The sequence below is a fragment of the Uranotaenia lowii genome, chromosome 1, assembly GCF_029784155.1.
Source record: "Uranotaenia lowii strain MFRU-FL chromosome 1, ASM2978415v1, whole genome shotgun sequence".
In the NCBI taxonomy this organism is placed as follows: Eukaryota; Metazoa; Arthropoda; class Insecta; order Diptera; family Culicidae; genus Uranotaenia; species Uranotaenia lowii.
In genome coordinates this window covers 184,756,535-184,828,623 of record NC_073691.1, presented here as the reverse complement: position 1 = coordinate 184,828,623, position 72,089 = coordinate 184,756,535, and the positions used below count along the sequence as shown (strand labels likewise).

General features: G+C 35.6%; 1 protein-coding gene across 1 annotated transcript in view; it reads left to right on the top strand.

The window, feature by feature from the left end:
* The first annotated feature begins 71,184 nt into the window (after positions 1–71,184).
* LOC129738214 (uncharacterized) overlaps positions 71,185–72,089 on the top strand; it is a 43,554-nt gene continuing 42,649 nt past the window's right edge. The window contains exon 1 of the mRNA XM_055729405.1: positions 71,185–71,328. Coding sequence (XP_055585380.1) covers positions 71,185–71,328 — 144 coding nt within the window. The remainder of the gene's footprint in view (positions 71,329–72,089) is intronic.

The window sequence follows — 72,089 nt, the reverse complement described above, 5'->3', positions numbered from 1 at the left end:
CCGAAAATTGAAAAAGCCAATATTTGGTACATGTCTATTTTGAAGTTTTTTCGTTGGGTGTAAAGTGAATGAAACCGAGCAATATAAGCATGCTCACTTTGAAACAAAAGTACAAGTATGAAGAATTCGAAATAAACGATAGTTTTTCAACCGTTATGGAAATTTTCAGTTCTTTGTAAAAACTTCTCATAGTTGAAATGCAAAATTTCATTGAAAGATTCTCCAAAATGAGTATTTCTTTGTTCTCTCTTCATCTAAGCTGCTTTCAAGTTTTACAATAAAGATTTATTTTATTGAGATGTAAAAATCTTTTGTTGATCTTAAATTTCATGGGTTTTCTGAGATATCAAGATCTTTGTTAAGTGTACTTAACTCATAAGGATTCCTAATCTGTTTTTTTTTATTGAGTACTGACTCTGTGTTTTGAACATATAATCTCCATTCTGATTTTTTTAATAACTTTTTTCGAAAATCTTGATTTGAAATAATGTTTCTGATTTGAACAACTAGATTTCTGTCTTCATTAACATGACGTGAAATGATGGAACAAACATTTGGGGTTATTTTGAAACAGAACAAAACAGGTTGGAATGCAAAATCATTGATTTTTATTCAGTGAACCACACTTTTTCCAGTTTCAAGTTGTAGATGGCAGCACTGTCTTGCAGTTAAAACCAAATAGTCTCAACTCTCAATATGATTTTCTGGATTCACTTAGGCCCATATTTATTTTTTGACGTAGTTTTTCAACACTGTTGTATGCGAACTCGCGCTGCAGAAAGCTTTTCCGGATTTGCAAAAAATCACCAGCAATCACCAAATTTTTATTTTTTTAATATATTGCAAAATAATAAACATGGTTCTGAATAGAAGTAATGTTTCTTATGAACAAATTCCTCTCATCTTTGATTGACCATAATTGAAAATTAGTTATGAAATTCAAATGAAATACATTAAGGAATTTATAAATCATTAGGCTGGAACAAATATCAATTTCTTCTTTTGTCACCCCCCCCCCCCCCCCTCTTCGAAATTTCCAAAATCCTGAAGGGGGGAATAAATAAAGTTTGAAATATTTTAGGTAAATTTCAAATAAAAATTCAAGTATCCGAATGATTACAAGACTAAGGACCAAATTTTTGAAGATAAAAATAAATTCACATTTTGTATTCTTGATTTTATTGAATTTTTCGATAAAAAACTACATGATTTATAAGTTTTATGCAATAATATAGTATGCAATTTGGTTGCATACAAGCTTTCGTGCAATTTATTCCAATTTATTTGTTTTTCGCATTATTTTTTATTGTCCCCCCCTCGCGATGTTCCAACTCCGAGTGACAAAAGAAGGATTTGAAATTTGTTCCGGCCTTATTTAAATTTTAAATTCGATTTAATGTTATTTCGATTCAAATATTCATATAATGGATGAAAAAATGCAGGTACTTCAAAACAGAAAATTCTGCGCTGGATTTCTAAATTCAAGTTCGAGTTTTAAAACACAAAAAATCCAGCAACAAAGAGGATTGCATGTGTTTTAACTATTGCATTTATTACAGTTTTCAGAGCTAAGACGGGATAAAAAGTATTCAATGATGCTGTTTTAATTGACGCTGTTTCCGAGGAAGAATGACCTAAATGGGTTAAACTCCTATCAAAAACAAAAAAAATTGACGCTGTTTTGACGCGAAAGAACTTGCGCTTTGTTGATATACATTTGAATTAAGGTTGCCAGAATTTTTTCCACTCCCATCCGGGCCTAGCCATTCCGGGCATTTTTTCAAAAAAACCTAGCAAAATCCGGGCATGGATTTCAATTTTTTTAAATCCGAAAACCGGGCAAAATTTAGGTGTTATTATATATATATAAGAAAAGAAAAAATGCAAAAAAAATAAATTAATATTTTATTAATGTAATTGCAGACTTCCAAAAAGTTTTTGGAACACTTAAATATTTAAAGGTTTATAAAAGTAAATCAGTGAAATTATTTGAAACAACCGTTGAAAATTTCCATACCGTTAATCGATTTTGCTGAAACTTACTCAAAAACTTTGATTTTTTTTTTTGGTTTCTTTGTGAAAATTGTGAGAAAATCCGGGCAATATCCGGACTTTTTTCACGATATCCGGGCAACCGGGCCGGACCGGACTTTCTCGAAATTTTGCATCAAATATCCGGGCAAACCCGTATATATCCGGGCAATCTGGCAAGCTTAATTTAAATTAATCTCCAGAACTCAAAATTCACATTTACGAATAAAGCTAGGCATATAAATTCATATTTTTCCGAGATGCAAGGAATGTGAGAACTGATTTTATTTATTTATTTATTCGCTGAATTTAAAATTGTGATAAGTTTTTTTATTTCTTTCAGCTTTTGTTTCGGTATACCTTTTGAAAAAAGGTTAAAATTTATTTTTTTTTTAATTTGTGCACTTATTTCGTAAAAAAAATTAAATATAACAAAGCTTTAGGAAATAAAGGCTTCGACTTAATAAGAAATTCTCCAGAAACCTTGAGAAAATTGTGGGGAAAAATTATAAAAGTATTCATATATTTTTCCCAGTTACAGAAATTTTGAAATCATTTTGAACCAAAATGATCTTGTAAAGTCAAAACGCTTTGCAGTCTTGGGTTTATGGGATAAATCATCCAGTAGAATGAAAATCCCTGGAAAAAAAAAGAAAAAAAAAGAAAAAAAAGAAAAAAAAAGAAAAAAAAGAAAAAAAAAAGTCAAGCTTTGCAGTCTTCACCAAAGTTGTCCAATAGATTAAAATTGACTGAACAAAATTAACTTTTTTGATATCACAAATCGTTTTTGTAATATCTATTTATTTTTCTATACACTGTTCAATTGTTTTTTTTTAAAGCGTTGTTTTTCTGAAACAAGATCATCGAGGTAAAATCTTTTTCCTCTTTCCAAGAAATGTTTGGTTTTTCAATTGGGTAGTTGCATTTTAAGGAGAATTTACATTTTGTTGTTGTCCGAGCGCTGGTATGGAGAAGCTCATAAAGAATATTGTAATATAACCGAAGGGGCAAATGGATAAAGTTTTGAATATTTTATGAAAAGTTTTAAAAACATTCAAATATTCGGGTTAGCCGGATATTTAATACAAAATTTGGAAACAGTCCGGTCCGGCCTGGTTCTCCGGATTTTATTAAAAAAAAGCCCGGACCTGTCCCGGATTTATTCACTTTATTTGGAAAATTAAACAAAAAAAAAAACAAATTGTGTTGTAGTTTTTTTTTATTATTGCCTCCAATACTAATTTTTTGAGCAAGTAAAATAAAAATATCCATAAAAGATTTTTTGGAAGCCCAAAATACGATTAAACATCTGTCGATGAATATTGATAATAACAATTATTTTGTCTTGATTTTTGTTGAGTTATTTCTGGGATTTGATAAAATTTGCCCGGATATTGCCCGGATTTTTGGTCTTCAATTTAGGTTTTAAATTGGCAGATTTGGCCAGATTTTTATATAAAATTGCCCAGATTTATCCGGCCCGGGTACGTGCTGAAAATTTTCTGGCGACCTTACCTTTCGGTTAGAGGTAAATATTCTTTTGTTTAAAAAATATTTAGAATTAGGTGTCGTGATTTTACGAATCTCAATTCAGAGATTCACCTAAACACGTCTGTCGCTCGCAAGAATAGATCAATGACTGACTTTGTTTTGTTTGTTTGTCAAGTGCTGCCAAAACAGCAAATGTTCTCATAGAAATTTATTTTATTTTATTCATCTACAGTGTTGCCGAATACAACTATTATTTTATTTTATTGCTAATTAAATTTAATTTATTTTCTGTATATTTTTCATCTCATCCCTACATTAGGGACAAGAGGTGAAGTGCAGCTTAGAACAAAATATCTCTTAAATAAAGTCTATAAAATTCTATCTCTATCTATCTATCTTCTTTCTATCTGTTTTAAGTTTTTTTTTACAAAAAATGCAAGAAAACATTTTTTTTGTGGTTGACAGTCTTAGAAGGATTTCACAATAATTTTTATTTTCAAAAATTGGCAAACAATAAGACACACCCTGTGCGTGACTGAAACGTTTTTGATTCCATACATCTTTTTTACATGAATTTTACATGAAATAAAGTATTACATGGAATGTTAAGCTCAGATTTTTTTTTCTGTGACTGGACCGAGAAGTCCTAAATTAGCAACCTTGCGTCTACTGGACTGAAATCCTTAACTGAAAATTTTGTCTCTACTAGACCAAAGTCCTCAACTGGACGCATAAATTCAACTAAACCGAAATCCTCTTCTGCCAACTTTGCCTCTACTAGACCGAAATCCTCAACTGATAAATTTGCGTCTACTGGATTGAAGGCCTCAACTGGCAATTTTATCTCTAGTTGACCAAAGTCATAATCTGACATATACATATGTATGTCTCTACAGGCTGGTAACTTTGTCTTTACTGGACGAAGTCCTAAGTTAGCAACTTTGCTTCTACTTGACTGAAGTCTTAAACTGGCAAATTTATCTCCTCTGGACCGAAGTCTTAAACAGAATCGAAGCCATTTACTGAACGTTAGTCCTAAACCGACAACTTTGCATTTAAAAGACCGAAGTCCTAATCTGGCAATTTTATGAAAAACGGGACCAAAGTCCTAAATTGGCTCAAAATCCCCAACTGGCCCAAAATCCTCAACCAGACCGAAGTCCTTAACTAGCCCAAAGTCCTCAACTGGCAACTTTGCCTCTGCTGGATCAAAGATCTCAACTGGTAACATAGTCTCTATTGGATCGAAGACTTAAGTTTGCAACTTTTCATCTACTATACTGAAGTCCTAAACTGGATAATTTATCTCAACTAGACTGAAGCCATCAACTTGACCCATACACTCAACTGAACCGAAGTCCTCTAAAGCCAACTTTGCCTCTACTGTACCGAACTCCTTCAATGGTAACTTTGTCTCAACTGGACCAAAGTCCTAAGCTAGTATTTTTGTTTCTACGGGCTGAAGACCGACTGGCAATTTTGCCTGTAACTAATAGACCGAAATCTTCAACTGAACCGAGATACACAACTGGCAACTTTGTCTATACCAGACCGAAGCCTAAAAATAGATTGAATTCATAATCTGGACGTAAAACAAAATCGAACAGTTTTCCTTTACTGAACCGAAGTCCTAACCTGGCAACTTTATGAAAACTAAACCGAAGTCCTCAACTGACTCTAAATTCTCAACTAGACTCAACTAGACAACAGGTTCGAAGTATTCAACTAGTCCATAGTCCTCAACTTGCACCTTTGCCTCTACTTGTTTAAAGACCTCAACTAGCAACATTGTCTCTTTTGAACCGAAGTCTTAAATTTGCAACTTCGCGTGGACTGGAATGAAATCCTACACTGGATATTTTATCTCTATTAGACCGAAGCCATCAACTTGACCCATTCACTCAACTGAACCGAAGTTCTTCAAAGTTGGCAGTATTTTGCCTCTACTGTACCGAAATCGTTCAATGGTAACTTTGTCTTTACTGAACCAAAGTCCTAATCGTAAATATTGTCTTAATGGGCTGAAGTCCTACTAGAAATTTTGCCTGTTACTACTGGACCGGAGTCTTCAACTGGACCGAAATCCAAAACTGGCAACTTTGTCTCTACTGGACCGAATTCTCAAACTAGATCGAAGTCATCATCTGGACGTAAAACCTAATCGAGCAATTTTTCCTTTACTGAACCGAAGTCATAACCTGGCCACTTTGTGAAAACTGGACCTAAGTCCTCTCCTGGACCGAAGTCCTCAACTGACTCTAAATTCTCAACTAGACCGAAGTCCTCTACTGGATCGAAGCCATCAACTAGCTCAAAGCCCTAAACTGTAACTTTGCCTTTACTGGATCTAAGTCCTCAACTGACAACTTTGTCTCTATTGAACCGGAGTTTCAAATTTGCTGCTTCGCGTCTACAGGACTGAAACCTTAAACTGGGAATTTCATCTCTACTAGACCGAAATACTCATCTTGACCCATTCACTCAACTGAACTGAAGTCCTCCAATGGCAACTTTGTCTCCAATGTACTGAAATCCTCAACTGGCAACTTTGTCTCTACTGGAACAAAGTTCTAAACTGGCAACTTTGATTCTACAGGCTGAAGTCCTAAACTGGAAATTTTGCCTCTACTGGACCAAAAACTTCAACTGAACCGTAGCATTGAATTGGCAACTTTGTCTCTATTGGACCGAAGTCTTAAACTTGAACGAAGCCATCAACTGGACGTAAGACCTGAACCGTTAACTTTGTGATAAATGGACCAAAGTTCTCAAATGGCCCAAAGTCCTCAACTGACTCCAAATCCTTCCTCAATTAAAGACATACATCGTCTTAGTCAGTTTAGGCTTTACAGACTGAATAAATGACGTGGACAGCTTAAGATTAACATTTAACACTCAGTATCGAGATGGGAATCGAACTCATGCCATCAGTGAACCAATTAGACCAAAGTCATGAACTGGGCCGAGGTCTTCGACTAGTCCTAAGTCCTCAGCTTCCAACTTTCATCTACTGGACCGAAGTCATCAACTGGCAAATTTGAATAATAGGCAATCGATGAACAGTCCCTAACTTCGATTAAAAGGGTAATTCTGTTCTGATTAAAAGGGTGTTCTTTCCTGATTTCTGGAGTACTGTTTTCAGAGCAAATGGGTCTTGAAAGCTCAGTGTGTTTCCACGCATGAATCCGAGAAAAGGCTGTAGTGCTCCGAGATATTTAATGAATGTGAGTCTTTCACTCAAACAGTAGTCGTAGACAACTGAAGCGAGGAAACTCTAGGAAAGCTGATGAAAATACCAAAACATTTCGTCGTTTACTACCGATTGTATCGCATCGATGAACGGCAGTTTTTGCGTCTCTTCAGATGTTGCCAAGTCGTTTATAAAAAGCACGAAAGTAAGCGGTCCCAGATGACTACCCTGTGGAACCCAAGACGACATTTCAAGTTCGGAAGAGTAAACTCCACGATTTCATGTGCGAACTGGCTTTGAAAACCCCCTCCGGTACAACTGAATAATCCTTTTTTTTAAGTTCTATTAGTGACACCATCCTTATGGCATTCGTGTTCAGTGAGTTATCCTTTTGATTAAACTCATGACCATCGGCTCACTGGATGTCAGAAAGATCTCAAGGTACTCTGATAAATAAGTCTACCGGTTCATTTAGCTAAAGAACATTGAGTTTGGTAGTTACGATACTCTCCCCATTTAACAGTATTTCAAATTTTGTTAGGATATCATGAACAAAGTTATAAAGTGATCAAAGTTTCAACTTAAATCATCAAAATGATGGATGAACTATAGCTTGAGAAACGTGATCGAACTGACAGCCAAGTACAACAGTCAAATGACAATAAACAAACAACATCATGAGTGACAGTCATCTCAACCTACCGCAAACCGAACAACACTTCTCCCCGGAGGTTCAAGATCATCAAAGGCGTGGTTCCCACACATAAAATTAAAAGCCACTCGTAAAACGCCCGATTTTGGGTAGTAAAAAAGTCGTAAAAACGTAATAAAACTCACAGCAAATCGGCACTTCGGCGTTAATCTTTTTTTTCGTTCGTACGTCCTTCGATTTTGGCCGACCAACCCTCGATTGACAGGCCGAAAATTGTTTACTTTACAAATCTGTCACTCGATAAACCGAGAAAGCCTACTGTTTACAAGATCCCTTTTTTGGATTTTTTTTCTCTCATATTCAGTGATACTCGATGACATTACCCATTTAACGACTTTTTTACGACTTTTTAAGTTCAGCGGAATCATTTGATCAGACGAATTGATGATATCGAAAAGGCCCGGGACTTTTCCCGAATTGATTTACAAGTCTGTCCACGAGTCTTGGATTTTGACTGAATGAATCGAGCAATGAATGAATGAACCTGCCGCACGCCGGCCTGTAAGGATGATTAGAGACCAGACGCGGCTGAAGACGCTCGATGTGTGAAACCCGGGGTCATAAAACGGGCTATAAAATTCGGTAGTAAAAATACAGCCGCCCGGCTCAACAAGTAAGTTAGGGCAAATTTAAACCGCCTCAGCTCAAGTGCCGACAACAACAACGACGCCCCCTGGCCCAACTTGGCCCGGCCCTCGAACTCGTTTCGTGGTTTGTTTATTGTTTAGGAAGATTTTATTTATTTTAACACCGATCTTGTTTCTAAATACTGTTAAATTTTACGACTTTCGGCTGCCCGCTATGGGTGGTTTATGGCCCATCATCGAGAAAATTGGTATTCCAAATTGATGTTTAATTGACTGCGGGGCTGCGGTGACTGGGCAATTAAGGTCGGGCAATTGATTTTCCACGGAGCCATTTCTCAATTGATCGTTAATGGAGGTTAACTCTATCTTTATTTTAATTAGAATTTTTTTTTTCGAAATCAAAAGGCGGCACGATTGAGCTCAAATGCATTCGTCTAGCAAATGTTTCTCAAGCTTGGCGCGACTCAGGTACTTGAATCGTCCCAACTTCAAAGCGGATTGCACTCTTCAGAATGCATTTTGAAATAACATGTTTATCCATAAATGCAACGCAAGTCAGCTGATATATTCATTGAAAATTTCAAACTGAAGTACAAAACTAAGATTCGAATAAGAAAAAACAAAAATCGAAAAATAAGAAAAATGAAATTGAAAAATGACAAAAATGACAAAAATGACAAAAATGACAAAAATGACAAAAATGACAAAAATGACAAAAATGACAAAAATGACAAAAATGACAAAAATGACAAAAATGACAAAAATGACAAAAATGACAAAAATGACAAAAATGACAAAAATGACAAAAATGACAAAAATGACAAAAATGACAAAAATGACAAAAATGACAAAAATGACAAAAATGACAAAAATGACAAAAATGACAAAAATGACAAAAATGACAAAAATGACAAAAATGACAAAAATGACAAAAATGACAAAAATGACAAAAATGACAAAAATGACAAAAATGACAAAAATGACAAAAATGACAAAAATGACAAAAATGACAAAAATGACAAAAATGACAAAAATGACAAAAATGACAAAAATGACAAAAATGACAAAAATGACAAAAATGACAAAAATGACAAAAATGACAAAAATGACAAAAATGACAAAAATGACAAAAATGACAAAAATGACAAAAATGACAAAAATGATGACAAAAATGACAAAAATGACAAAAATGACAAAAATGACAAAAATGACAAAAATGACAAAAATGACAAAAATGACAAAAATGACAAAAATGACAAAAATGACAAAAATGACAAAAATGACAAAAATGACAAAAATGACAAAAATGACAAAAATGACAAAAATGACAAAAATGACAAAAATGACAAAAATGACAAAAATGACAAAAATGACAAAAATGACAAAAATGACAAAAATGACAAAAATGACAAAAATGACAAAAATGACAAAAATGACAAAAATGACAAAAATGACAAAAATGACAAAAATGACAAAAATGACAAAAATGGCAAAAATGACAAAAATGACAAAAATGACAAAAATGACAAAAATGACAAAAATGACAAAAATGACAAAAATGACAAAAATGACAAAAATGGCAAAAATGGCAAAAATGACAAAAATGACAAAAATGACAAAAATGGCAAAAATGACAAAAATGACAAAAATGACAAAAATGACAAAAATGACAAAAATGACAAAAATGACAAAAATGACAAAAATGACAAAAATGACAAAAATGACAAAAATGACAAAAATGACAAAAATGACAAAAATGACAAAAATGACAAAAATGACAAAAATGACAAAAATGACAAAAATGACAAAAATGACAAAAATGACAAAAATGACAAAAATGACAAAAATGACAAAAATGACAAAAATGACAAAAATGACAAAAATGACAAAAATGACAAAAATGACAAAAATGACAAAAATGACAAAAATGACAAAAATGACACAAAAATGACAAAAATGGACAAAAATGACAAAAATGACAAAAATGACAAAAATGACAAAAATGACAAAAATGACAAAAATGACAAAAATGACAAAAATGACAAAAATGACAAAAATGACAAAAATGACAGAAATGACAGAAATGACAAAAACGACAAAAAATGACAGAAATGACAAAAATGACAAAAATGACAAAAATGACAAAAATGACAAAAATGACAAAAATGACAAAAATGACAAAAATGACAAAAATGACAAAAATGACAAAAATGACAAAAATGACAAAAATGACAAAAATGACAAAAATGACAAAAATGACAAAAATGACAAAAATGACAAAAATGACAAAAATGACAAAAATGACAAAAATGACAAAAATGACAAAAATGACAAAAATGACAAAATGACAAAAATGACAAAAATGACAAAAATGACAAAAATGACAAAATGACAAAAATGACAAAAATGACAAAAATGACAAAAATGACAAAAATGACAAAAATGACAAAAATGACAAAAATGACAAAAATGACAAAAATGACAAAAATGACAAAAATGACAAAAATGACAAAAATGACAAAAATGACAAAAATGACAAAAATGACAAAAATGACAAAAATGACAAAAATGACAAAAATGACAAAAATGACAAAAATGACAAAAATGACAAAAATGACAAAAATGACAAAAATGACAAAAATGACAAAAAAATGACAAAAATGACAAAAATGACAAGAAATGACAAAAACTGACAAAAATGACAAAAATGACAAAAATGACAAAAATGACAAAAATGACAAAAATTGACAAAAATGACAAAAATGACAAAAATGACAAAAATGACAAAAATGACAAAAATGACAAAAATGACAAAAATGACAAAAATGACAAAAATGACAAAAATGACAAAAATGACAAAAATGACAAAAATGACAAAAATGACAAAAATGACAAAAATGACAAAAATGACAAAAATGACAAAAATGACAAAAATGACAAAAATGACAAAAATGACAAAAATGACAAAAATGACAAAAATGACAAAAATGACAAAAATGACAAAAATGACAAAAATGACAAAAATGACAAAAATGACAAAAATGACAAAAATGACAAAAATGACAAAATGACAAAATGACAAAAATGACAAAAATGACAAAAATGACAAAAATGACAAAAATGACAAAAATGACAAAAATGACAAAAATGACAAAAATGACAAAAATGACAAAAATGACAAAAATGACAAAAATGACAAAAATGACAAAAATGACAAAAATGACAAAAATGACAAAAATGACAAAAATGACAAAAATGACAAAAATGACAAAAATGACAAAAATGACAAAAATGACAAAAATGACAAAAATGACAAAAATGACAAAAATGACAAAAATGACAAAAATGACAAAAATGACAAAAATGACAAAAATGACAAAAATGACAAAAATGACAAAAATGACAAAAATGACAAAAATGACAAAAATGACAAAAATGACAAAAATGACAAAAATGACAAAAATGACAAAAATGACAAAAATGACAAAAATGACAAAAATGACAAAAATGACAAAAATGACAAAAATGACAAAAATGACAAAAATGACAAAAATGACAAAAATGACAAAAATGACAAAAATGACAAAAATGACAAAAATGACAAAAATGACAAAAATGACAAAAATGACAAAAATGACAAAAATGACAAAATGACAAAAATGACAAAAATGACAAAAATGACAAAATGACAAAAATGACAAAATTGACAAAAATGACAAAAATGACAAAAATGACAAAATGACAAAAATGACAAAAATGACAAAAATGACAAAAATGACAAAAATGACAAAAATGACAAAAATGACAAAAATGACAAAAATGACAAAAATGACAAAAATGACAAAAATGACAAAAATGACAAAAATGACAAAAATGACAAAAATGACAAAAATGACAAAAATGACAAAAATGACAAAAATGACAAAAATGACAAAAATGACAAAAATGACAAAAATGACAAAAATGACAAAAATGACAAAAATGACAAAAATGACAAAAATGACAAAAATGACAGAAATGACAAAAATGACAAAAATGACAAAAATGACAAAAATGACAAAAATGACAAAATGACAAAAATGACAAAAATGACAAAAATGACAAAAATGACAAAAATGACAAAAATGACAAATATGACAAAAATGACAAAAATGACAAAAATGACAAAAATGACAAAAATGACAAAAATGACAAAAATGACAAAAATGACAAAAATGACAAAAATGACAAAAATGACAAAAATGACAAAAATGACAAAAATGACAAAATGACAAAAATGACAAAAATGACAAAAATGACAAAAATGACAAAAATGACAAAAATGACAAAAATGACAAAAATGACAAAAATGACAAAAATGACAAAAATGACAAAAATGACAAAAATGACAAAAATGACAAAAATGACAAAAATGACAAAAATGACAAAAATGACAAAAATGACAAAATGACAAAAATGACAAAAATGACAAAAATGACAAAAATGACAAAAATGACAAAAATGACAAAAAATGACAAAAATGACAAAAATGACAAAAATGACAAAAATGACAAAAATGACAAAAATGACACAAAAGTGACACAAAAATGTCACAAAAATGGTACAAAAATGACACAAAAATGACAAAAATATGACACAAAAATGGCACAAAAAATGGCTCAAAAGTGGCACAAAAATGACTTAAGAATGATACAAAAATGGCATAAAAATGACACAAAAATGACACAAAAATGACACGAAAATTATACGAAAATGGCACAAAATGACACGAAAATTATACGAAAATGGCACAAAAATGACACGAAATTGACTTTAAAATGAAAAAAAAATACAGAAAAAAATGTCCAAACCAACAAAAATGACAAAAAAATTAATTTTTTTAAATGTAAATATTGGAATTAACAATTATAATTTCAAATTAATGTTTTGAAGTTGTGTAACGCAATACAATCATAACAGACACATTTTCTCGTTGATTCGTTGCAGAAAATCTGTTCTTCCACATTCACGGTCCAACAACTCCGATGACCCGGTAACCTGTAGGTCGGCTAATCGCGAGACCCCGCCCAACGAGATTACTATTTATATTAAGTGATGATGAGTCCATTTCATGTTCATCATATTTTTTGTTCAGGTTTTGCGCGTTGCCTCCCAGTCTACAGCCATTTAGACGTGATGTATACTCACGACAGACAAAAATCTACAACTCACCAGGACTCGTAAAATTTTTACGATCACCATTATCGTTTGGTTTAATTATTTGTTTTGGTCTTGATCCGATGGATCAGTGACGAAGTGGAATGGAAGAAGGTGGCATTTTCGGTCGTCTGTCGTGGCCAAGTGGATATAAATTTGGCTGAAGGAGACGACGCTCTGAAGAGTCGTTAACATGAACACTTATCACCTCTCGGTATGGATGATGCCTTGATAGAGAGTCTTATGACCCAAAACCCTCTCGCCAATAGAAGAAAAAATCATTACAGAAAAAAATATGTCAATGAATGCAACACAACAAGTAAGATGGGAAATCCCGGCTAGGCAACTCCTATCGGCCATCCGGTTCAAACATAAGCTTGGCCAAGCGGCTTCCTCGCATCTTTTACGACCCATTTTATAGCTTTTTAATTGTACCATAAAACCAAACCTCTGAGCTGGCTATAAGAATGCCGGCAGGCTAGCCGATTTGCTGATGACGTTCTGCTGCCAGAATGAAGGAAAAACAGTGATGACACAAACCATCTGCGACTGTATTGGTGCCGGGCTACTGACTGAGACAACGTGCGAAGGAAATATAAGGGGAAGCATTCACCCAGCAGTAACCAATGGCGTTTTGCAATCGAGCGTGGTGGAATTGCTAGCTCCTTTTTCGTGATTTTTGTGAATATGATGGAAAATGGGTAGTACAGAACTGCATCACACATGGTGGAGGTCGAAATGTGGATTGACCACAAAAAAACATGTCCTCACTTTGACCGAGATTTCCGTTAAACCATGATCCTGATTTTTATTTCTCTCGGCCCTGAATTTGGAAAAGAAAAAATGTTGGCAACCCTTGGCTTAGCAACTCAGCATTTTCAGCTCGCAATTCGGCGCATCAAAACATATTCAGCTTTCATTTTCGGCGCAGCATTTTATGCTCGAAATTTAGCTCAGCAACACAAATTCCCATTACAGACTCAGCATTCCAAGCTTTCATTACGGGCGTCCACAATTAGCATCGCGTTTCAATTTAGTTCGTAACATCCTCTATTCGATATTTCCTAAAAATTTTATTACATTACCCAAGTAACACCGATAGTTTTATTAGACTCATCAAGCCCCTTACAAAACTTGATCTAGTAGCCTGCTATAAAACTTTGAATTTTGCTTGGGTTAATTTCTTTTTCTATTTTGATTTTTTTTTCTTGTTTTTTAAACACAGCTTGGCCAGGAAGGATCGCCAAATGTGGAAACCACATAAAGCATTTGTCTGCTGTATTATTTCTTCTATGAGTGCATTCTGGAACGATCCGTTGAGCTAACGATTGCTAACAACGACGAGCTAAAGTGGTGGGCGATAATAGTGGTTGCTTTGCACATGTTGATATTATGACCCACACAGGAACACTTTCCCCTACTCTTCGAAAACCATTCCAGTAAGTCTCGGGGGTCGAGTGGTTAGCGTGGTAAGACGGTAATCGCTAATCCACTGATGGCATGGGTTCGATTCCCATCACGGTACTGGGTGTTAAATGTTAATCTCAAGCTGTCCTCGTCATTCATTCAGTCTGTAAAGCCTAAATTGGCCAAGACGGGGTATGTCTTTTTCTATTAGGGAAGTATCATCAGAGATGCCAATGTGCCTGATTTTTCAGGATTGACTGATTTTTTTAGGCTCAACCTGACAACCTGATAAGCCATTGGACTTGCCTGATTTTTGAAAATAACAATGATTTGGCCTGATTTTTGTGGATGTGATGAAAAAAGGGTAGTAAGGAACTGCATTAGATACAATTGGTGTGAAAATGAAAGATTGTAAAAATGTGGATCGACGACCAAAAAAAAAGTTAAAATTTTGAGCGAAATTGCCGTTACTTTAACTGATGTTTATTCCTGCAGTCCCTGGTTTGTGAAAAAAAAGGAGAGGAGGTAGTAATTTTGCTACAACGACTAAACGTAGAGTTACGCATTTTTCCTTGTCAATGTATAGCTTGTATAGAATTGCACAGAATAGGTGAACTTATGGTGTATTTCGTCAAGATCAATATGTGACAGTGTCAAAATGACAAGATCTAACTGTTTGACCAATTTCAACCAGATAATAGAATTTAACCTAGTGACAATCTGAGCACGCAGCATAATGTGAGCATGTGGCATATTCTAAACATGCAACACAATCAGACCATGTCACATAATCATCATAACATAATCTGACCATGTGACATAATCGGAACCTGCAACATAGTTCGATCATGTGACATTATCTGACCATGAAACATAATAGGATCATGTAACATAATCGGACCATGTGACAAAATTTGGCTTTACAACATAATCGACCATGCAACATAATCGAACCATGTATCATTATCAGACCATGTGACCTAATCCGAACATGTATCATAATCCGAAAATGCAACATAATCGGACTATGTGACATAATCACCCATGCCACATAATCGGACCATTTGACATAATCCGACCATGTGACATAATCCGACCATAAAACATAATCTGACCATGCAACATAATCGTACCATGTGACATAATTTTATCATGCAACAAAATCCGTTCAAGTGACAAAATCGGACCATGTGACACAATCTGATCATCCAACAACATCCGACCATGTGACATAATCCGACCATGAAACGTAATCCGACCATGTGACATATTCAAACCAAGCTAATTAATCTGATTATGTGACATAATCCGGCAACGTGACATGCGATGACATGTAGGATACGAAAGACTCTCTGCCACTGGGGCCTATCGTTACTCAAGCCCTCTGCCACTGCCGTCATCGCTGCTCGTTGTCTCTGCAACTAGTCCACGGTGCCACTGAACTAATCTGAGTTGTATAACCACTGGTGGGGTCCAAACTCAGATCGAAGCGCAGCAAAGTCTGTTCAGTTCGACTTCAAACATAGAATGAAACCGAGTCGATCGATGATCTCTTTCTTTTATGTCTAAAGTAGGCAGGAAAAATCAAAATCCATCAAGAGGCGGGACTTCCGTGTTTTATTTTTTTTATTTTGGAATGGTGATGACGTCATAATCCTTTAGTTGTGATGTCCGTTAATTAAGCTATTTTCGTGACGCGAGATTCGCTTGCAAATTTCAATTTGATCCCCTCCCGTGACGTAATTCTACCTCAAAAATAAATGTTGGCAACCCTGCGCGTCATAGAAAACTGTTCGAATATTTAATATCCAGGAGTGTTTTCGTCCTCCATACTAACCATTCCCAATACCTTTCAGATTTGACAGAACAACAATAAACCCGCCTGCCTTTATTTCTTCCATACGACGGACGACGGCCTCGAAGAACGACATTGCGCAAGTCCCACGGCACCGATGCTGGCCTGGCTGGTGGAAAACAAGTCATTTTTTGTCCAGAGCAGATTCATCCTATCGATACTCACCACACCGAGACTGGTTTCCCTCGTTTGCTTTAGCACAGCACGGTGGTGAATTGCCAGAGCCACAGAGTCATTGTCATCGTCATCGTCAACGTTCTTGCGTATAGCGTAGATTGAAAGAAGGGAGGTGTATAAGAAGCAAGAATCATGCTGACCATGTCGTACGCATAAAGGGAATAAAGAATCGTCATTGGAGCGATCGAAGAGACATCTGGCCCTGGAACAGTGGAAGCTGCCTCGTCCCATAATGATGACGATGATTATGGATGTTATGGATTTTTAACTATAGCTTTATTGACTGTTTTGAATGATCATCACAATCGTTGTAAAGGATTGTTGATTGTAAATCAAAGATCCATGCAAACGTCAGAAAGATGTACCATACCATTTTTAGTTTAAGGTTTAAGGGTTTAGGTTTGAATATTTAATATCACCAATATACTGCATGGTATTCAACTAATTGAATTGAAGATTTTTTGAAACAAGCGGACCTTGACCAAGCTGCCATAAAACTTCGATATAAATAAACTTTAGATTTATCAACGTCTTATAAACACTATAAAATTACTCTTATTAGTGTAACAAGGCTCCTCTCCAGAAGCTTCTGTTGAATAAAATAAAAACAATTATAGAACCTTCCATGTTTGAATAATCTTTGCTTAGTGTTGTTTCAAAATTCTTGAATTCATTTTGTGCCCTTTCTATCAAATTGTTTGCTTTCAAGCGTTTTTTAAAGGAAAGAAAAACCAAACGAAAAAAAACTTCTTGGAAAATGATGATGTTCGTCTAACTAGATTTGTAATTTATGTATCAGCCTCAGTGTTTTAGAGCATTGTTAGTAAAGATCTATTTCCCAATACTGGTGGCCAAGAATAAGTTCATCGAAACGGCTAAAAATTGTTACCACGGCCAAGAAATTATAGCACCGTAATGAGTATTTCACTGACCTTTTTCTCCCTTTTATGAGAGTTCAATGGAGAAAAAATATTTTGTTAAACTTTATGCAAATTAGCAAGTAAATTCTTCAAAGGGTGTTTTATGGTGCACTCAATGAGAAAGTTTGAATGTTGAAAAAAAAGTTTCAACCATGCCATAGGTGCCAAGGTCGGGTTCTTTCACCCTAGTTTGTAAGGTATTATAGGCCGAAAAAACTTGTAGTCAAATTGTCACTTAACGCTGGAATGTGTCATCTTCATCTGTCCATAATTAATATCACATATGTCCATAATAGGGAACAATTAGTGCCAAATTAGGAACACTGACACACTGTAAAAAAACACATCATTTTTCGAAAATAAAGCTAAAAATGATTATTCCAAACAATTACAGAGTACAGAGAAGAATTTAGAAGTTATTCACCAAAAAATTATAAAAACAAGAATTAATCAGGAGGCTTACTCGTATCAAATCTTAAAAAACCCTGACAAAAAGCGAAATTAGGCACACCCAGCCTACTAGAAACTTCAACGCTTTGAGACACCCCAAAATCAAGAGCGATTTAGCTAAAATTTTCCACTGGTCAGTTTCTAGTACCAAAAATTAAAAAAAAACTGAATCTTCAAATAAATTTCAGATCAGGTTAACATTTAACCAGAATGAAAAATCGTAAGAAATTTGATAATGACTGTTAATTATTATTGATCTGATATATCATTTCTTTTCTTCATTTTTATTTGATGGATTGACTATAAAGTTCTGGTGTAGTATTTTGAATTAAAAAAAAATTTATCACAATTTGAAATGTGAATTCTCGATTAGAGAAAAATTTAACTAAGAAGAATTTATTCAATGGTTGAAAAATGAATTTGGGATACAGATTCAAAATTCAAATTTTAATTTCAGGTCCAGAGTTCAGAACCAAAATTATCATTTGAAAATCTCTGAAAAACCCCAAAGAGCCAATATTATCAAGATAAAAATATCAAGTTAACTATTTCATCGAAAAATTGAATTCCCAAGTGATCGCGATTTAAAACTTTGATTTTTGATTCCATTTTAAAATCTTCAATTCGATTCAAAGTTAGTTTTGTTACAAATTCAGCTGAAAATCACAGATTTGGCTTATCTTGACTTAAAAAAAAAATAATTTAATTGAATTACAGGATTTTGATCATTGAATTGATTTTGAAAAATATTTGCCGTTTGAAAATTATTAAATCATCACGCGAAAAATCTTCAGGGAATTAATTTTATTTCAATGGATCGCTAAAAATTATTTAAATAACAGTTTGGCAACGCTCAAATTTCAAGCTCAAGCTTTAAATTTGGATCGAGCTTGCATGAATCAGATTTCAACCGCAGAGTGTTGATCTCTTTCTTTTACTATCGAAAATTTTTAATCGGTACGGTTGAAATATAGCAATTGAAGGCTTTCTTTCCAAAAAGAACCCCCGTATTAAATGCTCAAACGAAATGAGCTAAGCCTATCAGACTCTTGAGCAAAATCGTAGATTTTAACCATCGATGAAAGTAACTTCCCATTTATGTTACTTAAATAAGTCCTCATTATACAAATTTAGCTTACCATTTTGAAGATGTTAGGACGAGGTTCTAAATCACAGAAACCTCAAATTTAGAACCTATCTTATGAAATTCAAAAACAAAAATTTAAATTTTAGATCCAATATAATTTAATTCTGTTCAAAATATATCACGTCAAACAATCATATTATGGATGAGAATGAAAAAAAATGCAAGTACTGCCAAACTGAAATCGAATATAAAATATTCATAATGAGAGTATAAATTTAAAACAATTCTTCTCAACATTTCTAAATTCAAGCTAATGCTTTAATAAGTTTTTAGAGCCAAAACGGAATTCAACGTATTTTTAAAGCTGTTCCTATTTGATAGAACTGGTGTTTTTTGATAGAGATTTAAATTAATCTCCAGAACCCAAAAACCCAGATTCTCTTTTATGACGCAACGAAACACAATTCACATTATCCTAGGTGCAAAAAATTTCATTCTGCACTTTTTAGCAAAGCTGTAAAATATCAAAAAGATAAATAAGTAAGTGTGAGTAATTTACCATGACTTCAGGGGAAAAAACAAAGAAGTAAGTATGTTTCCCCATTTTGTAAAATACAGGAATTTTGAAAACATTTTAAACCAGCATCTATCTTGGATAATTTTCAAAGCTATTCTTCCTTCACCAAAGTTGTGATGTTAGCAATGTTATCTGTTCAATTTTCAGAAAATATGTAAAATTTTTTTTTTTTTTGATATCCTCGGAACAAAATTATTTAGACAAAAACTGTATCGTTTTTTTTTAGGAATTTGCCACTTTGTGGCATTTTTCCTTATAATCTGTGTCGTAGATGAGGTTGGAACAAATTTCAAATCCTTTAATTGTCAATCAAAGTTGGAACATCGCAAGGGGGGTGAAGAGCAAATAAAGTGGAATAAATTGCACAAGAGCTTTTATGCATCAAAATTGCATACACTATGAAGCAATTTTTCATCGGAAATCTAGAATACAAAAGGTGAATTAACTTCAATTTTCTAAAATTTGTTCTTTGGTCTTGTAATCTTTTGGATATTTGACTTTTTTTTTATAGCAATTATCATAAAATAATTCAAACTTTATTTACTCTTCCTTTCGGGTTTTTTTTGGAAATTTCGGAAGGAGAGGGGGGGGGGGATTGACGAAAAAAAATATTTATATTTATTCTAGACTAATTAATAGATTTAAAATATTTTTTTGCTGTTCATGTAGGATAGTTACCTAATCAAAATTACTTAGCGCCAGAAAATAAGAAATGATAAAAAAATCAAATAAAAAATCGGGTTTAGGGCGCAAAAATCTTCCAAAATTAAATTGCTTATGGTTTTTTCGTTGTTGATTGAAACTATTCCGTTATCGGTCGACAATTTTTTTTTGGCAACAAGGCAATCCATCAAGCTTAACATTCGGGAGATATTTTACTGATTTTTGATCAACATTGCTGGATTTCAAGATCGACACCAATTTTGTCGCCGATACTGCTTTCAGCTCATCCACACAATAATATTGAAATTTAAGGTTAAAATCCAGGTAAAGGTTTGATACTCTGAATCTGAATCTATCAGAAGTAATCCTTCATATCATATTTTTATTATAATTTAAAATCATTTAACAAATTTGGAATTATGCGTTAATCTATATGAAGGAAAAAATCCCTTTCTTTAAAATTTATTTGTTGCAAATTTGTTACAATTTCATTTGTTTGGATAAAATTATATTTGAAAACTTTCTTAAAATTTTTTGAAATCAAGAGTAAGCAGACTTCAGTTTATTTCAAAAACTGATTTTGATAACCTTATTCTGTACTTAATTTACATATATTTTGAGTGTTAATTTGTATAGTTAGATATTGTTAAACCACAAAACCACAATTTTTAACGAGAATTGTGTTTCCTAAATGGAAATGGAAAAAGGGAAATACATTCGAAAAAATATAAAATAGCACTTTTACAACCAGTTTGAAATTTATAGCAATAATCAACTAAAGCTTTTCTGAAATGTTTGCTTTTTCAAACGTATTGTAGAAAAATAAGAATCATTAAAATTTAGTTTTGAGCCTAGCGTTGATATTCCAAGGTTTAAGAAAAAAAAATAAAGATAAATTGAAAATTGTTTTTCTCTCAACAACGTGTGTCATATTTTTATATGAAAAAATATATTTTAACGAGAACTTTTTTAAAGTTAAAAAAGCTTTCAAAGTGGCAATTTTTAAACACTACGTTTACAAATAACAGCAATTTTTATGTCAAGATTTTTTCGCAGTGAATATTATAGATTCGTTGGTTGTTTTATAAAAAGATACCACCCCCTCCCCCAAGAGCCAGCTCTAGAACCGCGCCTGCCTAAGAGGGGACAAAAATGAATTGAAATAATCGAAATTTTAATGCTTTATGCTTCAAAAATGCATGAAATATCCAGTGGAAAAATTTTTGGTCAAAAATCGACTTTTGCTAAATAAAAGTTTTGAAAAATACTCCCGGCACATAAAAGTTTTATAAGCAAAATGCCTCAATAAAACCATTTTTAAATAAAAAAAATCAACTTCCTGAGAGTTGAAAAACCGGCTTTGTTCCAGAAAGTCGATTTAGACCAACAATTGTTTTTCGAAATAACATCAGTTCAGGACCTTTTAGGCCCAGTGCTGATTTTCGAGGGTAAAAAATAAAAATTTCCACAGGTCAGTTTCTTGGGCCAATCTTCAAAATGTAAATGGCCTGATTTTTTCGAAATTCCATATGACTCTTTTGGCTGCCACCCTAGTGTCCATATTTCCTATACCTTTAAACCAGAGCGTTATAGACTAATTTTCAAAATACTTATCAACAGGTTTAAATGAGGCTTAAAAACTGGTCTCTTATATTTTTCTAGACAGGAGTCAAACAGTTCTTAAGATGTCTAAAATGCGCTTTGGTTTTTAAAAAGTATTACAGGATAGCTCTCAAGTAGCTCTATGTACTCTAGTGAAGCAAAAGATGTTATTTGAGTTGTTTTATCATGGAAAATCCTCAAACCGATTGTACTTCTCTTCAACGGTGATTGTTTCAATTAAAAAACAACAAACAAACAAACAACGTTCGCTGAGATGTTTCCAACGTGTGAAAGTCATCTGTTTTACCAGCCGATACACGCCAGACTTTGATGAAACACACAACTTAAGACCGTTGGAAAAAGGTGTTCACTTTCGCTTTTTGGAAACGGAAAGGCAAAAAAAAATACCTACAACTAAAACACACCCATATAATTAATGCAACATTGTTCGATCGACTTTGAAATAGTCTCTCGTTCGGGTGGGTTTGAAAAACGTCCGCTACCCGCTGATGAGGGAAAATAAATTTGGACCAGACAGAAAATCTCACCCGAAACATGGTGGCCACCACGGAAACATCTTGACCAAGAAACGCACCTTTATGAGTGTTATGCGTTTGTAGCAACTTTGGACAGTTTTTTTTAAATCACGCAGTGGATTCAACTGAGGTGAAGTAGGCCATAATTTGTGCCGAGCGACCGGACAAAATTGATGAAGGAGAGTGTTTCTGATCACGTGCGCGGAAATTTACGTTCCGGAATCGATATTTTTCCATCGCAGTAGCTCGACTATACATTTAGTAGGATGGGAAGGTAGTCGCTTTCAATCAAAATGCAATGGCTTACTTAGTTAGGTCCTCACGACTTCTGGGCCGATGATGGAGCATCTGAGTGGATTTGGCGTCATATTTAGAGTGGCTAGGGGGAATAGAATTCCTGAATCGATGCGGTCCATCACCGCGCCGAGTGGCCATAAAATGAAGGTAAAATATGCATTCCAGCAGCGTGGGTTTTCTCTGCTCATTTTCGTACACACCGACTGCTGGTGTGGTTTGGTGCGTCCTGTGATGGTGTTATTTTGTATGTGTCCCGGCGGAAACTCCAATGCAACGGCCGCTGCCTGGGAAAGGTAGCTCCGTATACGACATGACCATGGCCAGGCACTTGAGACCGGTTCGCACCAATAAATGGCGACCAAGATCCGCCGAGAGAGGCCCCCCTAAATAATACATGATATCATGCCATAAATAATAACGCGAAATTGTCTAAAATTTATTCAAAACATTGTGCTACCAACCGACTTAACCCAAGTGGGTCAGTGTGTGTGTGTGTCTGTGTAAGTGTATTTGCGTCGTATGCAAAACCCAGGTCGGGTCGGTTTGGAGCCAAACGATGCAGAAACCTTTGGTTTGCAGAAATGTTGTTAGCTGAAATTAATTTTCCAAGTGTAGGAGCTGAAATTTTCCACTTTTGTCAGTTCTAGACATGTTAGGATCCCTTCTAATTGAATTATTGATCAAAAATAGGTCGTTCAACAGCTGTAGTTCGAGTTTTAGGGATTTATTATACGATCCGTCTTTTTATTATTGCCTTCGAAAACAAATGTTTCGCACAGACTGCATCATAGTTGCATTAGTTGCGACTTCAACGCATTGATTGGCTTCAAAAATCAGGACTTCGACCACATCATGCGGCGCCATGGTCTAGGACAGATGAGCAAAAATGAAAAGCAGTAAGTAGAATTTTGTGGCAATAAAAAATTTTGATCGGTGGATCGCTCTTCTCCCATCGACCAGCACATAAGGTCACTTGGGTATCCCAAGATGGCCTAACAGAAAATCAAATTGACCACAACTGCATCAGCCGAAAATGGAGAAGGAGCCTTCTTGATGTCCGCAACACACGAAGCGCAGACATTGCATCTGACCATCACCTCATCCTTGGCGAGATACGACTGAGAGTTGCGCGTGTCCAGCGGCGAGAGGAGAAAGTCAGGTGTCGATACGACGTCCGCCGGTTGGAGAATCCAGAGGTGAACAGGGCATACGTTGAAAAGCTAAATAGAATCCCGAGCCTCGGAACTGCCGAAATAGAACTGTTCGGAATAGTCGAAAAACAGTGGTGTGGAATCAAGAATGCCTTTACCACGACGAGCCATGGTACTCTCGGTAAAGTTTGTGCAAGAAGAAGTGAATGGATGTCGGATGAATTCGGATGTCGGATGTCGGATGATTTATCATCGGAGAAAGGCGAAAGTCGGAATTGAGCAGGCATGTACCAGGTCAGCAAAAGCAGCCGCCCGCTTACGATATGCGGAGCTGGAAAAGGCAGTTAAAAGAGCTTGTAGACGAGACAAGAGAGCCTGGACAAACTTCCCAGTCGAAGAGGGAAAAAGAGCCGCCGTCATTGGAGATATCCGATTACTCCGATATTTCTCGCCGCCTTAGAGCTGCTACGAATAATACAAGAATGTCGTGGAAAGACCGAGCAGGTCAGCCGTTGAGAGATCGAACAGATCAGCTCAAGCGTTGGACTGAGCAGTTCGAATAACTCTTGCGAGTCACGATTAGCAATGACCAACAAAATCCGCAGCTCGAAGCGCCACCAGTAGACCACGTTAATGGAGTAAACTCGGAAGCGCCCTTGCTGGCCGTAATAGAAACGGCAATAAAATAAACATTAAAACCAACACAGCGCTTGAGATCGATTGCATCCCTGTTGAAATGCTGACAGCCGACCCTGCCTTGTAAGCACAAATAATGGACCTTTTCGCTGACATCTGGGATACTGCAGCATTCCCGGCCGACTGGAAGCATGGTGTCCTAGTAAAGGTTTCGAAGATTGGTGACCTGACCGAGTGCGGTAACTGGCTAGGCATAACGTTGATCTGTACAACTCTCAAACTACTCTGCAAAGTGATCCTGAACAGGATCCAGGAGAAAAACGATGCTACACTCTGACGGCAACAAGCTGGACTCCGATCCGAACGATCATGTGTGGACCACATCACAACGCCACGAATCGTACTGCAACAAATCAACGAACTCCAGGACTCTATTCTGCTGGTGTTCGTTGATTTCGAAAAAGCATTTGATCGACTGAACCACGAACCTATCTGGGCTGCTCTTAGACGACAAAGAGTCCCAGAAAAACCAGTCCATCTAATCGAAGCACTTTACGAGGCCTTTTCGTGCAAGGTCTTGCAGGACGATGTCTTGTGCGATCCCACCCTGGTAACTGCTGAAATGAGACAAGGATGCTTTTTAAAGCTTTTTCTCATCGTAATGGATGAGATCTTGACTTAACCGATGAACTGTTGATCAAAATGAGGATTGCCGTGGCGAGGATTGGACTCGACAATAGAGCAACTGAACGACCTTGACCTGGCCGACGATATTGTTTGATCCAGAGAAGGATGCAGCTCAACACCGAGGGTGAAATCATCGAAGGAGCAGATGAAGCCAGGCTGAAGAAGAGGAGAGGAGACTGGTTTTGCGCAGTGATCACCCTTGACATGAAGAACGCCTTCAACAGCGTCAGTTGGGCATTGATTGCGTCGTTGCTCATTCGTTTGAGGGTTCTGGCACCGGCATATATCTGTATGATGGTGGAGTGTTACTTCCCTAATCGCCAACTATAGTATATGACCAGCGAGGGATTACAAACATTGAGTGGCAGGGGTTCCACAAGGGTCGATACTTGGCCCAGTATTGTGTAACATCGTCTACGATAAACTGACACATCGTCTGCCCACGAGAGTGAAACTTGTGGGAATCACCGACGACGTTGTTCTCCTGGCATCGGGCCCGTCAACAAAGAAACTCCAGCTACTCGCCACAGTAGCAATAGAGCAAGTGGATGGTTTAACGCGCTCCAAGAGCTTGTGTCTGGCTTACCACAAGACTGAGATGGTGCTGATCATCAACCTGATATCAGCACAAACAGGGACGATTGCAGCTGGACCGGACGCATTCGAATCCAAGCGTGAGATAAAGTACTTGGGGTGATGCTGGACAATCGGTTGAGTTTCATGGGCCATGTAGATTACGCCTGCAAAAGAGCGGCAATGGCGTCGGCAGCCTTCTCGAGGCCATGCCGAAACACTCAGTAATCTGGGCGAACATGAAGGCAGTTTTGAGCAGCAGACAGTGTAATCTGCAGAAGCTCTGCAGAGTGCAGCGGCTGATGAGCGTGCGAGTTATCAGCGGATACCGAGCAGTGTCCTCGGTAGCAGCTGATGTTGTGGCTGGGGTAGTGCCCATCTTGGTCTTGTTAGATGAAGATATCTTTCCATGAAGATATCGGGAGTTACCCGATATGTTCCGGACATCGTTGCAACGATAAATGACGGAGCGGGTGTTCCCTGACACGTGGAATCGGCAGAAACTCGTCCTTCTGCAAAAACCGGGTAAGCGTCCAGGAGACCCATCGGCATATCGGCCGATCTGTCTACTGGATACAGCGGGTAAGGTTCTGGAGAAGCTGATTCAGAACCGACTTCAGAGGTACACTGAAAGTGAAGGCGGACTCTCGGGGAAACAGTTTGGTCTCCGTCGAGGTGGCAGCACTGTAGATTCCATCCGCTCGGTCATCGAGGTAGCGGACAGAGCCAGGTTGACCAAGAGGAGAGGGCTTCGCTTTTGCGTGGGGGTCACTCTGGATGTGAAGAACGCCTTCAACAGTGTCAGTTGGATAGCGATTGCGTCGTCGCTCATCAAAATGAGGATCCCATCTTTATCTGTATAGGCTTGTGGAAAGTTACTTCCACAATCGCCAACTGCAGTATATGACCGGCTAGGGTTTGCGAACACAAGAGGTCTCGGCGGGTGTTCCACAGGGGTCAAAACTCGGCCCGGTTCTGTGGATCATCACTTACGACGAACTCCTACGAACGAGCCTCCCATCGGAAGCTGAACTCGTAGGATTTGCGGATGATGTAGTCCTCTTGGCGAGAGGCTCCTCAACAGCGGAGGTTGAGCTACTGGCCAAGGTAGCTATCCAGGCAGTGGAAAGCTGGATGCACTCCAAGTGCCTGCGTCTAGCCCACCACACAACCGAGATGGTGCTTATCACCAACCTGATCTCACCCCAAACCGCAACCATTGCCGTTGGACCGTGCAATATCGTGTCCAAACGCGCAATCAAGTACCTAGGGGTGATGATTGACGACAGGCTCAGCTTTACGAGCCATGTCGATTACGTGTGCAAGAGAGCGGCAATGGCCACGGCCGCACTCAAACGGATGATGCCGAACTCCTCGGCCATCCAAAGCAGCAAAAGGCTGATCCTGGCAAGTGTGACCACATCGATCATGCGGTACGGAGCAGCGGCCTGAAGGCAGGCTCTGGGAAGAAGCTGTAACCTGCAGCGACTTAGCAGCGTTCAGCGGCTGATGAACCCACGGGTTATCAGCGGATACCGGACCATGTCGTTCGAAGCCGCCTGTGTAGTAGCGGGTGTTATGCCCATCTCAGTTTTGCTTGAGGAGGATGTCTATTGCTACGACAACAAAGACACGCCCAATGTACGAGATCTCGCCAATGAGGACTCGATGTCCAACTGGCAGCAGCTGTGGGACAGCTCAACGAGAGGAAGGTGGGCCCATCGTCTGATTCCGCACATCGGGAGCTGGATCGGAAGAAGGCACGGTGAAGTGGACTTCTATATGACGCAATTCCTGACTGGTCATGGATGCTTCATGAAGTACCACTACCGGTTTGAACATGTGGCTTCGCCATATTGCCCAGATTGTGGTGACGAAGAGGAAACACCCGAGCATGTGGTGTTTGTCTACTACTACTTGCCGCCTGTGGGCCCGACACGACAGCGGATAACGTTGTACAGAGGATGTGTGCGGATTCCAACACTTGGAATGCGGTCAGCGATGGGTTCACCCGGATAATGACTGCCCTGCAGAGGAGCTGGAACCAACGGCAGTCCGCGAACGGAGTAGGATGACTCCATAGACGGGGAGCATCTGAGTAGTGTGCGTCCGATCCCTTGATCGAAGCAACAAAGATAAGGCAACACCTTCTGCGTAGCGGAGGTCAGGGGTGCGCCGCGAACGCCGCCAACGTCGGGGGGTATGCGAGTAGTGCCGCTTCCTAAGAGGGAAACTGCGGGGATAAGACTTTACCTTCTTCGTAGCGGATCTCGAGGGAAGAGGTTTAACCACTGTCGGGGGATACCCACGGGTAGAGAGGCTCTCGTTGCCGGGCGAGCCTCTCGAGTCGGTGTAGGATGTCGTCACCGTCGGGAAACATCCGAGTCGTAGCGTTCCAAGTCCCGAATGTGTGCCGTGACAGGCGCGAGTCCTGGACAAGCTGCTCTCGATCTGGCACACAACGGGCAGGAAAATCCGCTGGCCAAAAATCCTAGGGTTGCCAGCCAAGGGGGATAAAGAAGACCGGACAAAGGTCGGAGTAGACTGATCCCATCGACGGGGGGCTGTCGAGTAGAGTGCGACCGACTCCACGGTTTGAATTTACAAAGATAAGACAATACCTTCTGCGTAGCGGATGCCGTGGGTGCACCGCGTTCGTGCGTAGGATGCTCCACCTTCGGGGAGTATCCGAGTAGAGCGGTTTTCAACGACAGAAGCTGCGGAGATAAGACTTGACCTTCTTTGCAGTGAAAATCGTTGGGAAAGGGTTATCCCACGTTCGGGGAATACCAACGGGTAGAGTGGCTCTCGACGCCGGGTGAGCCATTCAGTCGGAGTAGGATGACGTCTTCGTCGGGAATCATCCGAGTCGTTGCGTTAAGTCGGAGAGATCGGGCCTTGAATCGTGCAGAGGAGAGGTAAACCTCGAGTCGATGCGAGGAGGGGTCGGCTCTCAAGTCGTTAGAGGAGAGATCAGGCCTCAAGTCGCGAAGAGGAGAGGTTTGTGTGGGAATCTCGAGTCATTGCGAGGCGATGTTGTTTCTCAAGTCGTTAGAGGAGAGTTCAGGCGTCGAGTCGTAAGGATGAGAGGTTTTGCTTAAAGTGGTCTCGTTAATGAGTATTGCCTTGGAGCGCATTAGCGCGAATAGACCTCCCACTATTGAAGTATAGTGTACTAAACAGTTCGAGGTGGGAACCAGGTCTGCGGCCCCAGGTGGAGTTTAGGGAGTAGAGGGTATACACGGAGTATATCATGAGTCTTCCCATTGTACCCATGGACCCAGAGTAGCAAACTGGGGGGACGCGGTGGCTCGCCGTGCCTTGGAATACAATCCGTAAACCGGGATTTACCACCTGTGGTTACCAACTAAAAAAAACACAAGAAAATCCCAATATTTCAAAGAATAAGAAGAAAATTTGCTAGAAGCAAGACTGACGTATTTTTTTGGAACCGAGAAACGTTCAGCTTGTCCGCAGGAGCTTGCTGGAGGCTCACATTCCAAACTCGATCATTTTGGCGGTTGACTGTTTGCTGCAAAACGAACAGCTTATCGCCCGAAAAAATAATATCGTCATCTGCGTGCCAACCGCGCAGCGATAACAGCTGCTCTTAACTCTACCATGGCTCACAACTCAATGTAAAAAAAAACTGCACAGAAACGAAACTCTGTCACTTTGGGCAGCAAAGTTAGCCCTTTCATTTGACATACAAATGGCACCAGAGAGATGCAACGTGAAGGCTACAGGTGACCCCAAAAAAGTGTGACCGGACTTTTTTGTCAGCCTGTAAAACATGACTTTCTCCGCAGACAAACTCATATGGGGATGAGTATTCACATCGCGGAATGCTCTCGGGTAGAGTGGTTTCACGTCTAGGGCTTCCAGCCCCAAAGTTACCAGCCATAGGAAGTACGAAGAACAGACAACGGTCGGAGTAGAATGCCTTTTCGGCCTTCTATGCAGTTGAATTCGTATGCATGTCGATGATGAGTCACTCGAGTCGGAATCATCCGTGTAGTTTCGTAAAGTTCCGGACGTGTGCTGTGAAAGGCGCGTGTTCAGGATAAGTTGCTCTCGATCGGATGGGCAAAGAGAAGTGGGCCTCGAGCCAAACCAAATGGAGCCAAGATCTCAAATCGTTAGAGGATCGGTCATTGGTCTCTAGCAGTTGTTCCGAATAGAGGTAGAGCGCACGATAGCCGGGGTTATCAAGCGAGCCTCGAGTTACGAGTAAAGGTCAGACCTCAAGTTGTCAGAGGAGAGATTCTTAGTCTAGAATCTTAACAAGATGCAGGGACCTGCTGGGGTGAGAAAGTGGAGTGCTTCCAGTATCTTGGCAGACCGATTTGCGTTTGTGAGTCACTGGAACTCTCTACGAGCAAAAATCCGAATCTACTACTCAAACGTCCGCACACTTGACGAAAGCCTTGGCTGGCAACAAGTGGAAACCCTGGCTCCAGATCGCCAGCAGCGGTGGTTTTTTTTATCTCAACCCTATGCGTTGGTCAATCGGCGCCGGACCCTAAGGTAGATAGGTACGGTCCAAGTGTCCATGGTATAATTTATTTCACTTTTTAAAGAGATAGTCAGATGAAAAAAATACAAATATTTGTGAAGATTCGAAATTGTACAACTGCACTCGCGGCGACGAACTGTTAACATCGCGGCGATTATTCCGGACTGACGAACCGCGTGGTAAATGTAAACAATAACAGAGAGTCGCAAGTGAGAGAGAACGTCAATTCCGTACTGTTCTAGAACTGACGAAGAGAGAATTCGTAGTGTTCACTGGAATTGTTGCCACTTGAACAGATGGGAAATCATTAGGGAAGTGTTGCCGATATGACGGATGGATAATCCAAGTTTATATCAATCACTATTGTAACCGGACCTTTTTCCATGACTTGACGAGGATAAATGTAATTATATTATTAGTTTCCGATTCAAAAAGTAATCTGTTTTATTTGAAATATCAACAGAAATTAATGAAAAGTCTTATTTATTCTGCGAATTTTCAAATTGTATAAGATATCCTACATACAAAGTGTCCAACAAGTTATTTTGATTGCTGCGATCTTTCTAGTGGTATACATCAATGGATGAGAAAAATTGTGATGGAATTGAGTAAAGACTTGCATTTGCTGTTAATTGAGTACTAACCATATTGCAGTAGAATATTTCTTCTAAAATAACACAACACATCTTGAAGAATTTTACCTGGAAAAAAATGAAAAAAAAATTTAATTAATTTTCTGGATTTAAAATAATTTTTGTGAATCTCATAATTTAGTTCAGAAATTATATAACAAAAAGAATCGAGTGCTCATCGAACGCCAAATGATATTAAGACATATTCAGTTCTAACTAAATTGAAAAATTTTGCCCGTTTCATGAAATTGAAATTTTACCCGTTTGATTAAAATAACCAGTTAACTCTAAATAGGAGTTGAATGGTGACAGAAGTATGAATTATACAGCCCCAGTGGTTCTCTAAATATTCTCCGACAGTCGCCTCTTAAGGAATGTTCCAACGGGGTTTAACCCGGCAAAAGCCAACAATCGCTCGCGCGATCGAGCAAGCCAATGGCCTTTCGCTGCTTTTGCTGTCGCTCTTCCATTTTGGTCGCGTTCGGTCAAGGAAGAAATTAATGCTTTTTTATCGAGATTTATTGGGATTCCTTGCGCTCGCTGGCTGACCGGTCGAATCACTCGGCCTCTATAGAGACCGGACTCTGAAGCCAGCCAGAGGAATGCTTTTAACGGGTTCACAGAGCTGTAAATTGGCTTGACTCGGTCTGCGTCGTCGTCGTCGTCGTTGGCGGGATCAAGAAAATGGATGAGTGTTTTGAGAGTTTTTTTTATTTAGGTGCCTATATCTTGTCTTGGTTGAGAGATTCAGATTCCGCTGTTTGTAAATCATGAGTGAGAAATAGTCACTTGGAGGGAATAATATTGTACGACAATGCAAGAAATAACTCAAAAGAAATCATAAAGCAGTTCCAATTTCAAGCTCGTAGGTGTTCGGTTACGTGTACAATCAAACAGTTGGAAGCCACGAGACAACATAATTTTCGATCGTATCAAAAACAAGCACTCGTAAAACGACACTCCATTAGACACACCAAAATTGGCAATCGAACATCAGTCAAACTCATCAGCGGTAATAAAAATAAACGCCATGATCATCATTAAAGCGCCATTTTTTCGACTCATTCAATCGCATCATAACTGCAACAATAACAAAGCAACAACAGAAAGAAAACCCCACAAAACAAAACAATAACAATAAAAGCGCAACACAGGAGGCGACTGACTTCTCCGTCACCCAAGTATGGCGGACGATGGAGAAACTCATCAGAGCAACCAATTGTTTTGATTCGCTGGCTTGTTTTTTTTTGTTGTTGTTATGAAGCTTCTTTCATTTCCCTCAACTGTCAAACACTGAAATCGATATCCGACTATACGAGCGAACTTCGAGTCGAAAGGTTTTATTTTGTGTCTAGAAATTAGCTGTAAAATTTCATGTTATGTTGCTGCTAGACTGTTGCAGACATTCAGGAAAGCAAGGTCTTTGTCAAGGTTGCAATTCACTTCATTCGGATCCGGTTCGAATTTAAAAATAAAATACGTGGGGTTTTCAATGTGTTCAAAAGTTTCTCAACTTCCAGATTCAGATTCAGATTTCAGATTCAGATTTCAGATTCAGATTTCAGATTCAGATTTCAGAATCAGATTTCAGATTCAGATTTCCGATTCAGATTTCAGATTCTGATTTCAGATTCAGATTTTCGATTCAGATTTCAGATTCAGATTTCAGATTCAGATTTCAGATTCAGATTCCAGATTCAGATTTCAGATTCAGATTTAAGATTCAGATGTTTGATTCAGATTTCCGATTCAGATTTCAGATTTCACGATCAAAAACCGATCTTAATTCTGGTTATTTCTTTTAAAACACTGAAAAAAAAACAAGCCAAAATTTTACTTGATCTTTCTAGTAGAAATTACACCAGAAATGCTTAGAATTTAAATTCAATGAAATTTTTCGTTTGTCTTCAACGGCTAGACATTTCCGTTTACGATCTTCCAATTAGTTTAACTCTGACAAAAAAAAAAAGAAAATCCATGTGGAAAGCTTTAATTCCACCTACTTCAGACAACGTCACCTAGATGTTGTTGAAGAAAATTGCAGCTGTGCCAGCATGTCACATTACTTTATGCTCTCACGGTTTCGAGAGGCCTGAAGGCAAGATGGTATTGGTGACACCTCAATAATGAAGACGCAGCAGTTCAGAAAAACAAAAAGGTGGATCATCATCATTATCGTCGTTCGTCGTTGTCGCCAAGTTGCCTTGCGTCTTTCTTCAGTACGTCCGCCATCATCACTTTAGGTGGAAAAATTAAAAAAAAATAAAGAAAACATGGCTTCTGTCGTCTTAAAATACGATCTCACTTAAGCCGGTGCAAAAAAAAACACACGTTGGGATTTTCAGTTTTCTTCGCCGACGACACATTTCGTTTGCAACTGTCGTTGTTTTGTGTTTCTATTTTTTATCGTCGATATTTTCAGTTTAGCTGCTTTTTTTGATGTTGTTCCGTGAAAATGTCTGGTTTGACTGAGGGCTGTTAGAAAATGTATCGCGATGATTAAAGACTTTCCAATGAGAAGCCGCCAAAAGGTCCGAAAAATTGGGAATTGCTACCTACCCTAAAAGAAGCAGCAAAAGAAGGAAAACATAGTCCATCATTAGAGATCTCGAGCATTCCAACTGGACAAATACTTGGAAAAATAGCGGTCGTTCTTTTTTTTGTCTAAATTTAGAATTCAGAAACAGGAGGCGGCTTCCATTGAAGTAGTTTTTAAATGTAACTTGGTTTTCAACATAGTTTGTGAAGATTTTATCAATTTATCTAAGTACAGTTCATCAGAATCTTAAAAAAAAATTCAGCTACTCAGGTTCGATCAGAGCAAAAATTATCATTCCATTGATTGATTTTCCTCATTTCAGGAGTAAAATCATGGTTTTTCATTCGGAAAAAATCAAAATGATAAGAGCGGTCATCAGGCAGCTTTTAATATCCCATTAGCAGAAAACCTAAGGCAATCAAGAAAAAAGATTGCCTTCAAGATGAAAGCAACGAGAAAAAAACCCCCCAATGATCGGGTGCAACGTAATTCCCCCCTCATTAAAGTGTGATGAGCGGCTCTTTAAAGAGTCAGCAAAAGAGCCACAAATTACCTCTAAATTGCGGCAAATAATTCATTTCCATCCCCCTTTCATGATTCCGAAGGCACTTTTCCCAAACGACTTGTGCAACTGTCTGACTGACTGACTGATGGAAAAACAACGGTAATCGATTGAAGCTATCGGGCCCCAGGAATTGAAACGAGAGAAGTGTCGAGGCTCCGTCCATCTTGATGATCATGTTTCGAGTTGACGGCGTCAACAACAAAAGTAACAGTGGGCATATTTTGGACTTGTGCCACACAATTGGCCCTAATGGAAGGGTTTTTTTCGATGATGAACTATCTCCAGAGACATGATTTATCGAAAGAAAGTGAAATCGATTAGTAAATTATTGCTTCAATGAAAATGAGAAGACCATCAATTCATTTTCACCATTTTAATTTGACAATTTTGACAATTTTGGAAAATATTGACAATTTTGACAAATTTGGCAATTTTGACAATTTTGAAAATTTTGACAATTTTGACAATTTTGACAATTTTGACAATTTTGACAATTTTGACAATTTTGACAATTTTGACAATTTTGACAATTTTGACAATTTTGACAATTTTGACAATTTTGACAATTTTGACAATTTTGACAATTTTGACAATTTTGACAATTTTGACAATTTTGACAATTTTGACAATTTTGACAATTTTGACAATTTTGACAATTTTGACAATTTTGACAATTTTGACAATTTTGACAATTTTGACAATTTTGACAATTTTGACAATTTTGACAATTTTGACAATTTTGACAATTTTGACAATTTTGACAATTTTGACAATTTTGACAATTTTGACAATTTTGACAATATTGACAATATTGACAATTTTGACAATTTTGACAATTTTGACAATTTTGACAATTTTGACAATTTTGACAATTTTGACAATTTTGACAATTTTGACAATTTTGACAATTTTGACAATTTTGACAATTTTGACAATTTTGACAATTTTGACAATTTTGACAATTTTGACAATTTTGACAATTTTGACAATTTTGACAATTTTGACAATTTTGACAATTTTGACAATTTTGACAATTTTGACAATTTTGACAATTTTGACAATTTTGACAATTTTGACAATTTTGACAATTTTGACAATTTTGACAATTTTGACAATTTTGACAATTTTGACAATTTTGACAATTTTGACAATTTTGACAATTTTGACAATTTTGACAATTTTGACAATTTTGACAATTTTTACAATTTTTACAGTTTTTACAATTTTTACAATTTTGACAATTTTGACAATTTTGACAATTTTGTCAATTTTGACAATTTTGACAATTTTTACAATTTTGACAATTTTGACAATTTTGACAATTTTGACAATTTTGACAATTTTGACAATTTTGACAATTTTGACAATTTTGACAATTTTGACAATTTTGACAATTTTGACAATTTTGACAATTTTGACAATTTTGACAATTTTGACAATTTTGACAATTTTGACAATTTTGACAATTTTGACAATTTTGACAATTTTGACAATTTTGACAATTTTGACAATTTTGACAATTTTGACAATTTTGACAATTTTGACAATTTTGACAATTTTGACAATTTTGACAATTTTGACAATTTTGACAATTTTGACAATTTTGACAATTTTGACAATTTTGACAATTTTGACAATTTTGACAATTTTGACAATTTTGACAATTTTGACAATTTTGACAATTTTGACAATTTTGACAATTTTGACAATTTTGACAATTTTGACAATTTTGACAATTTTGACAATTTTGACAATTTTGACAATTTTGACAATTTTGACAATTTTGACAATTTTGACAATTTTGACAATTTTGACAATTTTGACAATTTTGACAATTTTGACAATTTTGACAATTTTGACAATTTTGACAATTTTGACAATTTTGACAATTTTGACAATTTTGACAATTTTGACAATTTTGACAATTTTGACAATTTTGACAATTTTGACAATTTTGACAATTTTGACAATTTTGACAATTTTGACAATTTTGACAATTTTGACAATTTTGACAATTTTGACAATTTTGACAATTTTGACAACTTTGACTGTATCACAAAAAATGTTCGAGTTGTGCCATTTGTTAAGTTAATTTTTATGGAATCACCCTATCCCTAAATGCAAAACGCTTCCAGGATTTTGAAGCAATCTTTTTGTTCAATTTCTAAACATTTTTGATGCTTATGGAAATTATGATCTTTGGAGGATTGACTGGAAAAGTGTTTTTACTGTTTGTTACCCATGGATACCTATAGCACAGGCAAACTGACAGGACACCAAGAAAAAAATTGTATGATTTTTCGCTAAATGTTGACATTGCCATCTAGTGTCGACATTGCCTACCAATGAAAACGAATTCTATAAACTGATCTAGGATGCCGGTGATAATGAGTTGTCACTAAAAGTGTAAATGGCCGGGCTTCGACCAGACCAAACTGAGCGCCATGAGAAAATTTTAAAACAACTGAAATTGCATCTCGTACAATCCCTTTTCTAGATCGAAAATGCGAGTATATTTGACTGAAATGAATTCCTTGGATTAAAAACTATCGATGTTGGTTCATAAACATCAAGCATTTAGCCTCTCGATGAAAATATTTGCTCAGAAAGTTCAAATGTCTCGAAAAAATGCTGATGGCGTTCAGTTCGGTCTGGTCGAATCCCGACCAAATAAAAAAGTTTCTATTTGTAATGAGCTGTGAATTTTGATTTTCAAAGTTTTCCAATGAAATTTGACCAATTCAAATTAATCAATCCGAAAATATGGTAGTTTACTTAATACCCTTACCATAAGACTAAGTGCGAAGTCAGTCTTGGCAAAAGTTTAGTGGAAGGCATTGTAATCTCCTGTCCTAATTAAGGTTCGCCGTTTGATGTTTTACAGAAGAAAGTTTTTTATTAATTGCAGCAGCAATTTTGAAAAAAAATCAAATTCCCAAACCGTAAAAGCCTTAGTTTGTAATTTTAAAGTGAGATGGTCTGAATGCATCATTCTTTTTTACAGAGGCAGATGATAAGAAAAATTTAAATACAAATCCGTGGATTCCAATTCCGCTTGTTCCCAAAACATAAAAATGTATCAACGGTCTTAATCTCAACACATCAAAATGAAGTGTCATCATCTTTCTCAAACTATAGACCTCGAAATGTTTACTTGCTTGTATTCGATTCTGAAAAGCCAACTGACCAAATGCTGGTTATTCTATTTCCAGAACAGCCTCTATTGATTTATGTGATTTACAATTACCCTGGAAAAGGAATTGGAAAAGAATAATAAAACTAGTCATCATTAAATGTTTTAAAAAGTTAAAAAAAATCAATTCTTATATTTCGTCAAAACTTTTCGAAGCAATTGTCTCTGCTATTTTAATTTTCGAACACTTTAGGCACTCCTCAAGTGGCTTGACCAATGGAGTGTTAAAGCAATCATGTAAATAGTACACTAAATAAAAAACCATTCAATTCAGTATTATTTTGAACATGAACAAAAAGTTTAATTTTTGCGGGGGATTCCTCCTGGTTTTGCACAGTGATGTGATTTTAATAACTAGAACAAGCACTTAGACGTTCGTTCCCAAAATATATTGGTTGAAGCCGCGAGTCAGATTTTACAAAACACTTTTCCACTGTGAAAAGATTCTTCTGTTCAAATTTTCAAGAGAAGGAGATTCCAGGAGATGAGCTTGTGAGAATACGGCATTTCAACTCATCAGATGATTTTTGGATCAAATATCGTAAAAACCATGGGAATTTTCAGACAAAAATTAAATATGAATGTCATTTTCTTTGTGATCAGGAAATTATACCGAAATTACAGTTTTATGTGACATTCCTCAACTTTTTGACATGGATTTAATTAGGGATGATATTCGAAAAAAAGCAACACTTTCATTTGAGAAAAACTTTTGAGCGGATGGATGAATTTTTTTGAAATTTTCATTGATAACACCTAGTAATGTAACGTTTACATGTGCAAAACGTTCTTCATTTTCGTTCATTTCACGTTCTTCATTTTCAAGTAATTTTTGAGATAGCGGCTAATGAATATGTTCAATTACTAAAATGTTTAGGCAACATGTGCGACATCTCTACTACACACTATTAATTAGAGGGTCCATCCCGGGATTTCCCGGGAATTTGAAAAACACGGGAATTCCCGATTCCTGGGAATCATAGTTTCATTCCCGGGAATTCCTGACATGTATGAAATGATTTCTCTGGAAAAGTTTGATAGCCTCTGGAACCATTCTAATTGTTCTTTAAAGTTTTCTTTAATTGATATTTTTCGGTGATTTACGACGAAAAATAAAACTGCTGTTATAACGTTCATATGACGGCTGTAAAGGAAACACACGGCAGAACAAGCTTTTTTTTCTGAGGATGGTCGAAATTCAGTAAGCCAAAACGTTAAAAACAGCAGTTTTTATTTTTCATTGAAAATCACCGAAAAATATCGATTAATGAAAATCACAAGAAAGTGCGGTGATCAAAACCAAACAAATATTGTTCTTTTCGTAAATTTAGTCATACAAAACTTATTGAGAATATGCCAATTCATGTGGCAGTAAACATTTTGCAGAAATTTGGTGTAATTTTTTTTATTCAACTAGATAGATTTACAAAGATATTATGTATTTCCATTCCGTTTTCATTTAACGAAACCCCATAACCCTTAAAAAAATATATGAAAAATCGCGGAGCAGGTAGGCAGATTGTGTTTTCTTGAAAGCAACATTTTTGCTCTTGTTTCCCTATGGCTTTAAAAGCTAGAAGAATTTCAAAACTTCAAAATGATCAAGACATTGTTTTTTTTGCATATGAAGAGCAATGATGTCATCAAAACAAAAAAAAGTTGGATAAATCAAACAGTTAAAAACGTTAAGTTTTTAACTTACCAATAAGGATGGAACAAACATCTATTTCTTCTTTTGTCACCCCCCCTTCGAAATTTTCAAAAAACCCGAAGGGGGTATTAAAAAAAGTTTGAAGTATATTATGCAAATTTCGAAAAAAATCAAGTATCCGAAAGATTACAAGACCAACAAAAAAAATGTTGGAAGATAAGACTTATTTCACATTTTGTAATCTTGATTTTATTGAATTTTTCGATTAAAAATTATTTGATTTGTAGGTTTTGTGCAATGATATAGTGTGCAATTTTGTTGCATACAAGATTTCGAGCAATTTATTCTAATTTATATGTTTTCGCATTATTTTTAACTGTCCCCTCCCCCTCGCGATGTTCCAAATCCGAGTGACAAAAGAAGGATTTGAAATTTGTTTCGGCCTAATTGCATGAATGAATTCTTCATTTGACCTGTTCAGGTTATATTAAAATTGGCTCGACTGTTTTTAGTTAATCAGTGTTTAAAACAGTTTGATTTATTGGATAAAAAATATGTAATTAAAAAAAAATTAAAAAGAGTAGGTAAATTTTAAAAATATTATGGACTTGTATGCAGGAAAGGTTCGACAAGCTATATTTCAATCGAAGTGTATATATTTTACACGATTTTGAATATTCCCTGGGATCCCGGGAATAACCGGGAAACAGGCCACCAGATTTCCCTGTTCCCGGGAACAAGAAAATGGCTGGAAAATCGACACTCTAATCCCAAGTCCACAGTTCTACTTCAGTTTTTTTTCAAAAAAAAAAAAAAATCTCTTAATGATAGGTATGCAATGACTGTACTCGAAAAAACGCTATCAAAAATTATTCACAAAACAAAGTTGATGCATAAATCTTGGGTAAAGTTTTTGGTCTCAAATTCCGAACTTTCAATAAGTTAAGGTTGCCTGAATGTTCGGATTTTGCCCAAATCATTTGAGTTAAATGTTTTCACTTTATTTGCAAAACCAAAGAAAAATTTAAAAATCGTGTTAAAAATTATATATTCTTTGCATCCGAAACATTTTTTGAGCCAAGTTTATTCAAATAATCTGGCTGATAAGTTTCTATGAAAAAAAAAAACAATTGATCGAGTTTTTTATTCTTGATTTTAGTTTAAGAATTCCCAAACTTGCCTGCATTTTGCCCAAATTGTGGGTTATTAACTTTGCAATCCAATACCCGCAAGTTTTGCAAGTTTTATAGAAAAAAAGGCCGGATTTTCCCTGCTTGGATGAGGGCGAAAAAATATCTGGTGAGCTTAGGCTTGAATATTTTCCGATTTTCTGATTCCAAAATTGTTTTATAAAAATCAAAGTTTGTTGCCTGTGATTGTGGTATCTGAATCCAGTTTATAATTCTTGATTTTCAGTTCGGGCCAACATTGGGACAAAATCTTGATTCGATTCTTGGTTTTGCATTTAAAACTAAAATAAGATTCATTTTCCATGTTCGAAACTCGTCATTCCGGAAAATGAAAAGAAAATATTTTAAGATATCTAACCATTTTAAAGATCCGGATAAGAAATTTTTGCTATGAATTCTTATGCAGAATTGAAACTTGATAAAAATTCCATTATGGTTATCTAGAATTGGAATACCAGAGATTCATCATTCGGAAGTTTTATTCAGATTCACTAGTTGAATTACGAAAAATTAATTGAAGAAAGATATCTGTATGAATCAAGGATTCAAATTAAAATAAGAGATTTCTGGTTGAGGATTCTGTTATAAAATGCCTTCATGGTTCATATGTATTGGGAAATTTTATTTGGAATTTGGATTCCGAAATCGGTTTTAAAATAGGAATTCAGAATTTTTAATCTTTATTAGAATTACAAAAAATTTATACAGGATTTTTAAGAATGAAATCAATTTTTAATGAATATTTATTGTTGATTAACACAATTTGTACTTAATCCAAAAATTCACCTGGAAATGTATTTGATTGGATTGTTGTTTAACATTATTTCTATCGAAGATACTTAAAAAAGCAGATTTAAACTAAATTGTGAATGTATCGAGTTTAAAAGAGGTGAATTGGAATCTGATTTGAACTCCAAAAAAAAGTTTTTCGATTAATTTTTTTTTGTTTCGATTATAGTCGTTTTACCATCTTCATGGCATTCGCGACTTTATCAACGGTGCAGTTGGCGAATCGTTATTGAAAAACTTATCCGGTACAACTGTGTTCGGTGTTTGCTCTTGGGCTCGAACTCGCGCACATCGGCTCAAGAAACAACAGACTTGCCAACTGAGCTATATCACAAGCCCTTTTTGATTAAATGAAATCTTTAAATCCATCATTTATTTTGAAACATTCGAAAAAACTGAGTACTTTGAAGACTTATGTTCGAAAGAAATGAGATTAAATGAAGAACTTTTAATATAAAAGAACTTAAACCCAAATAATGAGGTAATCTTAGAATCACAATTTTTTACTATTCGTTATGTAAGCATTTTTCGAAAAAAAAAATTATGACATTTATTTGATACCTTATATTGGGATTCCTCCAAGTTCTCGAAAATCGAGGTGTAACAAGGGTCTCAGTTTTAGCAAAATATGACATCACTTTGCTAACCATGTATGCCCATTTTTGTTCTCACTTTTGTTGTGTATCCCCTTTTGTCGAGCCAGGGTGTGATAGTAAAACTTACTATAATTTTGCCTTAAAAATTTGTTCGGGGACAATTTTGACATTTCTGAAAAATTTCAAATATTTCCCAAAAAAAATATCGAGTTTGAACAGGAGTCTCCTCTCTCTAAAGGCAAAAGGCTTCCAGAATTTTAAAGTAAACTCGAATGTCGATTCCGGAGTGTTTTTGGAAATGACGCTTTTCGGAGGATTAACTGAAAAAGTTTCTGTACTGCTACCCATGGATACCTATAGAATGTTCAATTATGTCTAAGCACAATTTTAATACAACCGTGCTCATTTCGGATGACGTTTAAACAGCTGGTTTCCGCTGTGTTTAGTTGATTACAGTTCAACTTAAAATTCCGAGTATTGTGAGCGCCAGTTTTCATAATTTTCGAGAATATGAGAAGCAGTTTCCTGGAATAGCGTAATAATATGGTGCACAAATGGTTTACTTTCCCCAACATTTCGCTGAGTTAGTTGACAAAAAATGGAAGAAGTAGGCATTGGAACAAGCGATTCGGAAGAGTAGAGGGGGAAGCAGCTTCGTGGACAACAAAAATCTGGGCGGAAAACAGGTCCAGTGGACAAAACATTGGACCGGAAAGTCATGCGTGCTTACGCTTGTAAGAAGACTGACTCAATTCAGGATGTGGCCAAAGACGTGGATGCCCTATCAGCACTATTCTTCGTGCCAAGGTAAGATTGGGTCTAAAATTATATAAGAAGTGGCCGAGTCAGAGTCAAAAACAAGCTGCTTCCGTTGATCACAGAGCTCGTAAATAAAATGATCAACTGTTGTGTGGAAAATTGGTTTGTATTATCGTCGACGACAAAACCTACTGCAATTTTAATGATAAAATGCTTCAGGGTGACCAGTATATCTCTGGTTGGGATGGCCATGTGTTGACATAATTTTTTTTCCGGAACATTCGGTGAAAAGGCAATGGTTCATTTTATATCGTGCTTTGACATAATGGGACACACTGTATAACTTAATATTTTCGAGAAGGCTTCGAGCTTAAGTTCGAAAAGTCTTATTCAGTCGATTCGTCTTAACCCGGATGAAATCCGGAAGCACAGGCGGCAAGCTGCAGAGGAGTTTCAAGCAACGAACGCCCATAAGTAACGAGATTGTTATCAGTTCAATTAAAATCCATCAAGATGATGGCGGCGCATGTGCGCATGTGCAGGACCAAAAACGTACGTACATATAAGGAAACTTAACGTGGATTGGCTCCTGGTGACTGGATTAAGTGAGAAACCTCTGGAATAATTTAAGGTTGCTTTTAATTGAACATTTTTTCTCTATCTCTCAATCATGGCTTTAATTAGTCTGGTCAGAGTTCGGCACGTGTTCAGTATTTTAGTAAATTAATCAGACTGAGGCTCAGTTTTTGTTAGTAGAGTTTCTTAGTGAAACCATAAAACTTTTAAAATTTTTTGATTTGTATTCTCGATTTTTTTAAACTGTCGAAACAATATTTTGATCTGGCAAATTGCAACCATAGATCCAGAAAGTTAAACAAGAAAATATAAAACCCAAATAGCAGCATTTTCAATCATCCGCACAAGCCAGCATCGTCGTCGTCGTTGTTGGCCTTTGAAAGTGACTCACCACAGAAAGCTTCTCGCCAACAGCCTCTTCCCCACTTTCTCAGTTCAATGGTATTTCATTCTCCCAGAGCTCAAATAACCGTCCGTCGAGCGTCGAAGATCCATCGGGGCACGTTGGATTTTTAATTAAACCAATAAATAAGCGCTAACGAAAACAGACACTTTGCTTCTTTTTCGCTCGTTTGTCTTCTGGGTGAGTTTTTTCATATTTATCCTCCCCATCTAGGGTCAGATTTCCCAACCTCGCGACTACGTAGTACTGGTTCGGGGGATTGAAGAAAAGACTGTTGACCCACTCACTCACTCACTCGTTCCAACTGTTCCCATGAGCCCATGGAATTTTTTGACAGTTTTGAGTTTGAAAAAATATTTAATTCAAACTACGAAGGTGTCAGGGTGGAAAAGTGCATTTGCAAAAATCAGGTGCATTTTTTAAATTAAATTTGTAAACATTTATTCGGTTTATTCAAAATGACACCCAATAAAATTTCGCCAAACTGAAAGGGTAGTGATATAAAAGAAAGATTTTAAGCAAAAGTATTTGTTGCTCTCTGATAACTTAAAAAAAGATTTACACCTTCATATCAATATTCAGGATTTAAAATTAAAAATTTCAATTATAATTCATGTTCTGTCGCCTGCTTCGTTTCGCAGATGCGTTCCCAAAAACCATCGGGTTAATAAATCATCTTGGCTGTGCTGTAGCAGTCATGGCTTTCTTAGATAACTCTCATCGAGTAAAGAAACCTATATGATGGCAGGCAGTGTCACACCGGGTCAGCCATGTTGGTTTTCATCCCTCTCGGTAGCGCGCATTAGGAATTTTCGTATCTTTCCAATTGCATCTTCCAAAGATGTTCCGAAGATTTCCGAGGACCCTTCTCTGCAACCATCTCTCCTGTCGGATGCTCTTTTCGACTTCGTTTGAATGGGGTGAAAAAAGACATTTCTTTTGATTTATTCGGTGTATTACTTTCGGATGTTGTTTTTGTTGTTTCTCTTCACCCCATTTGTTTGCTTGCCCTTTCTCCGGGACGGACGAGATTCTTCCAAAAAGGGTCGTCTTTTTTCTCGATTGTCCTTCCCCTTTTCTTCCTGTTGGTTGATCGGAATTCTCTTCGGGGTTGGGAAGATGCGAAGACACCCGAAGGAAACGCCGAGGACGCTCTTCTCAGCTGCGCCATCCCGTCGTAAATCTTTCGGCACAAAAGGATTTCTCACACAAAATTGCACAAATAATTACTTCAACTGTGCAGCGAGCTTTTTTCCGTAAATTTTCTCCCTACATATTTATAACTCTCCAATAAGTCCCTAATGGCATTGTTAGTTTACGTTGTGCACGAATTGTAATGCTCGATTTTATGTGCAACACGACCAATTTTTTCTCCCTTCGTCGTCGGTCGCTCGATTCGACCCCTTGATGGGTGGCAGCCGAGCTGCGTCTATTGTTTATGGAGCTCTTCGGGAATGGTCGGGGACTCAATTTCGATTATTTATGCTGGTCTCGTATCGAAATGGTGTTCGGTAGTTCCCTGCTTCGAGCATCGACTGCCTAAAGGCAAAAAAATCAAGAAGAAAAATAAATTCCATAAGAATTGAACTCGTTACTTTCGTAACCCTCCTCACATTCCCACATCGTTGTCCTATACCGTAACTTTTCGGTATCATAAGCACTATCGATTGGTTAATTTGTGCGCAAATGTGAATTTAATCCCGCTGTTTTGTTGTTCTGCCCGGAACCTGAATTGCACGGATCGAATGGGTGAGAAAACCACACCACTCGAATCAAATGGATGAACAAATACAGGAACGCGATGAGAGGGAAAGGTTCGTATCTGTTTGCCAAAATTTTCCGTTGTGGAACTTACCACTTCTGTGCAAATTTTAATGAAGCACTTCAATAAAAAAAAAAAACATTCACCAATGCTATACATCTTTGGTTCGTGAGAGAAAATCTATAGGAAATCAACATTGGAAGGGCTGAATTCAACTTAACTCTGAGATTACGTTTATGTTGACTGATTTTTATCACTTGGTTTAAAAAAAAGTACGTGAGTTTAATTATTTCTTGAACATTTCGAGATGACAAAAATATAACTTAAAAATTAATGATGTCATTTGACGTTATTTTACATTTTATCTAACATTTTTATTTTACTACTTATAAATGATCTTGAAATTGATTCCAAAGAGAAATAACAAATGGTTTAAGTTGTATGCAAAATAAAACAAAGTACAGACGCCCGTACATTTTGTGTTGCCAAAATCGAATGTTGCCAATATCGAATGTTGCCAAAATCGAACGGTTTATTTTTCTTAACTTTTTTTTTCAGTAATTTTTACAAAATAACTATTATTACGTTATTTTTAGTCAATTTCCGACAATTTGTAGTCATTTTTTATGTTTTCCATCATGTTTTTGATGCATTTTGCACTTTTCTTGTTTTGTTTAAAATGTTTGTTTTCATTTGTCATGTTTGCTGTTTTTGTCATTCTTCATCATTTTTTCGTTGTTTTTGTCATTTTCAGTTTTTTTTTAATTTGTTTTTTAACTTTTTGAATTTTTCATCTTTTTGCCATTTTTGAGTATTTTATAAATTTTTGAACCCACGCTTTCCACTCCAGTACAACGGCGCGTTAGCCTATTGCACCACGGTAAACGTGACGAAATAGGCTTCAGCATGCGTACATGCCGAGCTCCATCGGTCGACTGCTGGATCTTTCATCGACACCCTTCACGCATGTAGGGTTGGCAAATTTTTTTTTTTCAAAAATCAGGAACTGGTGAAATAAAAAAATCAGGCTACTTCAAAGTATCGGAAACTTCGTTCAAAGTGATGACAAAAATATTTGTCGTTGCTCCAAATTTTCCTTTCAGTAATGGTATCTACTCACTATCCTTACTACCCATTTTTCATCACATTCGCAAAAATCAGGCACAATCGGGCTTCTTTTGAAAATCAGGGAAATCTAATGGCTTATCGGGTTGTCAAGCCTTAAAAAATCAGGCAAATCCTGAACAATCAGGCACATTGGCATCTCTGATCGCATGTGTTCTTTGCCCACAATTGATCTCTCTGTTGTTTCTCTATAACCCACCACTAGATTTCAAATCGCTCAAATTCGTAGGTTGAAGAAAAACCGAAAAATGTAGAGATATTGGCAAAATCAAACTTGAGGGCCTCTTAGAATTTTCGTTTATCCTTAGAATTCCTATATTCCTATGTTTAATCCGTAAAAATCCGTAGGAAATGCAGAAAAATCGTTGATTTCGAGCATCGAACCGTAGATCCTAAGAAGTGCTCAAAATTTGAAGATTTCGCCTCGCTGCCCACCATTCATCGACTCGGCATTTTAGCTGTGCTCGCACATGGTCGATTGCAGTTCAGTGGTGCCAGGTGGTTTTAGCAAAAATCTGGTTACCGCGATGAAAAAAATCAGGACTATATAACTGAAGCGAGCAGAACCGTAGTTGGCCTGCAGTTTACAAAATCTGTCGGTTAAACTTTTTTATGATTGATGTGTTTAATGTTCTTATCATTTAACTATATATTCAGTTATAATTTATATACTTCTAGGAAAACCAGGACAAATCAGGAGGTTTAACAGACATTTTTTTTAGTATCGGGACAATTCAAGCGTTTTTAAAAATCAGGACAAATCCTTAAAAATCAGGATACCTGGCACCTCTGTTGCAGTTACATATGGAAGGGTCTGTTGAAATCAAAGCTAATCAGTGATGCCATATTAAAGTTGATATTTTCAAGCCTGAAAAAGTCGGAATTTCAATGAAAATTCGGTACAAAAACCGTTTTTTTTTTCAAAGCTTTAAAAACTAAGTTTATTGAAAGAATAATGAAAAATTTGCTATTCCTAAGTATCAGGATTTCAAAATATCACAATTTTGGTTAAAGAGTCCCCTGTGGTTTTATTGTGATACTCATTCTAAACACTATTATCGTTTAGTATTTTAATGCTTCTTGATTCTTCATACTGAAAATTTTACAGGAGAAAATCATTCGTTGAGCCTATGTTTAGATCACTTTTTTTGGAAGATTTTGGCTTCCTGAATTCAAAACATTTGTCAAATTTTTTCTATCATTTCTAGTTAAAGAGACATGGCGTGTGAAAATTTCAAAATTGATCAGTTTTGGATAAAGTCTAACATTGATAACTAATAAACTAAGGAACCTTCATGAAAACTAAAAGCTGATTTTGAATCTATTTAGTACCCTCATTAAATCATGAATTCAGATCTTGCCAAGATGTTCTCTTTCTTAAGATACCACGTTGTGAAAAAATTAAAAAAAATAATTTTAAGAAATTGGAAGTGATAAGATAACAACTATCTCTGACATCTTTAAAGAAAGTCATAAAGAGTTTGATATTAAAGATTTAAACTCATTTTATAACTTTAAAAAACTGTGGAACAATTTTACTTATGGTTTAGATTTAGATAAAACTTAACGAAAAGAAAAATTGAATAACATTTTTCTCAGACATTTAAAATTACTCGCGGTTTTCGGAAATGTTGATAATATAGTGAAAACCTTTTTTTCGAAGTATTTTCAAAATTTTATAGCTTTGCAAAAAATTTCACAAATTTATTTTAATGGTTTTTACCATGTTTCAAAAGTTATCTTGAAAACCAGAGCAAAAAAACAAAACGAATATTTAGTATCTACGCGCCAGAATTTATCAAAACTAGCTCTCATATTATTTTCACTTCGAAAAAAAACATTATGTGGATTTGTGCTATTTATAACTCAAGACAGTTGGCATAGAAGAAAAAGATGCTGTCGGCTACCCTGAGGCTTGCTAGCTTAAAAGGCAGTAGGATTACATTGGTTCTGAATAAAAAATAAAATAAAATGAAATCAATTGTTTAAGCTCAATTTTGGAAACAATTTTTTAGTTTGTACGAATAATTCAAAAATCGAAATGAAATCGGTATATTTTGCCTAAAATTGGTATCCGGTATGGTGGGTTAAAAGTACGACCTTAGTGCTATCCTATTTTAAGAAAAGTTTGCAGTTGTTTTTCCATAAAACCAAGAGCAGCATTTGATTCTTTAGAATTTTAGTTCTCTTCGCTGATGATTCCAGTGCATTTAAAAAAAACTTCAAGCTTTCCATTCAAATTTACTTCAATGAACCCTGAATATCATTCTTAGTTTTGCTCCATTTGCTGTTCGAACTTTTGCCCCTTCAAGGTTTCTTGTGATTCCACAGTTTATTGTGCAAAACAGAAACATATTAATGAAATTATTTCTTCGGCATTTGATAGTGGTTGAAAACAACTAAACACTAAAACTTTCATTGGAAGCCAGAATTTTGATTGTTCAAACATGTTTGCCGTTATTTTAAATATTACACAAAAGCTAATTTACTCATTTTTCTGAGTATTTTCAACTTTTACGAAAAAACATTATGTCTGGTTGTAGGTTTTCTAAGCCATTGTCAATCCACGACAGAGTTTGGAATTTTGCTATTCTAAGTTTGTGATAATCTTAAATCGTACTTTTATCTTTCTCGTACTTTTAACGCCAAAAAACCGTACTGATTCATGGAAAAAATTACGTCAAAAATCGGTATAAATACCGGATAGCCGGTGTGTGTGGCATCGCTAATCTTATGTTTTGTGTTCGCCTTGGTACATCATCGAACCTGAAAATTATCATATTTCCAAAATTAAGCAATTAAAAATGATTTTTTGCTTAATTTTGGTTAGTTAGCTAGCTTATTTTTTTTGGGAGTGGGGTAAAAGGAATTGGTTGGGTGACATTTTTGACTAGTTTTACGGTGAACCATTATAATATTTTTTTAACTGCTCTCAGTTTCTACCTTCAATATAACCCTCAAATTCTAATATGAATTTATTTCAGTAACAATTTAAAATATTTCTATAAAAATTGCTACGATATTTAAAAAAATTTTTAGAAAAGAGATTTTTTACTTATAATTCTGAACCTTATTTTCTTGATATGTATAAATCCTTATCTCAAGTAACCTTAGGCTATATCTGAGAATATCTGCTCTTGATGAAAGCTTTGCAAACGCATTTACTGTCCTTATTTCAAACGACCTGAATTAGGTTAAAGAGAAAAGAAATACTAAGCTTCCTGGGGCCCAAACCCCACTAGATATGCTCACTTGCACGAGGAAATTTCAGACAAAACTGCATCGGCATTCGAGAGCCTTACAGATTCCAACTTCTCTATAAGTGGACACTGCATTGTGCAATTAACTCACTATTTATTGGATAACAATGACGAAATACATTTTTCTGACTGAGATTTTGACACTCGCGGAAAAACTTTTCCGTCTGATTCCGTCTGATTTTTGTCATTTTTGTCATTTTTGTAATTTTTGTCTTTTTTGTCATTTTTGTCATTTTTGTCATTTTTTTTTTATTTTGGTAACAAATTTGCAGCATTTTTTGTATGAAAAAATGTGAACTTTTTATTCCTTAAATGATTTTAAGTTAAAAGTAGGGGAAAAAAGAAATGAAGGGATCAACATTTGGTTGTTATGAGGGGAGATGAGGGCATAACGAGCACACAGGGCATAATGAGCACTTCTCCTTTCTACGAAAGTACGTATTTTCTCAAATAAATTTTCATGAGGATTTGTTTCGTACTTCCTATAGTATTAATTTTTCACAAAAAAAGGAATCTTCTTATCATTTTTACAGAGATATTTAAAAAAAACTAGCCTGGTTCTCAAGTTACGAAAATATTATAATTTTTATAATTTTTGAGCACCACGAAATAAGCTCTTATGATCTTAAAATAACCTTGATCTATAATGTACGCACTGCAACATAATGTACACATTGTTTCTCAATTTTTACCATCATAAAATTTTTGATTTTTCACTATTATCAATTTTAAAACACGTTTTTACTTAAATTTGTTGACTAGGGGCATATAGAGCACCATATTATCGAGGCATAATGAGCATTTTCTGCCGTAGAATCTAGCAGCGAATTAAAATTGATTTATAGCGCCACACCTTGATTAGTTTTCATCCGACGATTTAGCCTATTGGTAAGGTGTCGGAGAGGTAATCAAAAGACTAGCGTTAGATTTCTGTTCGAGGTAATTTTTTTCCATTTACAATTCATGATCGATTTTTTTATTGTTACATTATACGGCTAGTAGCATCATCCTTCGAACAAAGCACATAATATATGAGCGTGCGTGAATTGTTTGTATTCTACAAACAGACCTAGATTGCTTTGTTTGATGAATCTACGACTCACCTGGCTTCATCGAATTGAATTCGCTGCTAGATTCCCCGGCAGAAAACGCATATCTTGCCCTGATTAATGGTGCTCATACTGCCTCAGGGGGGGTTCTCATTATGCCTCCGCAGTGGCTGGTTTTCAGCGTTTGGCAAAAATTTTTAAAATGCATTTTTTAACGTTTTCATCTAGTTTTTCACGTTTCAGCCCGTTAGGGAATAGGCTTTTCAAGTGTCTGAACACGAAACAATAATGAACCCTCCATATTATAGCTATTTTCTATGGTTAAATAACCGTTTTCCTTAAGGTGGCCATTATGCCCCCATCTCCCCTATATACCTTTTAATCATTGTTGTTTTGTTCGGTATGGAGCGTTCTGTCCACTTATTTTGGCATTTTTTTAGGGGGGTTTCAGCAGTTTAGGTTTTTACACAAATATCATCAAAATCGATTTTTTCGATTTTTTAAAAGTAAGACGTGAACCATATCCCTAGTTCCCAAATGATTGATAGCGCTATAAATAGCTTGAATGATGTGTTTTGTACAGTTCTTCATATTGAATAAATGCAAAGTAAATTCTGCAATTTCAATGAGTCGATCATACCTGATTTTTTTTATACAGTCTCCATATACTGATGTTTCTAAAATGCTTATTCTATATTTCAACTGGAATATTTTGGAATATTTTTGGTTTGATCTCAACCAGGGCTTTTTCTCGGGGTTAGCACCAAACAATTGAGACATTAAATTAGACAGAGTGAGTCGACGAGGGGTCACAGACACAGTCAGCAAGCAAGCAACCCCGGGCTTGTTCCCCCTGGCTTGGGTGGCGGAAACTCTTTTTTATTCCTTTTTTTTCTACCGGTTTCCAGAAATGAATGCACCCGAACCTGAACGAGCATACAATACGAAAAACAACAAAGATCGCTCGGGTTCGATATGGGACCCGATGTGAAAGATTTACTTCTTTCTTAAGAAAACACACACTCTCAACCCGAGGAAAACCCTTGCGAACTCGAAGCAAGCGCTGGCTGGCTCGCTTTATGACCTTCTTTTGTTGAGTGAGCTCCTCGGTCGATCGCCATGGCATGCTAGGATTCCTGATAAGCGAAACGACTTCGGGTTCCATCCCACGACGAGGCGAACGTGGGATGAGAACCAACAACAACAGCAGCCACAGGAAGAAAAAAAACTCTTTGGCTTGCTTGTGCCGATGGATCGATTCGACTCGAGGGAGGCGGAGAACAAAGAAAAATTTCGCTTACGTTCGCAGCATCCTTCTGGAGACTGTTCTTCTTCGATTCTTCGAGTTTATTCTTCGGATCCGATAGTAGGTTCTACTCTCACTATATGGTTTGGTACTTCGAAAGACCTTCAGCAGGAAAACACGCTGCTGCCAATGGCCATAAACGGTGAATTATTGCTGATTGAGTGTGCCACCGAACTCAATAAAGATGGCAAAGGGAGCGATGTGTTTTTTTGCTGTTTTTCTTGATGTTTTTTTCTTGCTTGGTTGCTGATGTATGTATACACATCGTCTAACTTGGGTCAACTCGAACGGCTGCCCCGAAGCCGACTCTGTGGAACGGCTGATAGAGGAAGCTATGAATGTGACCTGGGAGCGTCCGGGTCAATGGCTCATTATCGCGAATGATTACTCGCAAATGGTCGTCTAGGAATGGCTTCAAAGTGTAGAGAATCCCGTAGACTACACTTTAAAGACGTTTCAGTGTCAGGGAGTAAAAAACTTTTTCGTATGAAGAAATTTTAAGGTCTTTGAAATGTTCTACCTTAGAAACGAATTAAATTTTCAAAGCATGGGTGGACAAACCATGGCCCATCAACTTTTTGAGGCCCACGAAGCACTTTTTGAAAAAGCCATGTTCTAAGAGTTGATCGATTTCCTAAACTATTTGGAAAAGCATGTCTCACTCTACTCTAACTAAATTTAAAAAAAGATCTGAAAATCTCTTTGAAGTTATATAAGCCAAAGGGATAAAAGTGTATTAAATCTAATTTCGACAAAATACGCTTTTAAATTGTTGTGTCCATAAACCATAAAAATGACTTTATGTCCATTGTAGTCACGTCATTTGACATTTCTGGGATGAATAAACCGATGAGATTTCAAATGCCTTGAAAAGATTGACGTACATACATAAGTTGGGAAGGATAATACATTTCGTATTGCGTAATATTTATACTATTTTTCAAATGGAGCAAAATTTGTAAAAATTAGTAACAAAAACGACTTATTAGGATTAATCTATACTAAGGTTGCCAGAATGTTTTCAGCACGTATTCAGGGCGAAAAAATTCCGGACTATTTTCATCTGAAAACCTGGCAAAATCAGGGAAATTGCATTTTTCAGAAATATTTGAAAACTGTAGGTGAATCGAGGGTAAAAAAAGCCATTACTCAATTTTCTGATGCGTGTGATGGCTCAAATAGCCTTCATTCGATTTTTTGAAAATATATCACATAAGATAGGTTTCATTTGGTTTACAAAATTTCAGTCCGAAAAAGCTTTTTTTTTTAATACACTGCAAAATGTTGGGAAAATGAGGGTAAAACAGCGATTACTCCATTTTCCGATGCGTGCTGTGGCTTAAATAGTCTTCATTTGATTCCTCAGAAAAAATCACAAAATTTTGAAGTCCGAACTTATTGTTTTAATTATTAATCGGAAAATATAGAGGAATTGATGGTAAAACCCGCCATAACTTCTTTCTTCGAAGTGTGTGGTGGCTTAAACAGTCTTCATTTGATTTCTCGGGGAAAACCACACAAGATTGGTCTTTTGGTTGATTTTTGTTAGAAAATTTCTTGTCCAAACCTGTGTTTTGCTCAATTTTTTTCAAAATATAGGGGAATCAGGGGTTAAAAAGGCACTAGATCTCCGTTCTTAAGATTGTGCGGCATTTGAAACTATGACAAATCTATTCTCCGGACATGTTCACTAGAGAAAAGTATATTTTCATAGATTTCGTACATGTTGGAGGAAAGATATTGAATTTCTTCGCGGTTTATTTAAAAACTTGATTTTGAATCATGAATCGAAGTTATGAAACTACAATCTCCATTAATTTGAATCCTTAATGAAATTCTCAAATTGAAATTTTAATCTTGATTTTAAAACTTTAATTCGGGCTGAAACTGAATAAACATTTTAGATTTATTTCCGAATCTGAATTCTGCTTTTTGAACCTAAATTCAAATTTGAATCAGAATTCCAAATAAGAATTCGTATAAATTTAAACCCACAAAACGAAATCAGATCAAAACCATCTACCAGAAATCTCACTTCATTCCGAATTTATGAGTTTGAATATATAAAATGTTTTCAATTATTTACTAGCTATTGAACTTGTAAATTTGAACAAAAATTTCGAATGATGGAATTGCTTCAGACTTCTCAATTCTTGACTCAATAAACTTTCTTATGCATCAATTCTGCTTATGAACTGACGGTAAAAATTTCAAGTCCAAATCTAATGGTATGAATTTTAAATGTTTTTATTTCATATTCCATAAAAATGAATTACGAATATGAAAAATCCTTGAAAACCAAGATTCGAATCAGGATTCTATTTCAATGTAGATTCAAACTGAAAATCAAGAACAACAATCTAGGAATTTTCCCCCAAGTATCCGGACCGTCCAAATCCGGTCTTTTTTATATTTAGACCTCGCATTAACCAGGCAAACTGTTACAAAATTTTCTCCAGAATCCGACCAATACCCAGGCAAATTTTAGAATTACTCCATAAACATCAAGAAGAAAAACACTTGAAAAATTGATTTTTCTATCGAAACAAATCAGCCGATTAAGAATCATATTTAAGTCTTCCAAAGATTCGTTCTTGTTTATTTTGACAAAATTTGTTTGAACAAGTCAAAATCTAATGGCTTGAATTTCAAATGTTTTCATTTCCTGTTCCATAATGATAAGTATTGAATATGAAAAATCCATCTTATTTTAGTTTGAAATGCAAAATCACGATTCCAATTAGGATTCTAACCCAATGATGATTTAAATTAAAAATCAAGAACAATAAATTGGGTACTCACTAGAAATTTTTTCCGCATGTATTCGGGTCGGGCAAATCCGGACTTTTTCAAGTAAAAATCTTGCACAAACCGGGAATTTAAAATTCGACCAAAACCCAGGCAAATTTTGGAATTTTTACATAAAAATCGAGAAGAAAAACACTTGAAAAATTGATTTATTTTCGAAACAATTCCGTCGATTCAGAATCATATTAAAGGCTTCCAAAAGTTCGTTATTGTTTATTTGGACAAAATTAGTTTAAAAAGTTTTAATTGGATGAAAGCACACAATTCTTAGGCCTCAATTTAAATTTTTGTTTGATTTTGGAAGTTAAGTGACAATTACGCTAAAAATCTGGAGTCTTTTAGTCTTTTTGAAGTCTAAATTTTTATAATTCAATATTCAGGACTAAATTATCAACAAGTTAGATTTTTTTTTAAACTGTTGTAAAATTAAGGACCTGAGACGAGAATCCGAGGTTTCGGACTAAGTTCTGGTTCGAGATTGTTTCTCTTGACCAAGTTTCGTTGTTTTTCAATTTTTTTTTTGAGATTTTGAATTTTAAGTACAGTGAAAAACATTTGTATTACGAAAAACATAAGTGGTACTCTTCTCATTTCGCACCCTTTTTCATATTTTTGGTCCTTAACGCCATTTGCTTTATCAAAAAAAAGTAAACTTAAGCTTGATTCATTCGTTGAACAATTACAAACAAATTGTAGAAGATTATATATTGACAATCATAACACAAAGTTGTACTTTTCTTTTTTCGATCATTCGTCAAATCAACACGTTATCGCATTTTCATTTTGTGATTTAAGCTTAATTTGTTATTGGTTTCACATAAAATTTCGGTATATTGATACTTTAAAGAAACCTTATTTTGGCATCGGATAAAATACAATACAACACTAAATTATGCTATTATTTCTTAATTTGAGAGCCTATTTTGGCTCCTGGTTTCTCTCGATTCAGGCATCAAATTCTGCTCGGAAAAAAACTCTACAAAAAAAGGCTCAATTAAACATATTAAACATTAAAAAAAATTATTGAACATTTATTAAATGACAATTATATATCCTTAGGTTGTCAGAGTTTTGTAGCACTTATCCGGACCGGACTAATTAATATAAAAACCCGCCCAAATTCGGGCATTGGATTTAAAAATTGACGACCAAAAATCCGGGCAAATTTTGTCAAATTCCAGAAATTTCTTAAGTTTTTTTTTAACAAAACTTATCGTATTTAAGGCTTTAGTAAAAACTTTCTTAATTTCATAAAAAAAATTCCAACAAAATTTTGGTTTGTTTGATGAGCTGAATAAATAAAATCCGGACTATTTTAAAAGAAATTCAGGTAACTGGGTTGATCCAGACTGTTCTTAAATTTTCCGGCAAACCCGGATGAATCCGGGCAATCTGGCAACTTTAATAAATCCCCTTGTATCAAACAAATTTTTCTACAATTTGCACCCTCAAATATATGTTTTTGTACAATGAGTTTTAATTTATTGATTTTTAAAAACTTGGTCATCGAGTTTTACAAAAACAAGAACTTTGAGATTAAGTTTAAGAAATTTAATTTAATGCAACGCTGATAGCTGAGGTTTCATTTAGAACATGAATACCGGGTGATTCGGGACAGAATTTGGAACGTTTTTGTAATATTTCTGTAAAATTTAGCTCTATATATTTTTTCGTAAAATTTTTATCAGTGCTCCAAAATTATTTAAAGTAAACTCGTATTTTTTTTAACCTGTTGCTCAAGTACCAGTGCGTTGTCGCTTTTGCTAAAAATAAGTCTATCATAAAGGGTTTTAAAAAAGAGTTGATTTCCTTTACAAGAAATCTAATAAAAAGAAAAAGATCCTCACTTCAGTCGATAGTTTTCCCGAAAAGTTTAAAAATTCATCAGCTGTCATTAAAATTTCAATAAGTCTTTTCCAAGCGTCATCTTGACGTTCAACTTAGTAAGGTGGAGATGAACAATAACATAAATGAAAAAACACCCTCATGAATCTTCAACAGCAGAAGAGCTCAGCCCAGTAGTGACTTAAACTTAGTTCAAAAAGGTAGATAGGAACCTAAACTTGTTGCCTTCTGGAAGAAACAAAACGGATGAATTATTCATGGCATTGTTTTTAGGAAGCCAAATTGAAAATCAAACCTTGTCCGTTCGCTTGTTAGACCCCCAAGACCAATATGTTTGTACGTGGAACGAAAATACACAAACAGAAAGGCTGATCAGGTGTAGGGAAAAAGGTGGTCGTGTATCGATTAAAATTCAACCGATGAACGTTTGCTAGAGTTTCCCATTTTAAAGTGAAGAAGTAGCAACTGATTCGAAAGAAGAAAAAAAAACTATCAATTATAGACACCCACCCACACAAATCGATTCGAGCTGAAGCAGGAAATGGCAAACTGCAACAACTGCAAGGCACATCGGTTGCTCATCATCGGTCATGACCGGCGATGGTTTGAAATCCAATTAAAAATACTCGATACGTGTTACAAGCTATTAATTAATCAACCAACAACCATCGGACGTGATTTGGATTTGAGTGTGGCACGTTTGAGTTAAAGTCAGGAATTTTGACAGCAAAAATAGTTGGAAAATTCGTTTTAAATTGGTTCAAAACCCGAACCGTCACCATTCGTTTTTTTTCTGTTTTGAACCTACGCCAATTTCGGTCCTGTCAACTTTGGCACTGGGCCAAAAACTTCCGGGAAAAACTAACTTTACGAGCTGCCACCCACCAGCGCCGCATTCGCCATCGTCGTTTCATGTTCTTCTAGCCGGGTCTAGATTCCCTTAAAGTGTGATAGTTTATTGCCCGCACATGGGGGCATCTTCCACTTGCTCTAGTTTACGGCTGTGAACTGCACTGTGGACTGTTGTGCACTGGACCATATTTGAGAAGCCAAAAATAAGAAATCTCAAAATTATTTAGTATCATTAGGTTACAATGGCGACCGTAAAAAGTTTTCATCTACCTGTTATTAGAATCAGATACATCTTAAATCTTATCTAGGTAGGTTGCTTTATATTTCAGAATCAGAGATCAGAAACTCTGGATATTTTTTTCTCCAATGGCGACCGTCAAAAATTGTGTCATATGGTTTTCATCCACAAGATATAAGAAATACAGGATATCAGAGTTAAATTTCCGAATTAGACATTAGGTATCAGAATCAAACGTGAGAATCAAACATCAAGATTAAAAAATCCCGATATTTTCCCGTTGTGGACCGGCTTTCGAGGAAATGGTTCTTGTACAACTTTTCCTGATACGGCGCAGCACAAACTGAAAACTGGGAGTTGCACGTTTTTGGGCAAACTCATTTGGGAAAACCTTCAACGAAAAAAAAAACTAAAACGTTTCGTTCGGAAAACCTTGCGAGGAAATTGCTGAAACTGGTCGCTGTTGCCTGTGTTCTTCCTTCTCTAACTAGCTCACCGGGAACAAACCTAAAATGGGTTCAACTTTTGCACACATATGTTCTGGACCGACACCAAAAACCGCCCACAATGGCACACGTCCAGGCAAAAACTCCTCTGCCATATGAGTAACGACGTTTGCATACTAATTTATGCAAGCGGCATGACTGCCCTAAATCTGATGGCAATCACTAGTGGGTTTGGCTTGAAGGTTGTGATGCAGCTCTTGATGGGTTTCATGTTCAAGCAGCGGAAGTTTTCAACCCCTTGAAACACCCCAACACCTCCTCAACAAAAACCCACCTTTTGGCTGTGCCATAAATTGGCACCAAAGAAGGGTGGTTGCGGCGATTTGTCTCACCGACCAACATTGTGCTCTGATTTACTGACACAAATATTTCAACAGCAATTTCTGCCGGAGAAATTCCGATGGTCTCGATGTTGCCAATGTTTCCAACAACGTTTCACAGGGGCTTCGAAGTTCAAATTCAGGATTTCCGATCTCGAATTCCAGGAAATATTCAAGCTTTATGTAAAAAATTGATACAAATTTTCCAAATGAGAGATCTAAGTAGTCAACGCTACAAGAAGGACGTGTTTGACAGCGGCTCCGAAAATTTCAAGAGTTTTTAGGAACAATCGTGTTGGTGTAGAGAAAAAATAATAACCAATTCCCCAAACGGGCGAGCAGCAGAAATTTTCGATCAAATGTTTTCCCAAACTGCTCTGTGGACCTAGGATATCAAGCGAAGGAAATGGACTGCTGAACCTACGATATTTTCAACAAGGAAATGGAAGAATTTGGTGTGATCGATCCTTGGTTATCCTTACCAGTTAGGTTCCCGATTCCTGACTCGGATGGTTTTTCTCCAGGAATGCCCTTCATTAGAAAATCTGGTACTATCAGCCTGAAAGCACAAAGCTAAGTATTTTTTTTTTAATTTTTAGTCTTTGCAAAGGTTAGAATTTGATAAATCACAGTTTCCAAATTGTGATACAATTTTAGCTTCTAATGGAAAACTTTGACTTAATTTTCGTCGGGTTTATCGGTTTGAGTTAATCGTTTAGTTATGTTTCTGATTATCGACCGTAATATTGATTATATGCAGTTACATACATATATTGTTAATCTACGTCACTTTTTTCTGTCACGAAATTGACTTTGAACAAACTACAGAATTCCTCGACGTTAAAGTGCATTTTCGGAAGTTAAAAATTGGCCAGAAAGTTGCAGTTTTGATTGGAATTCCAATTTTTGTAGGATCATAAATCTTGGATTCCATGATTTTGAAATTTGGCTAAACATTTAATGGATAATCAACTTTTATTCTAACACAATAGTAATATTTTCATAAAGTAAAATAAGTTTTGAAAAAATTGAAAAGTACTAATCTGATACATACTTTTTCAAGTTAAGATTAAATTTAGTATGTTGATGGTTAAAGAAAAGAAAGACAGTTAAAAGATTTTTTTTTACACCGGTATAATTTTTTTTCTTCAATTTTATTCTTCAATATTAGAAGTTCATAGTTAATAGTAATTGTATTTTCAAACTTTTGAGTGTCGTTAGGGAAGAACACGAGCGTAGTACAATGTATAGGATTTGGTTTTTCATTTCTTTACACTAGTCAAAAGTGTATCCTGCTCATGTCCTTTACTCCCAAACCTCCAACTTTAAATTATTTTGCTAGGATGCAGAGGTAACCTCGGTCCTAAAGCACAAAATTGATCTTTCATCCCTTTCTACCTTTTCCAATCTATCCATTGACTACTAGGACGTGGCCGGCGCCGTTATTGATGTTTAAAGAGAGAGCATCTGTTTTGTGCATTGAGGATGAACTGCTAATCCCAAGCACCATTCTTTTGACCTTTGAGCAAAACTGATGGCCTCGGTCAATCACGGAGTAGCAACCATTGGCGATGTGGAATTCGTTCTACTGAGCCACGCCTGCGACAATGGAGTTCGAAATACATTAAAAGTAATTTGAAATTAATTTGCGGCTTTATCGGTGAGGGTTAAAGAGTTGAAATGAAAGACGGATGTGTGGGACAAAGAATTTAGTATGTGGTCAAGCTTCTATTTCAAATGCTCTTCGCTCTTTTCACCACCTTAGAATTTTCTTTTGATATTCTATCCGTCTTTCATTTCAACTCTTTAACCCTCACCGATAAAGCCGCAAATTAATTTCATAAAACAAATTCACGGTGATTTCTCTTCATAATTAAAAGTAATGTGGAAGCAAAAATGGAATCATCTAATGATAAATAAATTCAAGATGAAGTATTTCGGGTTTCAAAGTTCAAAGGTGGATGTGAGTAGTCAATCAAGCTAAGCTAAGCTAAGCTAAAATTGATACAAATTTTCCAAATTGGTGGAATGATTTCATCTTTTTTAAAACAGAAATGATGCAGAGGGATTAAAAAATGTTCTTACATGGCGACCGTCAAAAATTGCTCCTTAATGATTTCACGAATGAAAGCTTCGGCCTACTCCAACAACTGTATAAGAAAAAGAAGGTACAAAAGCTGAAATGGATAATGGACAAATTTAGACTCTGTTGTCAAAAAATATTTTTAAAGAACATCTTTCAGCGAGCAGGAAGGTTTTAACTCGACTGACCTTAATAGCATCAAAAACTATGAAAAAAGCTTTTGGCTGTAAAAAATCCTTCCAAAATTCATGTTAAGGAAAATAAATGTCACCAAGCTTCTCAGGTCCGCGGATCGTTAATAAGCAAAATATGACCCATAATGAATCACACTCTCGGTTTTGGCCTGCGGCTCAGCCGAATGCAAATTGTGCAATTTATCATACAAGATCTACAGTAAAAAACTGCCTCAGGCATGCAGCTCGGTAGCTCTTTCTCATATTACCATGCAACTTTTTTGCGTTAATTTCGGGCTTTTTCAAGCTTGTTGAGTACCTTGGCTACCCCGAGGGGTACCCCAAGTGTGTCGTTCCCTCAATCATCATCATCAGCGTCACTCTCGGCAGAATCCGAAATGGCCGGCAGAAAATTCCTGCACAATAAACAGGCTTGTAAATTAACATACAACAAAATAAAAGGAACACGCGGACCAACGGACTTTCAAGAAGGTTTCAACGACGGAGGGATTTCGAGATTCTCGGGAAGCAGCCGGCAGTTGAAACTCTACCACTTCAACGCTCCGGTGTTCATCATGCGCCGAAAAAAAGAGGTGAACAATTTCAACCCCAAACGAATGGTATTTGTTATTCAAATCAATTTAAATTATGTCGTTTTCTTGACTTCACCATCTCGGTTCCAATGGTTGGTGGCAACAGGCGAACCCCTCGACTCGTCCCCCGGACGATGAGGGGCTTTCGACTAGTCCTGAGGAAGAAAGGGGTTGGTAAACCTGCTGGCTGGCGGCAGCCACATTATAGATTCCGAATTTCACAGCTCGTAGCCATTTCGAGGCTTCCAAAATTGCCTTACAGAATGGCTTCCTATTCATTGCCGGGTCGTTTATTATTTTTTTTAAGAAAAGGAAATTCTAGTCTAAGCCAAAAGGGAAAAAATACCCGAACAAGCCAACAAAAAAGGTAATTCAAACGATTAGATAAATTTAATGGCGAACAAAAGAGAAGAAGTCGTTTGCCGTAGTCATATCTAATATAAAACACGAGGAGACGTCTCCGCTTTTCTAGGCCTGTTTGGATGATGGCGGTCCTCGTCGCAGCAGGCCAAAAGTCCGTTTGTTCCGCTAGTTTAGTTTTTCACCTTCCTCCCCGAGAAAATAAAAAAAAGCGAGGAATAATAAAAACCATCACTCGATTCAAAGATGTTTCTTTATCAAAGAAGGCTTAGTGTGATAAATGATTTTCGTTGGTAAGCTCTTAAAGTAGGCTTTTTTTTTCTTCAGCCCCAGGTTGAGCTGATATCAAAAGTTGTTTCCCTAATGTTTCGGCTAGATGATGCTCTAGATATGCAGTAATTGAATGTACGCATTAGTTTTGGACGAGCTTTTAACGGGTGTTTGGTGCTTAGGCAGAAGTTTACACTAAATTTGTGTTATGTTGCGCTTATTTATTGTGGCACATTACGGCCTTAAATGGCGCACTTAGCAGCGATGAATGGCTGTGAATTAAGTTTTGAAACTGTATGAGCTGCGGTCGATAAAGCTTTCCGAATTTCTTTTTCAAACCTGGAACACCGAAGTTGAAATCCGAATTCAAGAAAGATTTAGAAGAAAAACATTTGAACTAGTATTTGTTAAGTGCAAATAACTCACTTTAAAATTTTTCTTTTTACCATTGAAAAATTCAATACCGTCAAACAGGGCATCATGCAACAGCTGAGCTAGATTCAACATTTGAATACCACAATGCTTATTCAATTTTTATTTTAATATTATGAAATGAAGATATCATTTAATGATAACAAAACAATGATGACATATTTTCTCAAATCGTGAGATAGTTTTTTAATGTTTTTGGTTCTCATAGAAAATTAAAAAAAAAAAATCGAGCTATAGATGTATAATTTCATACACTTTTTGAAGAGAAAAAAACTTTTCCCAGTATTACGGATTGGTTTAATTTTTTTTTAATGTTTTATTAATGACACTTCACCATCCTTGTGGCAAGCGTGTCTTGGATTGTTTTAATGATATCACCTACAAACATTATATTAGACCCATTCCATTAACCCCTCAACTGGAGAACCAATTTTTGTTTATCATTATTCAGAAATAATTTGAACACCATTAAAAAAAGGCTATATCTTTAGCCTAATTTTCCATCAAAATATATTCAGTTAGATTTTTTTTTAGAATTGAGAGGGGTACCGTAGAAATTTATAAATTTTAGTATAAAAAAAATATTTTTATAACTATTTAGATTTAGAAATAACTTTATCAAAAAACCAGTTATGTCAGAGAAATTATTGTGAAATGATTTAAATAAAGCTATTTTTAAAGCAAGACAAGAGGTATAGAATTACAACTGGTAGTTAACGCTCTAGAATTTGTGATATAGGTAGGGGAGAGTGGGGATACTTGATTCCCTTTTCTTATTTTCACCATATCTTTTTGGACAAATTTAGCAACTCGCCGTCTTTGACATTTTCTGACAGCTTGTAACTTCAAGTTTCTATGCTCCAAAAATTAGAACGATACTTGAACCCGTTGATGAACTAGAAGCATTTTCGTGGGAGTAAAAAAATTGCGATTTTTCTGAAGTTAGGGGAAACTTGATCCCCTATTGAAGAAGACTTGATCTTTTATTCAGGAAGCCCTAATCCTTGTATAAAAATCAAACAAAACCCCAAGATAGAATGTTAATTGACCATTTTGGTCATGTTTGTTCTCATTTCACAATTTATAGCAGACATAAGAAGCAAATTGTATAACTTTGTCTCAACGCTAATAACATTGCATACATAAAGGTGCTATGTTTTATAATTATGAGAAAATTAATTATTTTTGCACTTTTTTTCAGACAATTGTTTGATAAATATTAGTTTTTGGATAAATATTAGTAATTTCGTAATCAGCAATCATAACGATCAATTCAGAAGAAGAATATGCCGTTTGGAAGGGGGATAAATTGTACCCAACTCTAGGGGATCAATTGTACCCATAATCAACATTTTAGAAAACTTTTTCTGAACAAAGTTGAGAGTTTTCCATTGCTTTGAAAATATGGCATTATGAAGTTCATTTTACGCTCGAACGATTGATACATTGGAACAAATATTGTTTTCATAATTTTCCCATGTAAGGAACATTTTAAAGTGATGAAAAAAGATCTTCAAGTTACATTTTGTGAAATTTTTCAAACAAAGTTCAATTAATCAAACAATTATTTTGTTAAAAAATTTTAAACTACAAGCATTGTTATTTTGCTCATTTTGACACATTTTTCTAGAACATTTGATCTTTGTAAAACATTACAGTTTCGAGATATAGCTAAGGAATCAAGTATCCCCAGGGATCAAATATCCTCATTCTCCCCTATATATAAGTATGTTGAGAATTTTGGAGTCACGAAAATACTACTGTTTTTTCAATTCATGATTTATTCAAACGTCACAAATTGTCGAAATTTGGAGGTCTCTTTAAATTTTTTGAGAGAAATTCAATGCAATTTTTATAATGAAAATCGGTTTAGAAGATTATAGAATGCGTGGAAACGTCAGGAAAATTAATCTGCTTTTTTCGAAAACTTTCAAGACTTTCTATTTCAACATTATTTTAGTTTTTTTCTTTAATACTTTAATACTGATTTTTTTTATGATACTTAGATTTTTTTCGCACAAGCGCAGTTTATTTTAAAATCGTCTCTAATAAAAACATAAAAAATCGCGCTTGATGAACACTTCATTCGAGAATTAATAAACTATCATTAAAATTAAATTTTCATAGATTTTTTAAACGAAGCTTTGTGAATCATAAATCAGGTAATTTTCTATAATTTCAAATAAAATCTTGAATCATGAATAAGTTCTTGATACATTAAATATGAAATTTCAACATAAAAAAAACACTTATTGCTTCTATTACTTGCTGATATAGGCAAACAAAATGCAATGTGATCCAAAAAATCTTTGAACATGGTAAATTTTATAGATTAACATTTTTTAACCAAAAATGTGAGTCTTTCTGTCTTCCATACAAATAATTTTTTTAACATACTTTCAAAAAAGCTGTCTGAAATAATTTTACAAATAAATGCAAATCAAAGCCCGTTTTTACATAATATCTCACAAAAGAGATTTTAGAATGAATTCTTAAATTAATCAAACCAATTTGTATAAGCGAAAGGTTCCACGAGAAACTTGGGCCAGATCAGACTATGGGAAAGAGTCTTGCTAAAAAAAAACCTGAAACTTTTATGGAATTTTGTCGATTTAGCTCGCAATGAACATGTTTTTCAGTAAAATTTTTTGTCCTGATCAAACGGTTTTTTTATTCGCGTTTCGATTAAAGTTATGATAAAACAGTTATTATGCTTCAAAAAAGGGGTTTGAAACGTCGATTAACGACTCGAGAGTACATCCTGGGATTTCCCGGTCGGAATCAAAACAAAATCGGGAATTATCGATTTGCGGGAATCATAGTTTTATTCCCGGGAATTCCCGATAAGTATGATATTATTTCTCTGGAGATGCTTGTTAGCCTTCAGAACCATTCTTATTGATTTTTTAATTTGAAAATGTAGTCAAATAAAACTCATTGAAAATATGCCAATTCCTGTGGCAGTAGACATTTTGCAGCCATTTGGTACAATTTTTTTTATTCAAATAGAACACTTTTAAAAGATTATTTGTATTTCCATACCGTCCATAACCCACTATTTTCCGAAAAATATATGAAAAATTGCGCAGTAGCTAGGTTGATCGTGTTTTATCAAAAATAATATTAATGCACTTGTTTCTCTATAGCTTTGAAAGCCAGATGAATTTCGAACTTCAAAATTACCAGAGCATCATTTTTTTCATATGAAAAGCAAAAATTTAAAGTGATCAGACTTACGGAAGAAGGGTTGGACGAACAAAACAAATAAAAAGATAAAATTTTTCTATCAACTCTTAATTTAATGAATGAATTCTTCATTTGACCTGCTCAGGTTATATTGTAGTTTGTTTGACTGTTTTTAATTTATCATTGTTGAAAACAGTTTGATTTATTGTAAATAAAAAAAAACTTAATGAAGAACTAGTTGATGCAAAATTGAGTTATTACAGGATACTTCGTTTTGCATCAACTTTTAATATGTGACAAGGAGTTTGTGTTTGAATGGTTGTTGAGATGCCTTTTCAGAACGATACTGCATAAAATATTAAAGAGTAGGGGAAAACTTCACAAAACTGTTTACAAATGATGTTTTCCTTGATTTTTCTTGCGGCAAACAAGCTTCTCTACCATTTCTTAGGTGAAAATTTCAATCAAACGACTTAAATTCTTAAAAACAGCAGGATTAATCGAATCTGCATGAAACTTGTGATTTTTCATGATTAACATTTAAGGTTTTATGGCAAACCAGACTGCGCAGACTGATAAAATTTGGGCTTTTCTTTTTTCCAATCGTATACCTCTTCCGATGATTGTGAATATTTTTTTATATTTCATTTAATTTTTTCACAAATTTTAACTAAAAATAATCATTGGGGCAAAATGCGCGCCAAACCATGTATTTTACGCTCAAATTTAGAATGCTGTTAACTTTTAAATAGACCGAATATCAAAGCGAATTGACATTCTTTTTATTTGCTGACTCCCAAATTACGAGAAGAATGCATGATTATATCCAAATTTGTCTTTTTTCAAGTTTAAAAGGTGCACCAACATTTGATTCGAAAATATCATCTGCCACCATATTTACCACGATATCAGCCAAGAAATTGAGTTTCGTTGCCTAATTGAAGCCGTTTTACCTATAAGGATATCAAAAAGTGTATTTAAAAAAGCGAAATTTTCGATACGTTTAGCAATAACAATTTTTCTTTCTAGTAAGACGTAAAATAAATCCATGAATCGTCGTAAACATTCATTTTGATTTTTTTTTGTAGCAGCCCACCACACTCCTCCACACCAAAAAGCTCATTAGAGCCCCCTGGTAATGGACGCTACTGTTCTCAGCATGTCTGGCAGCAACAAAAAATAATAAAAAACGATGCTGAGAACTGAAATGTTTAAATTTAGTGCGAGGAAATGTAATGATAATACTATATTCAATACTACATGGATCTCAATGGAAAACAGATTTTCTTTAAAGAGATCCACTATTTGATATTAATACTACTAAGCAAACATTTAATAAAATAAGACATTATATTATTTCCTTCATGATTTTTAGCGCTGTTAATAGCGTTCATGCTTAACTGGGCGTTCTGTACAGTTTTCCCCTATTTATGAACGACCCTTTTGCTTGTCTCGATAATAACACCCGTGTACAAATTTTCGTCTTGTTTGGATTCATAATGACAAATATATTGCAAAAACTGTAAACAGTTATGATGAACAACTTCTCCTCTGTCGACTGAAACCAAATTTTAAATCAGATAAAGACCGTCAGTCCTGTAAAACTCCCGTGAATTAATTCTCGTCCAGATCCTATGTAAAGTAACACATTTATTGTAAAAACATTAAAAAAGACGTGGACGTGGATGACCCTCTGTTCTGTCGTCTGATTCAAAAGTTTAATCCAGGAATCGATATTCCGTTTTTTTAAGCTCCCGTGTTTAAAATTTCGTCTCCATCCCATGAACAATAAAGCAATTCTTTTTTTTAACATTTAACAGTTCATATGAACGACCCCTTTTCTGCCATCTGTTACAAAGTCAGGAATCGATTTCTCGTCCTGCAAAACTCTCGAGTATGAATTTTCGTTTGAAAGGGATGCATAAAAACGAAATAATTGCAAAAAATAGTGTTGAAGCCAGGGGTGACAACGCGAAGTTAAAAATCAGGATTTTTCAGGACACCCCTTGATTCATGAAAATAATAAGGATTTCTGCTAGGATTTCATAAATAAAGGCGCAATACAGGTGCTGTAAACGCCTTGATTTATGCAACAACAGTACGCAGCTTGTTGGCTGGCCGATAGTTCATATCAAAAAACACCATTTGAATGTCATCTGAACCGAAGATTACCATCTGTTAAACGGGTTTACCTATTTTATAACTTTTTTTTTTAAATTATTTCATTTAATAAATAAATCAAATTCGATTTTCTCATAGTTTAACTACAAATTCGATCATATTTAAGAAGTTTTTATGAAAATCAGGACAAATCAGGACATTTTTGGGTCAAATTTTCAAAAATCAGGACAACTCGAGAGTTTTTGAAAAATCAGGACAGTCTCTCGAAAATCAGGACAAAGCCTGATAAATCAGAACACCTGGCACCTCTGGTTGAAGTATAAACATTGCGGTGTCGAGCAGAGGTGCCAGGTCGTTTTGTCGAAAATCAGGAAACCGCGAAACAAAAAAACAAGATTTTTCAGGACACTACTAAATTGGTGAAAATAATCTGCAGTTCTGCTTAAATTGCATTACTAAAGGCGAAATATAGGTGCTGGAAACGCCTCGAATTATGCAACTAAAGCGGGAATAACTTTGGCTTGTCTGCAGTCAGTATCGAAAAACACCAATTAAATATCATTTGAACCGAAGATCATCATTGGTCAAACTGTTTTATTAAAGATTTGTTTGATGTTCTTTTTATTTAACAATAAATTTAGTTATAATTAAGATATTTTTATAAAAATCAGGACAAATCAGGACATTTAAAGGGCCATATTTAAAAATCAGGACAATTCAAGCTTTTTTGAAAAATCAGGACAGCCTCTCGAAAATCAGAACAAATCCTGAAAAATCAGGACACCTGACACCCCTGGTGCCTAGCCTAGTAGTAGTAATAGGAAAAAATGACGGGAATTTAGAACCTTTCGAAACGAACCTAAAATGGTCTTTAGGAGGGATAGCCTCTGTTCACTATACAGAACGTTAGAGAATGTACACTCAAAGTTTATGCTTTTCTCGTTCGTATTCAACACTGAAGCAATATGTAAATGTGTTAATTGAAATGATAGGAAATTCTTGCTTTATATACTTAGTAGTTTCGCCTTTAGTAATGCAAAAATAATATTCTCCACTTTATGCACAACACAGTTTGTACAACAGTCCAAACCAATACGCCGTGCTATTAAGATCGTAGCAATAAATCGCCTATCAACAAATCGGAAAATAAAAATGTTTTCCATTCTTAAGTTAAAACTAACCGTCGCGTTCTAGCTCGTGTCCGAAAGTGTTCCGGTCCCAAAACAAATAGAATAATAAGAATTGATTAACTCTTTAGTCGAATCTATGTCCAACATTTTACAACTAAAATCAATCGCCTGAGCTGCAAAACTTCCATGTGCAAGTTTTCATTAAAATTCGATGCATCATATCGCGAAAACAGTGAACAATTAGTATGGACGACCCCTTTTTACTACCTCCTATACAAAATATGACATCTGAAATCGATTGTCTGTTCCTTTAAAAATTTGGTGGACAAAACATCATTTCAATCTGATGAATTATCACGACAATATCGAAATTGCAGCGAACAATTACTATGGACGATCCCTTACGCCAACCCCTGACCCAAAACTTGACTCATTAAATCAATGGCTGGCCCCTTAAAACTGACGAGTACAATTTTTTTTTTATTTTAATCCAAAGTTTCTTAGCGTCAATAAAGCGAAAACTGTGAACAGTTAATAAGAACGACCTCTTTTTTCAACCTTTTCTACCAAATCTGAATTGAATGCTCGTACCTGAAAACTTATTTGAGTAAAGTTCTATCTCAATCCGATGTAAAATGTCGCTGAAACGGTATTTGTGTTGTATGGATGACCCCTTTTGCTGCTTCCTGACTCAAAGTTTGACACCTAGAATCGGTTGCTCGATTCTCAAAACTTCCATGTACAAATTTTCTTCTTAATCTATTGATTTTCAACGTCAATATTGCAAAAACAGTGAAAAGTTCATATGGACGACCTCGTTTGCCGACCATTGACCCAAAAATCAATCCATGAAGTCAATTGCTTACCTCTCGAAACCCTCATGTGCAAATTTTCATCACAATCCGACGAACAATAACGTCAATATCGCTAAAACAATAATTGTCTTGTATGGACGACCCCCTTCAGAATGCGTCATCCAAAAGTCTGAAAACATTTTTCATCATTCCGGGTTCAAATTCCCGAGAAATAGGCCAATAGATTTTTCCATTCCCGGGAACCTGAAAATGGACGGAATATGGGCAGATCATATTTTTTTTTATAAATTTACCCTTGAGCTAGTTTTTAATCTTAATATTTTTTTTACAATAGCCCTAATCAAAACGAGGCTTGGGGATGAACTGTTTGTCATAATCAAAGCTTTGTGAAAAACTATCATTTACCACGATACCACACCCTCACCCCCTAAATTTGGTTTTTGTTTTTTTTTTTCGATTATAATCGTTTTAACATCTTCATTTCATTCGCGACTTATATCAACGATGTAGTGAGCGGAAAGTCGTTGAAAAACTTATTCGGTACAATTGTAATTAATTTTTACTCTTGGGCTCGAACTCACGGACATCGTCTCAGGAAATACCTGACTTGCCAACTGAGCTATATCACAAGCCACTCGCTCCCCCTAAATTTAGCATAAGATTTATCGCTAAGCCTTGAGTCAATTGAAGCTTGCAACTTGTGAGATTTTCATAATTTGCCAAACCGTGCCAAAATAGATTTGGGTCTGTATTTATTTTAAAATTAATCTCTTTTGGATTTATTTTTACAACTAACTCGAAGTGATTGGCAGAATCTGTCAGCCATTAAAATAAGAAACGGATGTTTCTCAACAAGACAAGTTCTGGATAGGCATAATAAAAGCAATTGAATCTGGCACTTGCTTGGCCTTACCAAAAAAAAAAAGACGAAATAGAAAAACCTCAACAGCAGTGGCACCTCATTTCAATTAAACGCTACTAATGGTCCGAATTAATTACCGTGTAGCATAATACTATTGCTCTTGGACGAAGGCAAGCAGCAGGGATAGAGGAAGTAGCCTCAGCTAAACAGATTCAAGTCGGCTTGCCCGGTGTCGGAATAACTGCCAATAATGGCCGCACTTCAACAGACGGTTTCGGATATCTCCCAAAAATTGTAGGTATTAAAATCCCCTCGAACCAATAGAAACAGAGAAAAAAAAGCGGTTGGGATTAATCCTCTAAACGTCCACCTCTCAATCGCCGCAAATGATTCGATTAATTATTCATTAGTGTTTTTTGGGCATTAGTCGGGTCAGATCGGCCCACGGGTCAGCAATGAATAAATTCACCGCGTGCATGCTCCGTGGATGGTCCTTCGAGCCGGTCCGCAGAGCCAAAATGACCCTTGAAATGGCCCGGCATGGGGAGAGACAAAAAATTGTCATGGAAATTTATTCATTGGATTTCTTTTTTTTTTTCGCCAACGATTCTTCTAGCCGAATGAATCCGTTCCGTTTACGGCTAAAATTAATTTAAATGAACAATAAAAGTTATCCAAATTACTCATTTTCCATTAGGATTCGTTTTTTTTTTTTAAATAAGGACAAAATTCCGTCGGGTTTTTTTTTTTCAAGCAAAGGAACCCGTCGGAACTCATATTCGGTGGGAATTTATGTCCCTAAAGAATGGACAAAAAAATGAAGAGTTCAAACCAAACCAACTTCAACTACCATCATGCATGCCAATCTATGTCGTGTCGTAATAAAATCGTTCGACGAGAGATGGAATCACACCGAACTCGGAATCGGGAAGGCACGAGAGCCGAAAAGAGCAGAAGCATGCGATCACCATCATCATCGTCTTTATCGTTCTTCGAGGGTAATTCTCGACTCTTTCACACTCAATAAAAACCACTCCGGAATGGTTCCGCGTGCTCTCTATTTCTAGCAGCTTTGGTCTGGACAGAATCTACAACAAGAGCAAAACAAAAAGTCATGGACTGCTACTCTGGGAAGCGTTCGAGCAGCAAAAAATGCTCGAATTCTCTTCCCTGCGCGAAACTTCTTCAAGCGTCGCCTTATCAGTGAAAATTTTAGACCGATGGAGGAAAAAAACTAACCAAAACGACAAAGCAACAAGCTCCTGTCATCTCCGAAATTTTATATCCCATTCTAACTCACATAAAAGTGCCGTAAAACCGACTCAAAGCCCACTTGGATCTGCCGGAGAGCGAGCCACGTGGATATAAAAACGGAACATAACAATCGCTATAACCATCTCATTTATACCTACATAAATGGAGCTATAAAAGCAATTCAATTGGCGGCGTCAAATCGTTATCCCTGTCTCGTTTGTACTCTCTGGCTTGGTAAGCTAGAGACCGTACAAATACCAACACATATACCCGAACCAGGCAGGGGGGCCGAAATATTCCATCTACCCCTCTCTTTTGCCTGCCGAATCCTCTCTTCAGCTGGTTCGAAGAACCGTTTGTCTGTCCGTCCGTCTGCCAATTCGAGCAGTTGCCTCCCGAAGCATATTTACTCGACTTGTTTCCATTGTTAAAGGTATACGCATTACAACGCAACATAACATTGGGAAAAAATATAAAGATAGCGACGAGCACTTTATATAATTTT